Raw genomic sequence first — 56,581 nt, forward strand, 5'->3', positions numbered from 1 at the left:
GAAACCCACACAGACACGGGGAGAACATGCAAACTCCACACAGGAAGAACCTTGACCGCCCAATCATGAGGATCGAACCCAGAACCTTCTTGCTGTGAGGCGACAGTGTTACCCACTGCCCTGGATTCTAACATATATCATGCTTTTTGTGAGTACACATTGTAAGGAAATGTTAAGTATTTTAAGTAAAACAGAAAAGAAGGACTTACTGTACAGTTCTATTTTGTACACAAAACCTGTTGAGTTTATGTGAACTATATATACCAGATATGCTTTGTCTCGGCATGTGACATTGCTTTGAGACCTGACTTGAACTCTAGCCTAGGGACTCTTGACTTGACTTGGACTCCAGCCTAAAGACTCGTGATTTGACTTGGACTCCAGCCTAGACTCGTGACTTAACTTAGACTTGTATTTTGTGACTTGTGAACATATCTGGTGCATTCCCATTATTAATGTGGTGGTAAAATAGGTGGGGTTTGATTCTAATTCACCCCAATCCTAACAAGGACACACAATGGATTGTTGTGTAACTGAATGAGTGCATTGTGTTAATAGGAAACCGTGGTAAAGTTAGTTTTATATTGGACATTCGCCTGACATTCGACTTTCTTTCGGCTCGTTCTCAGCTAATAAACATCCAAAAATTAATTAAATTGCACGAACTGATACCTCAGTAAACAAGGAACAAACTACAATTAATTTTGTTTAAAAAGGTTTTTCTGTTAATTTTTATTTAACGTTATTTGGTAAATGTGAGGTGCATCCGCGCTGAAATGCTAAGGAAGTGCTAAGGGAGCGTCTATAAAGTTCCGAGGTGTAGTAATTACCCAGTGGCGTGTACCATCTAATACACCTGTATTAAATCCTACAGTATGCTTACAGTAAACAGCGAGAAACGCACATTTTGAGGTTGAAATACTTAACTAGTCTCCTGTACTAGTTAATAAAACCACAATAATAATTAAAAGTCCCCCAGTTTGGGTGCATTACAAAAGTTTTTAAAAAATTAACAAAAATCAAGAAACACACATTTCAAAAAGACAAAGGTTGTAGTAGTTAACTAGTCCCATGTACTAGTTAGTACAACCACAATACAAGTTAAAAGCTCCACAGTATAGGTACAGTAATGAATCAAAATATTTAAAAAATGAACAAAAATTGAGGAACGCAAATTTTGATATGATGAGGATTGTAGTAGTTAACTAGTCACCTGTACTAGTTACTACAACCACATAAAAAAATTATAAGTCCCACAGCATGAGTACAGTAACGATTTAAAAATGTAAAAAAAATTAACAAAAATCGTGAAACGCAAATTTTGATAAGACAAAGGTTGTAGTAGTTAACTAGTCACCTGTGCTAGTTACTACAACCACAGAACAAATTAAAAGTTTTACAGCATAGGTGCAGTAATGAATCAAATGTTTTAAAAAATTAACAAAAATCGTGAAACGCAAATTTTGATAAGACAAAGGTTGTAGTAGTTAACTAGTCACCTGCACTACTTACTACAACCACGTTTCAAATTAAAAGTCCCCCAGCAAAGGTACAGTAATGAGTCAAAGTTTTATAAAAATTAACAAAAATCGTAAAACGCAAATTTTGATAAGACAAAGGTTGTAGTAGTTAACTAGTCACCTGTGCTAGTTACTACAACCACAGAACAAATTAAAAGTTTTACAGCATAGGTGCAGTAATGAATCAAATGTTTTAAAAAATTAACAAAAATCGTGAAACGCAAATTTTGATAACACAATGGTTGTAGTAGTTAACTAGTTACCTGTGCTAGTTACTACAACCAGGTTTCAAATTAAAAGTCGCCCAGCAAGGGTACAGTAATGAATCAAAGTTTCATAAAAATTAACAAAAATCGTGAAACGCAAATTTTGATAAGACAAAGGTTGTAGTAGTTAACTAGTCACCTGTGCTAGTTACTACAACCACAGAACAAATTAAAAGTTTTACAGCATAGGTGCAGTAATGAATCAAATGTTTTATAAAAATTAACAAAAATCGTAAAACACAAATTTTGATAAGACAAAGGTTGTAGTAGTTAACTAGTCACCTGCACTACTTACTACAACCACGTTTCAAATTAAAAGTCCCCCAGCAAAGGTACAGTAATGAGTCAAAGTTTTATAAAAATTAACAAAAATCGTGAAACGCAAATTTTGATAAGACAAAGATTGTAGTAGTTAACTAGTTACCTGTGCTAGTTACTACAACCAGGTTTTAAATTAAAAGTCCCTCAGCAAGGGTACAGTAATGAATCAAAGTTTCATAAAAATTAACAAAAATCGTGAAACGCAAATTTTGATAAGACAAAGATTGTAGTAGTTAACTAGTTACCTGTGCTAGTTACTACAACCAGGTTTTAAATTAAAAGTCCCTCAGCAAGGGTACAGTAATGAATCAAAGTTTCATAAAAATAACAAAAATCGTGAAACGCAAATTTTGATAAGACAAAGGTTGTAGTAGTTAACTAGTCACCTGTGCTAGTTACTACAACCACGTTTCAAATTAAAAGTCCCCCAGCAAAGGTACAGTAATGAATCAAAGTTTTATAAAAATTAACAAAAATCGTGAAACGCAAATTTTGATAAGACAAAGGTTGTAGTAGTTAACTAGTCACCTGCACTACTTACTACAACCACGTTTCAAATTAAAAGTCCCCCAGCAAAGGTACAGTAATGAGTCAAAGTTTTATAAAAATTAACAAAAATCGTAAAACGCAAATTTTGATAAGACAAAGGTTGTAGTAGTTAACTAGTCACCTGTGCTAGTTACTACAACCACAGAACAAATTAAAAGTTTTACAGCATAGGTGCAGTAATGAATCAAATGTTTTAAAAAATTAACAAAAATCGTGAAACGCAAATTTTGATAACACAATGGTTGTAGTAGTTAACTAGTTACCTGTGCTAGTTACTACAACCAGGTTTCAAATTAAAAGTCGCCCAGCAAGGGTACAGTAATGAGTCAAAGTTTTATAAAAATTAACAAAAATCGTGAAACGCAAATTTTGATAAGACAAAGGTTGTAGTAGTTAACTAGTCACCTGTGCTAGTTACTACAACCACAGAACAAATTAAAAGTTTTACAGCATAGGTGCAGTAATGAATCAAATGTTTTAAAAAATTAACAAAAATCGTGAAACGCAAATTTTGATAAGACAAAGGTTGTAGTAGTTAACTAGTCACCTGTGCTAGTTACTACAACCACAGAACAAATTAAAAGTTTTACAGCATAGGTGCAGTAATGAATCAAATGTTTTAAAAAATTAACAAAAATCGTAAAACGCAAATTTAGAAAAGACAAAGGTTGTAGTAGTTAACTAGTCACCTGCACTACTTACTACAACCACGTTTCAAATTAAAAGTCCCCCAGCAAAGGTACAGTAATGAGTCAAAGTTTTATAAAAATTAACAAAAATCGTAAAACGCAAATTTCATTAAGACAAAGATTGTAGTAGTTAACTAGTTACCTGTGCTAGTTACTACAACCAGGTTTTAAATTAAAAGTCCCTCAGCAAGGGTACAGTAATGAATCAAAGTTTCATAAAAATTAACAAAAATCGTAAAACGCAAATTTTGATAAGACAAAGGTTGTAGTAGTTAACTAGTCACCTGTGCTAGTTACTACAACCACAGAACAAATTAAAAGTTTTACAGCAAAGGTACAGTAATGAATCAAAGTTTTATAAAAATTAACAAAAATCGTGAAACGCAAATTTTGATAAGACAAAGGTTGTAGTAGTTAACTAGTCACCTGTACTACTTACTACAACCACAGTACAAATTAAAAGTCCCACATCATGGGTGTAGTAGTTGATCCAAAAATTAAAAAATTACAAATTATTAAACAAAAATTTTGTTATGATAAAGGTCATAGTAGTCACTTAGTCACTTGTACTACCTACTACAGTACAGTATTAAGTCAAGGTGTCAAAATATATTTTCATATAATTAAGATTTTGGTGACTACCCAAGTGGTGAACTACTTACTAGAACTAAAAATTGCACTTGAGAAATTGCAATATTTACTATTCTTAGTTACATAATGATCTACAATTTTTAATATTCCAAAAGTTGTTTTAATAGTGTTAAACATGTGTCCAACTTTTTTATTTTTATGTATTGCAGTATGACCTGTATGCTGAACATACAAAGGAGAAGCAAGATGTAAGGACACTGCTCAAGGAGTCAAACTTGTGGAAAACACACCAATAACCAAAATCTGGAAGGCTCTCGTAAGGAAAGATAAAGAACAGAGTAAATCAATGGGACTTGATATGAAGTACACAAATGTCATGACAACAGGAAAGACCACTAACTTTACAATTTATAGAGACGATATCAAAGTGGTGGACAGAATTACTTTTAAGAGCTCTTTTAAGCCTGCTACCGAGTTTAAGTATTTTAAGTTATATCGCTGTTAATAAATTTTATATGATATTTAGCTGTTATTTGCATGGATTTTACAGAATTTTTATAGTTTATAGTTTTTATAGTTTATATTTCTGATAGTTTTTTTATTAATGTACATGTATTAATTTCTTCAAAATGTATTTGCTGGTGTATTGCTTAATAATTACCTTTTTTTCTCTCTCTCTTAAACAATACCGTGTTATTTATTAGATCCTCTTTAATAAAAACAACTTTTCACAATTTTACCAGTCTTTGTTAATGTCAATTTTAATTTTAATTAATTGAATGTTTCCTATAATACAATGTAATGTTTCAGCATAAACATAAATTATATTGGGCGCTAAAGGCATAAAACAGTTGCGATAAAGCTATTGACCATTCACAAACTAAATGCATATTTAAGATAAAATCACAACGTGCCAGGGCATCATAATTGGTAAGGCCCTTGCTGTTAACCAATTGGAAAGTGGATCTTACGTTTCTGATTTACAGCATTGGGCTAAGAAAAAGTAAGTTTGGAAGAATTTAAATCAGTTAATTAGTCCAAGAAAATTTGTTGCAAAATGTATTGTGTATGCTGTTTGCCTTAGTAGCATAAACACTTTATATGGACAAGATAACATACATAGAAAGAGGTTGCAGCAAACCAAAAGGTGACACTAAACCAAGCCATATATCACAGAGGAAAGACTGACCTGTCAAGATTTAACCAATCAACTCGCAGCTACCACTGTAAACACCCCTACACCTTAAGGTCATTAGCATTAGTAGCTGTCAGGCAGGCAAACTGACACAGAGCCAACAATCGATCATTAAGGAAAATCTGGATATTGGCATTTTTCTCAATGGATAAGGTAGGTTCTAGTAGACATTTTGTAATATTGAGTTATTATTAATATTTGTTATTTACATAATATTTGTATATCTGTTAAATGTTTCTTAATTATATAGTAATTACCATGTAATAAATGTTATAAACATTTTCCTGGCATATTAGCCTCAATTGTGAAATTTTTTTTCAATTACAGTCAATTTAAGGCAAATAATCTGATTATATGTAATAATTTTATGCTGTCTTTTAGTGATATAGAACAGTAATTAACATATATTAATTGTATTCGTAATGAAATCTAATTAAACATTGACCTGGAAATACATGTGTTATTTTGGGCACTTTACATTACATGCTGCCATTTTAAAGTTGAAATGTATTCCTAGATTAAATTAATTTCATTTATGATTGAAGTTAAAGTATTTAAAATGGTTAAAACAGTGAAGCATAATTATCGAAGATAGATATTTCTATATTATTATGTTAATGTAACATTAAGTTAGCATATTAACATATAATCATGAATATTTTAACTACACTTACAATACAGCTGCATTTTATTTATAAAGTTTGGTCAAATCCACATTGTAGCTTAATATTCTGATGGAACTTAGTCCTATTCCATTAATAGTTTTTGGAAATGCAAGACTTTCAAGTTTTTAATTATTTTACATGATGAAGTTTTTGTAAGTTTTGATAATACAAACATTTTAATTTCTCAGTTCGTGCACCTGAACACCACAGCCTCTCCCTGACCCCATCACCACGGTGATGGCCTATGGCCTCCCATGATTGACACATTTACAGCTTTGTTTGCTCCCTCACACATCTCTCAACTTGAATCTTGTAAACTGTTGGTTAAATAACTGTGTAATGACTAGTACATGTACTCATTTATAATCAAACATTATTTGTTAAAGTAAACTATCTTTTTAATTTTTTTCATTTTGTTTACCTTTTCTCTTTCACAACATAAGTTTTCTAAAGTGGGAATAGTGTTTGAAGTTGGTATTTGTGTGTAAAATATGAACAATTATCAGGGTCAAAACAACAGCTAGGCTAATTTTATGTAGTTTATGAAATATTTATGGTTAAAATTTGTTGCTAGGGTTTGCAAATAGTTATTTCAGCCATTAATTATAATTATTTATTTGTAAATTGAAATAATAAAACAGTTGAAATACTTTTTACTAATTATGTATTACTTATTTACCAGATGAGAAAATTCAAGCAAAGGAAAGCACGAAGACAAGATATTTGGAAAGAGGCTGGTGGAGGGAATTCCTAAAAGCAGATACTCTTAAAAAAGACAGAGGATACAAATCTGAAATCTGGTCCACATTATCTCTGTCAATTTTTCAAGAGGACTCAGAAAGAAAAAAACACTGGCTGTGGGTAATGTGGAATTATAATCGCAGAAGACTCAGGGACAAAGTGCTTGCACATTGTTGTTTCCCCACATCGGATGAAAAAGAAGCTACAAAAACAATTGGATTTGACAGTAAAACCACTTTATCAGATGATAAGACAGAAGACGTCAAAGAAATAGACTATAACTCATCTGAATCTGAGGTTGGGGCTGAAGCAAGAAAGAGTGTGTCAGAGTCAGACGGAGCAGATGTCACAGCTAAAAAACCCACTTCATCTGAAAGTGATGCAAGAGACATTGCCGAAGGAAGGTACTTCTTATATGAGGCAAAAGAGGAGCAGGTATTAGAGAGTGAGGCAGAAGATACCATCAAAAAAAAGGTCACATCTTCCGAGAATGACACTGATGGGGATGAAGATTCTGCAAAAAGACCATTGCATAATGAGGGATACCATGGAACAGTTCATCCAAAGAAAGCATCACAATCACATAAAAAGTTGCCACACAAAGCACACAGCAAATGGAGAAAAACCTCTTTTGTACCAAAACAATTTAAAATAAAACTTGACTTTCACAAGTGGAAAAGCATTGCACCTTTGCAAGGTTCTACGAAACTCAGAATGCCATGGACCCACTACTTGTATGATAGCTTTAAATTAAAAAACCCGTGTTGTGTACTCTCATTCAAGTACCAGCATGTAAGGACTGTGTACAGCAGAAAAAAGAAGTGTGCATACCTGCACATCAAAGCTGTTTGCACATTTCCATCTTGCAAAGCCAAGTACATTTTTAAAATACAAAGGAAACCAATGATCTGCAAAAATCCTGTCAAAATAACTGTATGTCGAATTGGGGAGATCTCTCATCTAAAAAAAGAAAAAAGACTCAGACCAGCCTCCAATCAAAGACGAGGGAAAATTGCAAAATCACTAAGTCAAGGAATCAGTCAAGTGTTCTACAAAAGATTAAGCACAACACCTGTTGAAGAAATCCTGGCAGGAAACTTTACCAGAAGCCTAAACAGAAATATCTTGAAATGTATTTCTTCTGAGGTCAAGAAATCTACTACACTACATGACAATATTTTTCTTGAAATGCATCTTACACAAACTATCCTACGAGAGTGTGACTTACACTTTTACAGTATACCAGGATATGTACAACACTTTCAGGTTGATCCTTTTGGTGTGCACCTGTATACTGAAAAAGGGATCGGAATACTGGTACAACATCTGCGAAAGAATTCACCAGTGACCTTGTTTTTGGATGCAACCGGAGGTGTTGTTTCCAAAATCCCTGCTCAAAAGCGACGTGTATTGTACTATTCGCTGACTTTGCCAGGCCAAGGACGAAACTTTCCACCACTACCGATTTGTGAAATGCTCACCAATGAGCATTCTGTTCCACCAATTACCTTCTGGTTAATGCAGTTCCTTTTGAAACTGTCTACATTTAGCAAATTGAGGGTCCAACAAGTGGAGACTGACTTTAGTTGGGCATTGATGCAAGGGGTGCTTTTGGCATTTAATAAAGAAAATGTCACTGCATACCTTGAAAGGTGTTACACAGTCTGTCAGAGACGAAAGACTTGGGCTCACATTAAAAACTTTACAGTGTTACATCTCTGCTCAGCACATATAATCAAAGCTCTGGCACAAGGCGTTGGCAAACAAACCAGTGACAAAGGATTGAAAGACTTTTGTACGTACGCTCTGGCAAGACTACAGAACACTCACTGTATGGATGATGCATGTGACATTTTTCAATCGTTGTGTACTGTGCTGTTACACAAGAACAAGAATGATGATGTTCTCAGAAACACTGCAAGACTTGAAGATCTTATTGCCACAGCCAAAATATGTGACCTTGAGAGGATTTCAGATGACAGAGCAGCTGAAATCGACCAGGATGAAGGATTGCAGAGATTTTCGAAAACCATTGTGGGAAGTTCACCCTTCTCTGCTTGTTTCAGGCGTATTTCTGATTCTGTTAAGTTAAAGATGAATACAGAGGAAGAGTCACCAGATAACAATCCATACTACTGTCCAGGCGTCATCAAGGTACTCTTCGAAAATTATCTTTCAATATTTCCTCTATGGAGTGGAATTATGTTGGGGAATCTTAGGAGATACGCTTCTGACACAACAGAAAACACTGACGACATTTTTTCCAAAAAAACAAGAGAGACTAATTGCCATGTTGAGGCATGGTTTGGTATAGTCAAACATAACATCCTAAACAAAAAGAAAGGATTGCATCCAGGACAGTTTGTGAGAAAAATGCACAGTTCTCTTCAGGGCAGGTACACTGAGCACATTGTCAACCACAGTTTCCCTGATGGCCTTCTTGTAAAACCACTTAAATTACAAGACATCAGCCTGTCTCAGGAAATGTGGGCCAAACGTCAGGAGACAAACAGGACAGAGGTTTCTCAGTCAAAATTTTACAGTCTGCCAAAAGCTGTACCTGGTCCATTTGGACTTCCTGAGTTTAAAGCCCCACAATTTACTAAATGGCGAGGTAAGTAAATACAAATAGTTAAAAGTAATCTTGTTGTGTTCTTTGATTTTTTTTTTTATACACAGCTGAATAATTTTTTACAGTGTGCACACACCTTTCTGATGTTTTAATAAAATATAAATTATATTTTGTTTAAATAGTATTTAAATAATTGTACATCAAAATATTATGATAATTAATAAAAATATTACATTTCAGACAATTGAATGTTTTATACGTGCAACGATGAATGCCAATGTCACTGCTGGCCGAATCTACCAGTTTAACCATTACATCATGGGCGTGATTCTCTTTGGTCAAAGAGAACAAATGGCACGTCAGGGTTTAAAAAATTTAAGTACAGTGTGTTTGTGTTGGGGGGGGGGGGGGATGGGGCTGAGTGTGTGTGTGTGTGTGTTTGGGGGTCGGGAAGGGAAGGGGGGTTTGAGTATGAGTGTAAATGTACTAATTGTTTTGCTTTTTGATTATTTCTTTTAACAGGTCAACTTTGATGCATTTGATGGAGCAGTTGGCTTTGTCAATGTAAATAACAGTCACTGGAAGTTTGTGGTGGGTAATTATACATTAGTATTGTATTTAAAGTGCTAACCAATTAACTTATAATATAGATAGATAGATAGACAGATAGATAGATAGATAGATAGATAGATAGATAGATAGATAGATAGATAGATAGATAGATAGATAGATAGATAGATAGATAGATAGATAGATAGATAGATAGATAGATAGATAGATAGATAGATACTTTATTGATACTAAAGAAAATGAAAGAACATGCAGAGTGCAAATATGTCAATACTTCACAGTGGAAAACAGAAAATACAAGTATATTTCACATACATATTACAGAATAACTTAGAAAAACCTTACCCATTAAATTATTATTTGCTGTGCTTAAAATATTTTAGATTTTTATGTTATTGTTGTGATGTGTGGGACTGTGTACACTTTATGATACATATGTATTCTATTTTTGTATTGTCTCATGGGCTGATCTGGATTGGCAGTATCTTCATGCCCTAACTACTCAGATATTTGTAGTTGACCCTGCCAACAACCAACCTGATATGGAGGACTCCATGGATGCAGCACAGAAATTCAGGTAGTTTCATTTTTGTAAAAAAAAAAAAAGAAAAAAAAGAAGTATAATAAATAGTTAAACCTTAAAAAGTAGTTAAATAAAAATAAAGTAATATATATTTTTTTTACCACTCAGGACATATTTCAGAACTCGCTTTAACAAGCTTGGGAAAAAAGACTGGCTGAACATAAAATGGAAACCCAGCAGAATCCACCACACAGTTCAGAAAGACAGCACAAGTTGTGGAGTTTTTGTCATGCAGGTGAGACATAACATTTTGGTTGGTAAAAATATCTATTAAATACAAGATCAAGGCCTTGAGGCTACTGCACAGCAATGTTCAAGCCGAAGTTTTAAATGTTGCAAAGTAAGAATGCTTTCAAAACAGAAGTGTTAATGGTAAATTTTTGTCAATTAACAAAAGTGAATACTCATCATCTGTATATGTATGATCATTGACTGAAACAGAATAAACAGTTGGCCAAAAATGTATCTACAAAATTATAGATTTCAATAGGCCACAACTCTGGTTGTGTGCCATATGTTAAAATTATTCACAAAATAAATTCAAAAGTATGTAAAGACAAGATAAATGTATGTATGTAAAAGAAGTAATTTTTGATATGTTTATGCACGCACACACACACACACACACACACACACACACACACACACACATATATATATATACATACATATTTATTAATTTTTTTAATACAGATGGCTAAAGAAACGATTGAGAAATTTCCAGATATTCCAGAGCAATTCAACATTGACCCTAAAAGAAGCAACATTGCACGTCTCAGAAAGGAAATGGCACAAGAAATTATTGTTTCATCTGGTAAGTCTTATTTAAAAAGAAATTTATGCCTAAACGCTGAGATTTAGTAAGTGATTGTAAAAAATTTTTTTATCAGACTCCAAAGACAATTACTGTTCTTTCTGTGGTTTATGGACTCTTTCTACTATGGAACAAAGAAGTAAAGACATTGTCTGGGTAAGCAGTACCTCATAAAAATGTTATGACTGTAATTTACCATTACAATCTTATTTAAATAAATGAATAAGTATGTTGTTTTTAAAGAAGTGACATCTGTTTTATTAAATAAAATTACATTTGTGACACCTTAGGTGCAATGTGAAAAATGCATGAGGTGGTATCATGCAGGGTGCATGGGAATAAAAAACGAAGATCTTCCTGACAAGGACACATCCTGGCTCTGTGACCTTTGTAAAAAATAAAAACTTGTGTGGCATTTGTACAGAAATGTTACTGTAACCTTGTATATATTTAATTTTCTTATTTATTCTTTTTGTGATTGGAATGCTGTTATTTTAATCTGTTGTTAATTTGTAATGACTGTAATGTGCAACATTTATTGTTATTACTTATAATTTATTAGTATTTTTTTTTTCAATTCTTCTTAGAATTGCAAACTTGCTAAACAATTAAAGCACAACATTTTTTTGATAATTTTTTTTTTTTTATGTAATAAATTCTATTTAAAACACACTAAACGTTCTGGCATTTGTGTGAGTGTATTATTAGCAAAAAACACTGAGATTTAAAGGTGTATTGTAAGTAGTATGTAGTTCATCCCAGTAGGTAACTAGTGGAACCTAATACATTTTATATATCATAATATGAAAAACAATTTTATGACCTCATACTATACTCATAAAATGAAAAAATTTATTTATTGCATTTATTATAAGTAGTAAAAGTGACTACATTTTCAGCCTTTAGCAGACACTTTATCAAAAGCGACTTACCGAACTGTTACACTACACAGTTTGAACAATTTAAGGTTAAGGGCCTTGCTCAATGGTCAAACATCAGCCACCTGGCAGTGGTGGGGCTTAAACAAGCAACCCTCTGATCACTGGTCCAGTACTTTAACCACTAGGCTACAGCTGGCCTAGTTAAGTACTACAACTTACTACAATATTCGTCTTTTAAAAATTTGCATTTCTCGATTTTTGTTAATTTTCCAAATATTTTGATTTGTTACTGTATCCATGCAGTGGGACTTTTAATTTGTATTGTGGTTGTAGTTAGTAGTACAGGTGACTAGTTAACTACTACAACCTTTGTCTTATCAAAATTTGCGTTTCACGATTTTTGTTAATTTTTATAAAACTTTGATTCATTTCTGTACCCTTGATGGGGGACTTTTATTTTGTATTGTGGTTGTAGTAACTAGCACAGGTAACTAGTTAACTACTACAACCTTTGTCTTATCAAAATTTGCGTTTCACGATTTTTGTTAATTTTTATAAAACTTTGATTCATTACTGTACCCTTGATGGGGGACTTTTATTTTGTATTGTGGTTGTAGTAACTAGCACAGGTAACTAGTTAACTACTACAACCTTTGTCTTATCAAAATTTGCGTTTCACGATTTTTGTTAATTTTTATAAAACTTTGATTCATTACTGTACCCTTGCTGAGGGACTTTTAATTTGAAACGTGGTTGTAGTAACTAGCACAGGTGACTAGTTAACTACTACAATCTTTGTCTTATCAAAATTTTCGTTTCACGATTTTTGTTAATTTTTTTAAAACTTTGATTCATTACGGTACCCTTGCTGAGGGACTTTTAATTTGAAACGTGGTTGTAGTAAGTAGTGCAGGTCACTAGTTAACTACTACAACCTTTGTCTTATCAAAATTTGCGTTTCACGATTTTTGTTAATTTTTATAAAACTTTGATTCATTACTGTACCCTTGCTGAGGGACTTTTAATTTGAAACGTGGTTGTAGTAACTAGCACAGGTGACTAGTTAACTACTACAATCTTTGTCTTATCAAAATTTGCGTTTCACGATTTTTGTAAATTTTTATGAAACTTTGATTCATTACTGTACCCTTGCTGAGGGACTTTTAATTTAAAACCTGGTTGTAGTAACTAGCACAGGTAACTAGTTAACTACTACAATCTTTGTCTTATCAAAATTTGCGTTTCACGATTTTTGTTAATTTTTATAAAACTTTGATTCATTACTGTACCATTGCTGGGCGACTTTTAATTTGAAACGTGGTTGTAGTAACTAGCACAGGTGACTAGTTAACTACTACAACCTTTGTCTTATCAAAATTTGCGTTTCACGATTTTTGTAAATTTTTATGAAACTTTGATTCATTTCTGTACCCTTGCTGGGCGACTTTTAATTTGAAACGTGGTTGTAGTAAGTAGTGCAGGTCACTAGTTAACTACTACAACCTTTGTCTTATCAAAATTTGCGTTTCACGATTTTTGTTAATTTTTATAAAACTTTGATTCATTTCTGTACCATTGCTGGGCGACTTTTAATTTGAAACGTGGTTGTAGTAACTAGCACAGGTGACTAGTTAACTACTACAACCTTTGTCTTATCAAAATTTGCGTTTCACGATTTTTGTAAATTTTTATGAAACTTTGATTCATTACTGTACCCTTGCTGAGGGACTTTTAATTTAAAACCTGGTTGTAGTAACTAGCACAGGTAACTAGTTAACTACTACAATCTTTGTCTTATCAAAATTTGCGTTTCACGATTTTTGTTAATTTTTATAAAACTTTGATTCATTACCGTACCTTTGCTGGGCGACTTTTAATTTGAAACCTGGTTGTAGTAACTAGCACAGGTAACTAGTTAACTACTACAACCTTTGTCTTATCAAAATTTGCGTTTTACGATTTTTGTAATTTTTTTTTTACATTTTTGATTCGTTACTGTACTCATGCTGTGGGACTTATAATTTTTAATGTGGTTGTAGTAACTAGTACAGGTGACTAGTTAACTACTACAATCCTCATCATATTAAAATTTGCGTTCCTCAATTTTTGTTCATTTTTTAATATTTTGATTCATTACTGTACCTATACTGTGGAGCTTTTAACTTGTATTGTGGTTGTAGTAACTAGTACAGGGGACTAGTTAACTACTAAAACCTTTGTCTTTTCACAGATGTGCGTTTCTCGATTATTGTTAAAAAAAAATATTTTTTGATTACGTATTATGCTGTGGGACTTTTAATTAATATTGTGGTTGTAGTAACTAGTACAGGTGACTAGTTAACTACTACAACCTTTGTCTTTTTTAAATGTGTGTTTCTTGATTTTTTTTTAAATTTTTTAAAAACTTTTGTAATGCACCCAAACTGGGGGACTTTTAATTAATATTGTGGTTGTAGTAACTAGTACAGGTGACTAGTTAACTACTACAACCTTTGTCTTTTTTAAATGTGTGTTTCTTGATTTAGTTTAAATTTTTTTTTAAACTTTTGTAATGCACCCAAACTGGGGGACTTTTAATTATTATTGTGGCTGTATTAACTAGTACAGGAGACTAGTTAAGTATTTCAACCTCAAAATGTGCGTTTCTCGCTGTTTACTGTAAGCATACTGTAGGATTTAATACAGGTGTATTAGATGGTACACGCCACTGGGTAATTACTACACCTCGGAACTTTATAGACGCTCCCTTAGCACTTCCTTAGCATTTCAGCGCGGATGCACCTCACATTTACCAGATAACGTTAAATAAAAATTAACAGAAAAACCTTTTTAAACAAAATTAATTGTAGTTTGTTCCTTGTTTACTGAGGTATCAGGTCGTGCAATTAATTAGTTTTTGGATGTTTATTAGCCGAGAACGAGCCGAAAGAAAGTCGAATGTCAGGCGAATGTCCAATATAAAACTAACTTTACCACGGTTAATAGGAATTAGGGGCCAGTGCGAATGTTTGGTTCATTAAGGAATTCTTTGGGGGATTGAAGCTTTTACATAATGCTGTTCAGGCGGGGTTTCTTTTCTGGTGAAATAGCTCTGTGTTTTGATCACTCCTGGTGCAGAGGGTATCGATTGATGGGACTGTTAATGTGAGTTCTGTGGTTTTTTGGACACTTTGACAGCATGGTGCCTTCATATCCACTACCGGAGGGTTTCTCAGAGCTCGATGTGTTTGCACTGGGTTCTTGTCTACTCGTTGAAGGTAGGGCATTAAAATGAATAATGGTGATGTTAATAAAGGTGCTTCGTGTTGTTGATTCCGGGAGGAATCTAACCAGTAAACGGTATGTCTGTAACCTTTATCATGCCGAGATATAATGTCTGGATTAAATGTAATATTACGACATTGTGCGCATTAGGTGCATCATACGGTCACCTCAGTTTGCACGAATAATACTGCAGTGTCGTGTAATATTACGCTTTAACGCACATTAATATTAATATTTCTTTATCTTTCTCAGGTCTGCTTGGATTTCTCTTAAATGCTGTCACCGTTGTTGCTTTTCTTAGAATCCGAAATTTACGAACTCCGAGTAATTTCTTGATATTCTGCCTGGCTTTGGCTGACATGGGCATCGCATCCAACGCCACAATCGCAGCATTTTCAAGCTTTCTGAGGTGCGTTCATTAATTCTGGATCGATTTTTCCTTTTTAAATCAATTCCAATTTAATATGTCAAAGTATGCCTGTACATTTTCGGTAGATAGTGATGACGTGCATGATATGTACAACTTAATCACTGGGACTGTGTAGAATTCATTCACGTTATTAGATGGGATTAGAACAGATGATTTGGGTGTAAACTAAGACTCTAAACATAGTACAGTGGACCCTTGATTTACGAATTTAATTGGTTCTGAAGGGCTGTTCTTAAGTCAAAATGTTCGTTAGTTAAACCTATTTTTCCCATAAGAAATAATGTAAACAGAATTAATCCGTGCCAGACCTCCCAAACCACCCCCTTACCTAACGTTTCTAATGTCTTAAAAGATCTTTTTTGTTATAAATACAGTATATTTTCCCATAATCTTAAATTATAGAATAGACATTCCTGTAATAAACAATAATAAACAACAATACACAGTAGTACTGTACATACAACACATACATGACATTTCAGTACAGTACATGTGCTGTACCATACACCATAATACATTTCCTTCTTTTTTTATAAAATGTATCTACCAGAAACAACAATAACTCATATTTCTCTACTATTTCCTTCTTTATTTCAATAGTGTTGTATTTTGTAGGTGTAATTGCACGAAAGAAAGAATACTTTACTGAGCCGAATTCCTTCTTCTCTCTCACTCGCTGTCCCCTCTGTCTGATACACAGTGACAGCTACTGGCAGGAGTAATTATACAACAACAAATAGTGATTTTTTTTATTTTCTCATCACTGCACTTCCTCTGCACCTTCTTTGGGGACATTTTAATATAGAATTTTACAAAATATAAAGAAAACACCGGAAAAACACCTTCCGCTGTCCGAATGTTCGCTCACTGTGTATATATATATATATATATATATATATATATATATATATATATATATATATATATATATATATATATATATATACAGTACAGGCCAAAAGTTTGGACACACCTTCTCATTCAATGCGTTTTCTGTATTTTCATGACTATTTACATTGTAGATTCTCACTGAAGGCATCAAAACTATGAATGAACACATGTGGAGTTATGTACTTAACAAAAAAAGGTGAAATAACTGAAAACATGTTTTATATTCTAGTTTCTTCAAAATAGCCACCCTTTGCTCTGATTACTGCTTTGCACACTCTTGGCATTCTCTCAATGAGCTTCAAGAGGTAGTCACCTGAAATGGTTTTCAGGTGTGCCTTATCAGGGTTAATTAGTGGAATTTCTTGCTTTATCAATGGGGTTGGGACCATCAGTTGTGTTGTGCAGAAGACAGGTTTCTACACAGCCGACAGCCCTATTGGACAACTGTTAAAATTCAAGAACCAATCAGCTAACTAAGGAAAAACGAGTGGCCATCATTACTTTAAGAAATGAAGGTCAGTCAGTCCGGAAAATTGCAAAAACTTTAAATGTGTCCCCAAGTGGAGTCACAAAAACCATCAAGCGCTACAGCGAAACTGGCACACACGAGGACCGACCCAGGAAAGGAAGACCAAGAGTCACCTCTGCTTCTCAGGACAAGTTCATCCGAGTCACCAGCCTCAGAAATCGCAAGTTAACAGCAGCTCAGATCACAGACCAGTTGAATGCCACACAGAGTTCTAGCAGCAGACCCATCTCTAGAACAACTGTTAAGAGGAGACTGCACAAATCAGGCCTTCATGGTCAAATAGCTGCTAGGAAACCACTGCTAAGGAGAGGCAACAAGCAGAAGAGATTTGTTTGGGCCAAAAAACACAAGGAATGGACATTAGACCAGTGGAAATCTGGGCTTTGGTCTGATGAGTCCAAATTTGAGATCTTTGGTTCCAACCGCCGTGTCTTTGTGAGACGCAGAAAAGGTGAACGGATGGATTCCACATGCCTGGTTCCCACTGTGAAGCATGGAGGAGGAGCTGTGATGGTGTGGGGGTGTTTTGCTGGTGACACTGTTGGGGATTTATTCAAAATTGAAGGCACACTGAACCAGCATGGCTACCACAGCATCCTGCAGCGACATGCCATCCCATCTGGTTTGCGTTTAGTTGGACCATCATTTATTTTTCAACAGGACAATGACCCCAAACACACCTCCAGGCTGTGTAAGGGCTATTTGACCAAGAAGGAGAGTGATGGAGTGCTGCGGCAGATGACTTGGCCTCCACAGTCACCGGACCTGAACCCAATCGAGATGGTTTGGGGTGAGCTGGACCGCAGAGTAAAGGCAAAGGGGCCAACAAGTGCTAAACACCTCTGGGAACTCCTTCAAGACTGTTGGAAAACCATTTCAGGTGACTACCTCTTGAAGCTCATTGAGAGAATGCCAAGAGTGTGCAAAGCAGTAATCAGAGCAAAGGGTGGCTATTTTGAAGAAACTAGAATATAAAACATGTTTTCAGTTATTTCACCTTTTTTTGTTAAGTACATAACTCCACATGTGTTCATTCATAGTTTTGATGCCTTCAGTGAGAATCTACAATGTAAATAGTCATGAAAATACAGAAAACGCATTGAATGAGAAGGTGTGTCCAAACTTTTGGCCTGTACTGTATATATATATATATATATAGAGAGAGAGAGAGAGAGAGAGAGAGAGAGAGACGGTCGGAGTTAACTTGTTCATGACGTCACGTGTTTCGCGAATTTCTGTTCGTAATCCGAAATTTGTTCGTACGTTAAGTTGAAAAAGATCGTTTGCAAAGTCCAAAGACATGCAAGTGAGGTGAATTAGAGACACTAAATTGTCCATGACTATGTTTGATATAATCTTGTGAACTGATGAATCTTGTTTAATGAGTAACTACCGTTTCCTGTCATGAATGTAACCAAAAGTGTAAAACATGACGTTAAAATCCTAATAAACAAACAAACAAACAATAGGGGGGGGCATTCAGATATGCTCAACATGCACCCCTTCCCTCCAATATACTGATGGAAAAATGATAAATAAACATATTCCATTCACTAGCTTTGGGTAGGATTCATCAGTGTTCCCATCAGTTGTTGATACGGCAGGAATGTTTAGAATGCCAGGAACGTCTTTCCCCCCAAATGCTCAGTTCTTGGTTTGTTTGCTTATTAGGATTTTAACGTCATGTTTTACACTTTGGTTACATTCATGACAGGAACAGTAGTTACTTATTACACAAGGTTCATCAGTTCACAAGGTTATATCAAACACAGTCTTGGACAATTTAGTGTCTCCAATTCACCTCACTTGCATGCTTTTGGACTGTGGGAGGAAACCGGAGCACCCGGAGGAAACCCACGTGGACACGGGGAGAACATGCATTCTTGGTGTGAGTTAGTGTTTGTTAAGCACTGCTTACAGTTTAGGTCCAAAGTTTACGTACATTTGTTAAGGAATTGTATCAATTGTATGTATTTAGGCTTTATTCCTTATGAAAAACAGTTTTACCAGGGACAATATAAATATGACTTTATGTCTATCTAATTTTAATAATTATTTATGGTAAATAACCCCACAGATACTGGCCCTATGGATCAGAAGGATGCCAGACCCATGGCTTTCATGGATTCCTGACTGCACTTTCCAGCATTCAATTCATCGCAGCAATAGCATGGGACAGATACTCTCAATACTGCACCAGTAAGGCAAGACAAAAGGCAACACTTGGTTATAAGGTTTCTCATTAAAACCTAAAGTCAACCAAAGAGAAAAAAAATTGTATATAAATAACAAATCTTTGTGATTCATTAGTTATTAGAGAAAAAAATACAGAACCACTTTACACATTAAAATGATCATGCAAATAAGAAACAACTCCAAATCTCTCCATTCCCACCATATTCTCCTGTCATAACACAGGACGAAATATTCCACATAGCCATATTTTATGATGCAACATCCCAATATGTTTAATGATAATTTTCCAGTAAGATTATTTTCTATTTGTTTTATTAAGTTTTAATTTTATTTATTCACTCTGTGCATTTAAAATTATTTTACTGTTAAGTACTTAACAACATAAAAAAGGTTTTACATGGTTAAAATGACTTTAGGCTGACATTTGGCAGGCTGTATGCATTCATTCTTTGTTTTAGCACCACTTTAACCTGTTTGTGCTTGTGGTGGGTCTGATTCATTGAGGGAAAGACATTCATCAAGGCAGGAAACACCCCCAGACAGGCTGCCAGTCTATTACAGGGCAGACACAATTTTTAGTAGCCTTTAGTAGTCTTTTTTTAGTTGGTCTGTCTTTGGATTAGTGAAAGGAAACCCACACAGACACAGGAAAAACATGCAAACTTCACACAGAAAGGACCCTGGCTGCCTGACCAGAGAATCAAACCCAGGCCCTTCTTGTTGTGAGATGACAGCACTGTCCACTGCGCCATTATGCCGCCCTAGGCTTTTTTCAAAATAGGTTTATTCAGACTGGGTTCATTCAGATTGGGTAAACAGCAGAAAAGATTCATCCTGCCAACTCTACATGGACACAGAGAATTAACCACAGACCCATTCACTCTTCACAGGAGCCTTTGTAAATGCCTGCCATTTTAGATTTGTACAACCACACAGAGTCTAATTAGACTAATTAGAAATGTTCAGGACAAAGCAATGGTCAACCATGTGTCAGTGCTGTGTTAATGAATAGAAATCATTTCACAGCTCCACATGATGTTTACTAATATTTGTAGTAATCAAATTATTCTTAAAAGCATCATTTATTGTTCATATAAATGCTGGAATGATATTTAGCAAAGTAGATTGACAAAATTCTACAATCTAGCATGTATTTTAAAGTAAACTGGAATTTCTTATATGCAAAATCTGAATAATATAAAAATATTATTTATTACTATCAATTTTTAGCTTTAATGAATCATATACTAGTCAGAGCACAATGCTTTAGGAAATTATTTTTTAGGATTTATAATGTACTACCTTGTATAAACTGAACGTGAAAGTGTGTCCTTTTATATGTTTTCCAGGAACAAAGTTGCAGTGGAGCCATGCTATCACAATAGCTGTCTGTATCTGGCTCTTCTCTGCCTTTTGGGCAGCTATGCCCTTGGTTGGTTGGGGAGAGTATGACTATGAGCCACTAAGGACCTGTTGCACTCTGGACATAAGCAAAGGCGACTGGTATGTGGTTTTTTTTATGTTAGAAAGAGTTGGGCAGAACATTAAATGTAGAATTTGTTTTTAAATGGCACTTGTAAGTATGTAAAGCACATTGATTTCTTGTGTAATTGACCAGGGTCCAAATAAAAGCCGGTGTCACTGTGTCAACATACACTATATGACCAAAAGTATTTGGACTACTGACTATGTGTTACAAACAAGTGTTATAGAGTGATCTCTATGCCTGTGGGAACTTTTGCCCATTGACTGGGAAATGATGGTCGTCAAGAAAGCTTCAATTGATGATCCAGTTCATTTAAAAGCTGTTCAGTGGGGCTGAGGTCAGGGCTCTGTGCAGGTCAATGGAGTATCTTTAAACCAAGCTTTACTTCAGGTCTTTATAAACATTGCTTTGTGTACAGACGCACAATCGGTCTGGAACAGAAAATGAGCTTCCTAAATTGTTGCCGCAAAGTTAAATTGTTGAATTGTAATAGTCTTTACACCTGTTAGCACTTGTTGTGCCTGAAATACACGAATTCAAAAATTATAATGGGTGTCCCGATAATTTTTTCCATATAGTGTACTCATACACCTGTAGCCCTCTAATATGACATTTTATTAAAGGTTAAATTTCACTAAAATGCTGAACAGTATTTCAGAATGAATACATGGGTAGAAGGAATTGTACCACATCAAACATTTCCAATATATTGTGTTTAATTATATAAGGTAAATTATTTAAAATTAAATGCACCATAACAAAATATAAAAATGTAAACTGATATGCAAAGTAAAAATATAATTTTTTTAGGCATTAGTGTGTGTTAATATTTGTATTTATATGTATGTGTGTATTTCTGTGTAAGTATCGTGTTGTATTGTGCACTGGAGAGAAGGGGTGGTTAATCATTACAACGTGTTTTGATTTTTCATTTAGGAACTATGTCAGTTATCTGATTCCAATGGCCACTTTCAACATGGGAATTCAAGTGATAATTGTGTTCTTCTCATACCAATCCATTAAAAAGACATTTAAGAAGACCGGCCAGGAAAGGGTAAAAAATATTTTACAACACTCTCATTAGAAAGACCTAAATAATATGTTCAGTTGTGAAAATGTTCCATTGATGTTCAGTTCTACTATTTTCTCTAATACAACAATAAATTTTAAAATAAATCAAAACCTGTTCAAAAAGTATTCAGACCCCTTGACTTTTTATGCACCTTTTTAGTAATCACACAAAATCACCCATAATAAGAAAGTAAACCTGTGTTTACAAAATTTAGTTAACAAATATAAACTTAAACTGCTCATAAATGTATTTAGACCATTTGCTGTGGTGCCCCAAATTATGATCAGGTACTTCCTCTTCCGTCCTTTAATTATCCTTTAGATGTGTCTAAAACTCAATTTCAGTTCAGCTCTTGCAATTTAAACTAATTGGACATAGTATGAAAAGGCCAACACTTGGGTCTATAAGGACCCACAATTTACACTGCATTGTCAGGACAAAAACCAAACCATGAATTCCAAGGAACAATCTGTGGTTCTCCACAATGAAATTGAAGGGACAAGAAGGGCCTTGGTCACCATGGTATGCAAAGATTGAATTTGTTGGCAAGATGTAAATCAGGGTTTTGGCAACATGAAGGAAACGATTATGAAGGACAAATTTACAACAGTTTAACCACCAGTGCAAAAAAGTCAAGGGTACTAAATACATTATTAAACCACTGTATGTACAAACAGAATAAATCTAAAATCAATAGGGGTTTGAAGAACGTGTTCTAAACCAAGGTGTAATCTGTGAATGAAAAGATAATACCAGGCATTATATTTTGGTTTTATTATTGTGGATAATATTTGAAGTATGTTCAGTGAATATCATGTCTTTATCTGATTTATCTCAACAGCATGTGACTAAGACATCACATGCAGGCGAGCCCTGTGACTAATCTGACCCTTCTGTGCTCCCTACAGTTCAACTGTAGCACCCCTCTGAAGACCCTGCTTTTTTGCTGGGGCCCTTATGGGATACTTGCCTTCTATGCTGCTGTGGAAAATGCAAACCTTTTATCTCCTAAACTGAGAATGGTAACAATATAATAACAGGATTTAAGATTTATGACTTTATCACACTAAACATTGCATTGCAGAATATATATTTGATCATGGTTATTCTTTAATTAATTAGTTTAAATAATGTTTATAATAATAACAGTAATAATAATGGTAATAATAGTAGTAATTATATAACTGTGTATTTTTGTAAACCTATATCCATCACCCTTTTAACCAAAAAAAAAACATTAATAAAATTGTTCCGACCACTTGTGTTTTTGCAGATTGCTCCTATTGTGGCTAAGACCTCTCCCACCTTCAATGTGTTTGTTTACGCTCTTGGAAGCGAGAGCTACAGAGGAGGAATCTGGCAGCTGCTCACTGGACAAAAGATTGAACCTCCTGCTATTGAGAATAAGGTTAAATAACTAAACATGCCAAACTGCTGTATAATAATTTAGAAATATCTTAAAAGTATGACAACAAACTGATATTTTAGCAACACTGTTCTTGAATATTCTTCTTTTTATGCCTATATTTACATAAAATGACATAAAATGGGATAATGTGATCTGTCATTGTTGATGCAAGTCAGTTCAGCAAATATTAAATAATAGTAGCTAGATGTTACCATACAGATCACTTTATTGTCATATTTACTGATCAAATTACAAAAAACATGGTCGGCTGGGCGCCATCTAGCGGGCATAATTGGCAATGCCTAAGGTAGACACGTTTCTGCTAGGGCGGGATGACCGTACTATGTGGGTGGGGTCTTCAAACACTGTGTAAGGACCCTGATTAGCAGATAGAGAGGCGAAGTGCATAGGTGGAAAAGGGTTCCGCTAAGGACTGCACACGGGTTGGAGGAGGCGCGAGCAGCAATAAGCCCACCTGGACTGCAGTCAGGAATCCCCCAGCAGCGGAAGACAAATTGACTATGCTAAATTGGAAGAAAATGGGAGAAAAGACATAAATAAAAATAGAAAAAAGGCACATGGTTACAGGGTTATGTATAATGAGTACTAAAATAAATGTAATTTTAAATAAAAACAACAGTTATTCTACAGAACACAAATTTTATTTGCTTCAACATGATATCCTCTCTAAGCATAAAAGGTTTTCTTTTTTTTCTTTTTTTTTTTTTGCTCAGTATTAACGATTAGCGGATACAATATCACACAAGACACAATTTGATTTAATATTTTTCCTGCCCTGAACATCCCATTTGCTTGTACAAGCACACAGATTTTTTAATTATTTACATATACAAAAAATGGCACATAAATTCTACCTCATTGTTTACATGTATGTAATTTTGATCAAATAAAAATGTGTATTATTATTGTATATCAACAGTTAAAAAAAATTCATAGCTCAAATATATTATGCTAATACAATCTTAACACACTTAAACAAACGTGTTTATAATGTATCCAGTCTTATCCAGTTGTACTTGTTTGGTATTACAACCTGTAGCCACACAAGCTCTTTAGGGATAACACCACGGATATAAATGGAGTTCTTGGAGTTCTTTAGTATTAGCTGTGATATAAGCATTAATTACATGATGAGCTGTAGTGGGAAACAAACTTGCTGCGTGTTAGGTTTACCACAACATAACCAGTAACATAACCAAAAAATCAGTGACTACAATCAATGCCCCCATTTCACTGTTGAGACATATAACTTTTATGATCAAGTGAAAAAAAATTTGAGGAAGTTTTAATGTGTATATGTTATCCATTAGGAATAATATTTTATTTTCTAAATTGAGAGGCAGAATATGATCTGTCATTTTTACTTTCTGTATCTGGGTTAGCTAGACATTGAAAAAATAATCTAAAGCTCACCATTTTAAATTAGCAAGGTTTTTATTTAAAAGTGTGAGTGATTTATTGTTGTGGTAAACAGTAATTTAGGTAGATTCATATTTTATTATCATACTTTTATAAATGTGGCCTGATATTGTACTGACAATTTCATCTGTATTATTAAATATGAAATATTATTATACAGTTAATTGTTTATTAATTACATTGTTAAAGCTTATTAATTATTAATTTTTAATTAATTATTGTAGATAAATTGTGGTATGTATGTGGTTCTAATAAATTACAGGAAGGCAGAAAAAACTAATTCACATAAATTACATCACATTAATAAGATACAAATTAATGATCAATTTATGTGTGGTATGTGATGTAATATGAATAACAATCATTGTATTCTGTATTGTTTTGGGTATGATACTTGATTTTAAACTCTTTTCACTTAGTGCTGATCTGTAGCTCTTGTATCAATGCCAATATTTTTTCTTGAAAACATTCATTTTTTACTGATTATTGTCTTTGCTGACAACTCAAACATACACTTGATTCATGTAACTCTGAACAATGTCTTCCCTGAATTTTACATTAATAAAACCAGATTGTTGTTCCAGGAGAACCTTGGGATAAGTGCAGATTTAATATACTTTAATGGTTGTTTTAGGCAACGTTAATAAACAGTTATCCATACTTTAGTAATCAGGTTGCCAGTTCATCAAACCTAGGATCAACTAGTTAAGTGCACTTTATGTTCTTGCCATGTTTTGAGAGTTAAAAAGAAATCCAAAAGATCCAGAGAATCATCTAATCATGCAGAAGAACATACAGTAACTACACTGGTTAATAACAGAAATAACCATTAGTAACTGGAGCAAATGATAGAACTCTGGCCAGTATCATAGATATGTGTTGTTGTTTAATGTAATTTATCCTAAAATAGTCTAAATTCAGGTTCCATTACATTTAATCCCAGAGATGTTGGATTGGGTTGAGGTCAGGCCAGGCTCATGTATTTTCATTAACACAGAGATGCCCAGCCTTAATTATAACCTGTGCCAGTACATTATTTCTTCTCTGCTAAATTCTCTGCTTTGAAGTCCAGAGACAGTGTCACTTACACCACTACACCCAACACATTTTGCATGGATTAATGCGCAGCTGCCCAATAATTGAAACCCAATCCATAAAGCTCCAAACTTTGCCAATCATGCTTTCAAAGCAGTTGAATAGGATGTAAGGTGCCTGCATTCAGAAGCAGCAAAGAAATCCATAATTTTGACTTCTTAAAAAGTTCTCTGACAGTGCTTCAGTAAAGATCACTGTTGGGCCCTAAATTGCTCAAATAATTATAAGTTGCTTTGAATAAAAGCGTCTGCTAAATACCGCAAATATAACTGTCAGGTAAACGGTCAGTAGATGTGGCTAAGAAGATGGCTAATTAACTTGTGACAAAACTGAAAGGAACATGCCGACAATATTAAACATTATTATAAACAGTATTAAAAATAGAAAATAAAACTGATAGCTGTTTACACCAGCTGGATGTACAGTATATAGAACGTTGGTTGCCATCTGTTGATAGCACCTCATACTTAGATATTCTCTCCTAATAATACTTACCACAGTGTTCTACAAAGGTCTGAGCACCCCTGAACACATTCTTGGTTTTGTTACTTAAATATAATGAAAACAAATATAAATTCAATATAAATTCAATTTAATATAAATGAGCACAAATAAATTTGCACATTATTATTTTGCAAGTAAACGGTAATATTGCATGAAATGTGCAGAATTCACGTCACAATGTACCGTTAACGTCATGATCCCACGTTGCAGTTGTATGACATTGTAGTATTTTTTTATTAGCCTCTAGATGTCACTATTGTCTAACCTACATGAAATAAGCCAGACTCATTAATGTAAACACTTTTGCAGCAGATGGCGCTAAATCCCAGTAGTTCTTCATCTTTAAGATTGTTTCAGTGTTGTACAATAAAATTAAACTTACATCATTTACTGTTTTAAAAAAACGAAAAAATAAACATTGAGGTATTTTCTATGAGTGTTCCTTTAGAACTGTTGTATGGCATTGCATTAATTTGCTAAAACTGGGGTTTAAAAACACTTCTAGCCTCAAATCTTATATAATGTAATGTAATGTAATTTGGACTGCTGTTACAAGTAAACTCGCTAGGTGCTAAAGCAATTTTTACAGGATTTTTGCCATCACACACACACACACACGCAAAGAATCTCAAAATTATAAATTACTTAATTACAAACTAAATACTTTTTTTTTTTTTTTTTTATTCTAAAATGTTTATGTACACAATTTTTACTTAAATAAAATGTATCATCCCAATTTCTGTCAAAAATAAACTAAAGGACAAAACAGCTGATGTTATATAGCTTGTATTTGTGTTGTAAGAATAGGACTTTGTTGCGGACGTAGGAGCTGTCCATTCTCACATGGGCTGAAATGTAAGTGTCATTGCCAATATTAGTAGTACACTATATGGAGAAACATATTGAGACACCCTGTCTAATTTTTAAATTCTTGTTTCATCCAAAACAATTCCAAACAGATGTAATAAATCAATTATAGAAAGGAAATTATTTTTCCAACTTTGCAGCAACCGTTTATGGCAGCCCCTTTTTCCTGTTCCAGCATGACTGTGCACAAAGCAAACTGTATGAAGACATAAAGAAAAGCTTAGTCTGCACAAAGCCCTGACCTCAAAACCACTGAACAGTTTCACAATAAACTAGAACACCAATTGAGGGTTTGTTGACCAACATCAGTGTCCGGCCACACAAATGCTCTTTTGTTTGAATGGCACAAAATCCCACAGACATACTTCAAAGTCTTGAGAGACGCCTTATTAGAAAAGTTATAACTCAAAGGATCACATAGAGGTTACTCTGTTTTAATAGCATTTGTTTTTGAAATGAGACATCCAACAAGCTCATGGCCAGGTGTCCAAATACTTTTGGGTTAGAATTTCACAGCTGAGAGTGCTCACTTAAACGGTTCGGTTAATAAGTTTCGAATAGCAGCACACAAAGCCAATTGTAAATCATCATCAAACATCATCCTCATTCACTAATTAATCCTGATCAGGGTCACAATGAGTCCAGGTAACATTAGAGAAAAGGGTACCAAGCCATAACAAGACAGTAAACATTAACAATCATTAGTTCATTTCAGCTGACTATGAGAAGACTTACATGTTCTCCTCGTTTCGATCTCCTCAAAACATGCAGAAGTTTAAACCCAGGTCCCCAGGGAACCTTGTATGGCACGGTGACGTAGCTGGCAGAGTCAGTGCCGCACAGCGAAGAGACCTGAGGACCTGGGTTCAATCCTGGCACTACTTTTCAGTACCAGTGATCATGGCTGGATTACTGACCGGGCCAGTGGGGCCAGCACCCAGGGGCCCTTGAGGTCAGGGGGCCCCGGGGGGCCCTGGCCCAAAACATTTTGCGATGCCTATCAACATTTATGATACAATATATTTTTATTTCCGAGGGCCCTCCATTTTAAGGATCCTCTGACTATTAGGGACTTTGACCCCAGGGCCTCTTGGGGGCCCTAGCCATGCTTTTGGGGCCCCTAGCCATGCTTTTGGGCCCCTTATGAAAATGGATGAGGCGTTGTGGCACTGCTCTGACTTCGACTTCTGGCTATTAGGGGTCCTAGGAAAGAGGGGGGGCATATTTTTAGAGGGCCCTGGTTATGAGAGCCCCTACCAGGGGGCCCTAGAGAAGAGCAGGGCATACCATTAGAGGGCCCTTGATCACGAGGGCCCCTGCTATGGGGCCCTTGACTTCCATAGAAGTCGTTTACCATGGCTCCTTGACTTTCTAGGGACCTACAAATTGCCAGGCAAGCTACCATATTTCATAACAGACGTTTTGTTGCAAATATGCGATTCAGGCCCTTACTTAATGTTTCTGAATTTGTATTTCTGAATTTAAGACAAGCAATTTCAAGCAGTTTGAATGCATACACACACTTAACTGAGCTATTTGATGTTCTTTTCATGCCTGACAATATGTCCAACAGTGAGCTCACTTTAAAGGCTAACTCACTCGCTGCAGCATATCCTTCAGATCTGAACATGAGCCTGGCAGATGAATTGATACAATACAAATCATTCATAACAGAAAAAGAAAAATGTCCTAGTAAAATGCTCAAAACCATGATAAATTTGAATTTACAGTCAACCTTTCCAAATGTCTACATAGCACTTAGACTTTTTTTGACTGTGCCTATCACAAATTGTGAAGGGGAGCGTTCATTCTCCAAACTGGCTCGTATTAAGAATGAACTCAGGATTAGGATGCGCCAAAACCGCCTGAACTCACTGTCACTTCTGGCCATTGAATCAGATTTGGTCAGACAGCTTAATTTTGATGAATTAGTGGATGACTTTGCAAGAAAGAAGAGTAGAAAGAAACTTATATAAAATAGATTCTTGTGTTAGGGTTAGTTATTGACAGGTTGTTTAATGTATTAATTTATTTATGTTTTTGGAGGGGGGGGGTTTGTGTGGCTCTGGGCAACTCTTTACCCAGGGGCCCAGACTACCCTTAATCCGTCCTTGCCAGTGATGAGTAATGCATGTCTTTTATTTATAATTATGTATTTTTTCTATATAATGTTTATAATGTTCCATTTGGTTTGTCTTTAAATGTCATGTTTTAGAATTCTAATTAAATTGCAAATAATCACATTTGATCACGTGGTGTTTTTTTTTAACATACTGCTGAGTAAAATAACCTTAATAAAAGGACTGGTTTGGAACCACTGGGGGGCAAGCAAGTTGTGCGTCACATCCCTGGGAAAAAAGAGAAGCTCGCTGAATGGAATGAGGGAGCTTAGATGCCTGTGTTTCCTATCTACAGCCTCAGCAACAGTATCGAGTGTGCTTTGTCAGGACCATGTTGATCGGTTATGGGTGCATGTATTTATTCAGACTCTGAGTGGACACTGTCTTAAAAGACAAGACTATACCATGGCTCCAAGAATCATGAATATCTAAAGTGAGAGCAAGTTTCTGAATTACGGGCCGAGCTACGATGCCAAGTTTGGATGGTGACGATAAAGTGCATCTGACTGAGCAGATCAGACGAGCGCGCAATGAGGACGCGGTGTATGCGGAGGTAAAGCTGGAAAAGTTCGTTAAGCAAGTCGGGGGTTCTCAGTAACTGCACGGAGAGGTGTAAAAGCTCATCGCACTAAAGAAACAAGTTTATATCAATTTGAGTGAAACAAGAAAACGTGAGAACGAACCATGGATACTGACGGATCAAGTGGCATGGCGCAGTCTGCCGCGCTTAAACTCTCAGAGATGGGGGAAAGAACTAAACAGTTAGGCACTGCTATACAAGATCCTGAACGACAGAGGAGGATTATTCTAGTTATTGTATGTGTGGCACTTTTGCTAGATAATATGCTCTACATGGTGATCGTGCCAATCGTGCCAGATTATCTAGCTCATCTAGAAAGCGAATCAGAGCATGGTGGGATCCAAGGAAATTCCACCAACAGAACAGAAAACTTTGACATCCAGATCGGAGTCCTTTTTGCATCCAAAGCCATTGTGCAACTTCTGGTTAATCCATTCTCTGGCACCTTCATAGACCGAGTCGGATACGACATACCTCTTTTTATCGGACTTTCCATCATGTTTGTCTCCACGTGCGTTTTTGCCTTTGCTGATAACTATGCCACATTGTTTGTAGCGCGCAGCCTGCAAGGTCTGGGTTCAGCCTTCGCGGACACCTCGGGCATCGCTATGATCGCGGACAAGTTCACCGAGGAAGCTGAGAGGAGTCGTGCCCTGGGCATTGCCTTGGCGTTTATCTCATTTGGAAGCCTGGCCGCGCCCCCATTTGGTGGGGTGCTTTACGAGTTCGCGGGAAAGCGCGTCCCCTTCATAGCCCTTGCATGCGTCTGTTTAGCAGACGGTATACTGTGTATGACTGTCCTCAAACCGTTTTCAGGCAGGACCAGAGAGAACATGCCAGTCGGCACCCCTATTTACAAGCTCATGATTGATCCATATATAGCTGTAGTGGCAGGCGCTTTGACCACCTGTAACATCCCGCTTGCGTTTCTTGAACCTACTATTGCAAACTGGATGGAGGATACCATGAACGCGTCCGAATGGCAGATCGGACTCACCTGGCTGCCAGCATTCTTTCCTCATATTTTGGGCGTCTACTTGACTGTGAAACTGGCAGCCAAACACCCGCACTTGCAATGGTTCTATGGTGCGCTTGGCATGGTTATAATTGGTGCCAGTTCTTGCACAGTACCAGCGTGCAAAAACTTTGAGCAACTTATTATCCCACTGTGTGGCATTTGTTTTGGCATTGCATTAGTGGACACTGCTTTACTACCCACTCTAGCCTTTCTAGTAGATGTGCGTCATGTGTCGGTGTATGGAAGTGTGTATGCAATTGCTGACATCTCCTATTGTGTGGCATATGCCCTGGGCCCTGTGGTAGCTGGTAAAATAGTGCACGATCTAGGTTTTGTGCAGCTCAACCTGGGCATGGGGCTCGCCAACGTGCTTTACGCACCTGCGCTGCTCTTTTTGCGCAACGTTTGCTCCATGAAACCGAGTCACTCAGAAAGAGACCTGCTACTGGAAGAAGGAGCCACAGGTCTGTATGATACGATACAAATGGAGGAGCGCCAGGGCAGGAAAATGAAACAGGGCTATAGCACTGCGACTACCTGTGTGCCTGTTGATGAAAATGGTACAATTGCGCCAAACGCGAAATCCTACTATGAGGAGGAAGCCTCTAAATCAGAGTGCATATAGGCTAAATATGACACCTATATTAAAAAAAAAAAAATCACATTAACTGTGTAAAATTCCTTTAGATGTCTGGAAAGCAAGCCTTTTAAAATGTAGTATAGCCATACATTTGCCAATTTTTCAAAATGATGCCAAATCCGCAAAATACAGTCGAGTGAAAGAAAAATAAATGAATAAAGAAACACAACGAATGCAGATAACATTTGGTCACATGTTTATGTGTCAATGCAAATCAATCATTATTGAACATTTCCATCCTAAAAAGAGGGGTCTCTTTGACCACTCACAGTGCCCTTATCTAAGTATGAACATTAATTTACACCTGATTTTAAAAGGTCGTATTTTTTAAAATAAAAACTGTGCTCAATGTATCTAGTACAATTCCAGAGAATTGTAGAATTAGTACCAAGGTAAAATGTAGCTGTTCTGGAGGCTTAAATACACGTAGTTTTTCACCCGTCTGTATATGTGATGAATTTGCTTTGTAATCATTGTTTTATCATGAACTCATTAAGCTGCTCCATGTGTTTTTTAATAATCCAAAGCTTTTCATATTTGTAATAATTTACCAAGTGTTTTTTCTTTGATTAGTATTTTATCACTATTTTAAAATGCATTCAGGGATTTAAATACAGTGTAGGAAAAAATGTGAGCATTCAAAACAGGCTTGTGCCAGTGTTATTTTGCCAGTTTGTGCTGCTATAACGAATATGCAATGTCATTTGACAATTTGATGGATGAAATGATGGATCTGTGTAACCCGTGTCTATCCTGAGTCTGTCCGTATTCTGTTGTGAGATGTGTATTTCTGGAATGCATACATGTATATTATGGATTATATGGAACATAAAATGTACATATATGTATATCAAATGTACATAATTAAAGACTATACTGTGGGCATTTATTTTTGCATTCTTGTTTGTATTATTTACAATCAAACTGGTACTGGTAATAAAGCACTGTGCACAGTGATACAGCTGATTACTCAATTCAGTTGTACTTAAATAAGTACATGTTGTTATCCACACAAAACTGGAACAAAACACATTATACAAACTTTATCATTTTTTAGCAGGTATTGTTAATGTCGCACAACTTCAAAGTATCAATTTCGATCCCACTGACTACTATTTGTGAGGTCTCAAGTATGTTTTCCAGGTTTTCTCCCTACCAAAAACATGCTAGCAGGGAAATGCTTGTCTAAAATTCCACCTGAGTATGAATTCCCTAGGACAATGTTCCCAGGACAATCCTTAAACCCACTACGACCCTGTTCTGTATTTCACTACAATACCAGATTAATGTTTGTTTGTTTGTTTATTAGGATTTTAACGTCATGTTTTACACTTTTGGTTACATTCATGACAGGAACGATAGTTACTCATTACACAAGTTTATATCGAACAGTCATAGACAATTTAGTATCTCCAATTCACCTCACTTGCATTTCTTTGGAGTGTGGGAGGAAACCGGAGCCTCCGGAGTAAACCCACGCAGGCACGGGGAGAACATGCAAACTCCACAGAGAAAGGACCCACCTGGGGATCGAACCCAGGACCTTCCTGCTGTAACACGACAGTGCTACCCACTTAGCCACCGTGGCGCCCCAATACCAGATTAAAGTGTTAAATAAATGTACTGCATTTTTTGTACTAATTAAATTTCAAGACAGTGTCTTAGAAGTGTGTAATTCCGTTACCTCCCTGTTTATCTGTTTTTGATACGTCTCAAAATATGTTAGTTTGAAAGTATGTGAAAATAGGAGACTATAGTATAATCGGCGTTCTGCTCATTAATAAATTAAGATGCTGATTTGGACGCATGCAGCCAAACATGCGCGATTACGCACCTAAGGCGCGGGGGCTGGTGGGAGGAGCCTCAGCATCCTTCAGGGTCCACTGTGGAACTGCTGGTGCTCTATTGATGGGGTACATGTAGTCTTCAGAAGAAGGAATAAAGAAACGGGGTTAAATAACAGTACTTTCTTTTTATATATAAAATAATGAATCTGAATGAACTCTTTTGTTTGCTCAAAGGCACGACAGCATTTTTCTGGTGAGTACAGAAATTTAGAAAAGTTCGTCAGTTCATTTTAATTGTTTTAATGCAGTAAAATGTAAGCAAAATTTTAGCTAATGTTTTTGTCACAGTCCTGGATTATATTCGTTTAAAAAAAAAAACAATAATGAGTTGGGAACAGGGACACTAAACGTGCAGGGGTTATTCAGACCTCGGACTGTTAAAACTATTTTATATATTGTTTGCCATACTGCAGCGCTCATTTAGTCTAATGTACAGAATATTTAACAGCTGTAAAACTTTTTTTGCTTTAATTTTCCCCTGTCGTGTACTGCAGAAGACACAGGGGAGCTCGTACCTGTGGCATATCTTCAAGCTTGACTAAGCTCTGCAACTCTAAGCATGCCAGATTTGGAAAGGATGCCATCAAGGGACCAAAGGGATCATAATGTAAAGTGTATTTTTACCACCATCCACAATTTGGAATCTACAGTACATTATCTAGCTTAAAATAGCTTGTAGCTGTTTGAAGTGTAGCTTGATTAATTCATATTCAGGTATTGGTGTTTTGGATTATTCAAATATATTTTAATTGAAATATATCCATATATTTATATCTATTGTAACAGTCATTACTAGCATTATATAGGCATACAGTATCTATGATGGCTTAACAGTGATTATATATGCACTGCAGAATAGTTTTGTCATTTTAATATCAGAATAATTTCTTTTAATATTGATTGATTGGTTGATTGATTACTTTATTGATCCCCGAAGGGAAATTGTTGTGTTACAGCAGCAATTTACAATTATCACAAACATCACACAATGACATTACAATGTAGTACAGGAAAGAGTAAATATAAACATAAACATATATATATATATATATATATATATATATATATATATATATAGAGAGAGAGAGAGAGAGAGAGAGAGAGAGAGAGAGAGAGAGACATTTTATATATATTCAAATAATAATATAAATTTTAATATTTTAGAGAAGAATTTTAAATACCTTCTTTAATTAGTATTTACTACCAAATGTCATTATTATGCAAGATAAAACAGAAAAAGCTGTTAAGTTAGAGGTTTTCTGTATTATACTGACCCATAAACCAATAATTCTGCACTATATAGAGTCTCCCTAAGTTGCCAGTTCCAGCCCTGCAACAAACACTGAAGATGTATTTGAAATGCATGAGGCACTTAGTACCTGAAGAGCAATTTAAAAGGACCAAGGCCATCACAGGGAACTTTGGCGCACCTGGTGGACTCGGAGAGTTCCTTCAGATGAAGCTACTGGAAAGAAGAGAGGTTAAGGCCAACTGGGTAAGGTCATCTTGGGTTATTTACTCCCACAGCAAAGTAAGTGGCCTTGACCATTAAAATCTGAGAAATGTTAAATGAGCAGATTTCTACATTTATTACACCCTAAGAGGTACTACAGATCTAAAAATCTTCTTGTCTCTGGTATGTATTATTTTAGTTAGTATATGTTAGTATCTTTTACATGGGAAAGTGCAAAAAAAAAGTAATTTAATGTACAACTGTGTATTGTGCATTCTAAATTTGTGTAAGATACACTAAATGTACATTCTCAGGTACAAATATACATACTGTACTTAGGGGACAAAACTTGTGCCCTTGATGGTAAGACTCAAGCAACCAGAAAAACATAGAAGAGTACATTTCAGTACTTCTGCTTTTGAGAATGTATTAAAAGTTAAGTCGTAGTATAGACAACATTCTGTCTAAACTAATAAAATGCAAACAATTGTAATTGTAAACTTTTTCTCTCATAATTAAATGCATGTCAAAAACGTTGATGTGACTTGTCAATACACAATCAATTACATTTCAAGGGATCTTAGATATCAAGTGGATTGCATTAAGATACCCGATGGGATGGATTAAAGATTAAGGACTTCAAAATTACAAGGGTTTGTGTCTAACTGATTTAGACAGAATGTGCATATATTATAATGACATACACTCACTGAACACTTTATTAGGTACACCTATCCAGTACTATTTATCTGCCATATAAATGGACTTTATGGGTATATAATGACTTAAGCCCATATGTGCATGTGTGTACATTCTGTCATGCTTTGTACCTCATTTATTCATCAAAAGGGAACCCCATAGGACCAGATGATGTTTGGGTGGTGGACCATTCCCCAGTTGTACCTAAGTGCTCGGTGAGTGTATATAAAGATCAGACCTGTGTTCTGAGAAATTATTGCCAGAAATCCAGAATATAATTTTGAGCTTTTTATTTATTTTAAGTGACTTGATGATACACATCATGGTTACATTTTCCTATCATACTAAATAATAATGGTCTGTAATGGGAAACTTTTCATAAACAATGTTATTTACATAACCACATAAACTTTAGCGCCAAACGTATTTGAATTTAGATACCCTATCATTAGCTTGTTGGCCATCCCATGTAAAAACAAATGGTATTAAAATAGAGTGACCTCCATGTGATCTCTTCAGCTATAACAACAGCCTCTTCTTAGAAGACTTCTCACAAGAATTGGAAGTATTTCTGTAATCTGTTGCTGCAAAGTTGGAAGCATAGAATTTCCTTAATATATTTGATTCATGACACCTGTTAGCAACAGTTATGGCTAAAACACATGAATTTAAAAATAAGAAAAGGTGTCCCAGTACTTTTGTCCATATAGTGTATCTACTTCATCAGCATACAATAATATATTCTCCTTTTTCAGGTATTTGACTACTGGATTGAAGATATGTATTTGAATAACAGATTAGCACTACCTGTCAACTCTAGCCCTGCCATGGTCTTCCCAAAGCAGACCTACAGAACACAGAGTGATGCACTCAGGTACCAGTCCCTGCAGATAGCACAGGCATTTTGATTAGACAGTTTAGAAATTCTTAGAAGTTTTGCATGTTTTTTTTCTATTAATTGCCATAGTTTTATTAAGGGATTGTCATAAGAATTTCTGTTTTGTACTAATTAATGAACTATCATTAAAATCCTAAAAAGTGGTAGAAATTTGGCAGAAATGATAGCTGCACATTATGAATACATCTCTGCAAACACCTGGATTTGGGCAGTTTATCCAGTTCATCATGACAGATCCTCTGTTCTGTCAGAGTGAATGACAAGCATACACCGATCAGCCATAACATTAAAACCACCTCCTTGTTTCTACACTCACTGTCCATTTCATCAGCTCCACTTATCATATAGAAGCACTTTGTAGTTCTACAGTTACTGACTGTAGTCCATCTGTTTCTCTACATATCTTTTTAGTTGGTATGTACATATCTACATATTTTTGGTTGGTGGACTATTCTCAGTCCAGCAGTGACAGTGAGGTGTTTAAAAACTCCAGCAGCGCTGCTGTGTCTGATCCACTCATACCAGCACAACACACACTAACACACCACCACCATGTGTCACTGCAGTGCTGAGAATGATCCACCATGCAAATAATACCTGCTCTGTAGTGGTCCTGTGGGGGTCCTGACCATTGAAGAACAGGGTGAAAGCAGGCTAAAAAAGTATGTAGAGAAATAGATGGACTACAGTCAGTAATTGTAGAACTACAAAGTGCTTCTATATGGTAAGTGGAGCTGATAAAATGGACAGTGAGTGTAGAAACAAGGAGGTGGTCATAATGTTATGCCTCATGTATGTGACTTTCCTTTTTCCACAGATCTTTCCACGGATTTGTGACATGGTTTAAGTCTGGGTTTGTAGCTGAGTGACTCATAAACATTCAGAGACTTAGCCCAGTGTTGTTTTGGCTGTATGCTTTAAGTCACTGTCATGAGCCCATTGTGTGGTCTAGAGGTGGTTTCTTCAAGGATATTCCTGTACTAAGCAAAACTTCTTTACCCCTCAACTTTTGTCTCCCTGTCCCTGCTGCTGAGAAACACCCACATAGCATAATGCTGCCCCACCATGTTTCATCACAGGGATGATATTAGCCAAGTGTTCTTGTATTTTGACAGACATAGTGCTTACTTCTCTGGTGTTATTGTTTCTTTTCCTTTAACAGATTTGCGGCTCATCTAATTTCAGGTGTACTGGAATACAAGTGTCTACTTGACGGGTTGGTTGTCTGTCCTCTTTACACTGCAAAAAATGTGGAGTATGATTTACTTAAAAAAACTTAGGATAGTTTTTCCACGTAAAAACTGCTAGTAAACTTAACAGACCATATATTCAAGTAAAGGTTACTCACAATTCTATCTGGATTTTACTAGAAATCCTTCAGTAAAGGTTACTTTGCAACACCCTGCTTAAAGTATATTTTAATAGCTGTATCTTAGTAGATTTTACTCAAACAATGCAGCACTATATTAAAACATGGCTTTTAAAATGCCATATTATAAAATACCAAATATTTTTACATTATGGAATTCATTTTCTGAAGTGTTAACATCAATGATTACCATATACAAAAGCCATTATAACATTGACAGTCAACATTTTTTGTTGAACTTTTTTAACTGTTTTGCTCAATTAATAGAAATGCATTTTCCCTTAAACAGTTCAGTGGACAAAATGTCTTTCAAACAGTTGTGTTTGTAAAGACTCACTTGCTACACATAAGTAAAAACTGTAAATGGAAAACAAACTATAAAAGTGTCACAGTGTAAGGACAAAACTAATGATATCAATCTTTTGAACCTTTTTCTGAAGCCTTGCAGCAAAAAATTAATAAAAATAGATGCAAGTAAAAGTGCAAGTTTGGCAAAAACACTCGCTCCAGGTGGACTGTAGTTATCCTCCTGAACTCATCTTTCATCTAAGACAAAGATTAAAAAATAACATTATAAGTTAGTAATGATGAAGTCTATGTAGACCTCAGAATGTTATGTTACATATTATAATTCAATTTTACTTTCTCAAGGTTTGCTTAAAGGTCGCCTAATAATGCACATTTGTATTTGAAAGACCCGAGACTCCAGCCTCATACAGATTTATTTTCAAGTGGCAAAATGGGCTTTCATAATCATGAGACAAAAGAACTTTTTGAGAACCAACATTTTAAGTCCACGTACAGCAGGTCCTCGACGTAACACGGTTTTCGTCGGAACACACCTACATAAGCACCTACGTCACTCACATGGAGCACATAACAACACAGTCTTCCTCGTATAGCGCCGTGTGACGACGTATTCGTCCGCTCCGCTCGCCAACTAGTTCCCGCGCGAACTTTGTTTTTATGTCGCAAACGCTGTACGTCGGAATGATGGAACAAGACTTTCTTAATAAATGTATGGGAGATGGCGACGTAACCACGAAACGAAGGAACATGTTATCATGATGCTAACAGACGCTAATTTGGCGCCATGAGTGTAGAAAATTAAATGACGTGCCAGTTTTAAATATTAATAACTGGCACGGTAATATGATTTCCTAAAAAGTGACAACTTACCATAAAACAGTCCCCTTTGGCCAAAGTATGTCCCAGACAACCAAAAAACTTCCAAAAAATTATCCAAAAATCAGCGACTCCATGTGTGAAACATGTCCGGACATGTCCAGATATTTACTAGTAGTTTTCAGTTTTGCTTCACTTCAATCCAAGAAATACATAGTAAAAAACATACTAAATTTTACTTGGTATTTAGAATAACATTTACGAATGTATTTGATGACAAATAGTTACAAAGAAACACCAAGTAACACTAAATTATGTGTGAATTTGTTAAGTAGCAAGGCTGTACTAGTATATTCTTGTAGAAAGCAGTGTACCTTAACGGCAAATCAGTACATTCATATAGCATTCTTATTTATGAGTTTAATGGTCCTCTGTGTAAGAGTGTCATGTTGTCGTGTTTTACAGCAATACTCTTCCAGTGGACGTAGCACGAGGGCAACTAGCGGGCACTCCCTTGTGTATGGAACAGTACTACAGGCTATTTACCTCTTACCGCCTACCTGGACCAAAAACAGACACACTGGTGGCGCAGAAAAGCAGCGTAATGCCAGAACCAGAGCACATCATAGTGGCCTGTAAAAACCAGGTAAGGCCTCACATAGATCAGTCTAAATCAGTTATTTAAATATAAATATTTAACCTGCTCTTTGAGATGATAACTGAGGTAGGTGATGTACAGCCCCCCTGGGCATTTCGTTTTCTGTTCTATGATATAATTAATAAGTAAGGTGCTCTAACAGGTGCTCACTACTGACTTAATAAGGATTGCTCTGATTCATTTTTTATGCTTGAGCTCTTTTTAAATACATAAAGACAATCTGTTTAAATATAAAGTCACTCATTAGGCAGCTGTTCTTTTTACTCCATGGCTGTCGATGTGTTATTAAGTCATGTACAGCCTATCATAATCAGACCTTAAAATAATAACACAATCATTATGTCATTTTTACTCTTTTAATCTTACAGTTTTTCGTTCTTGATGCTGTGATCAACTTCCGGCGGCTCAATGAAAAGGATCTGTTAACTCAGTTACAGAAGATTAGGAAGATGGCTGAGAATGAGGAGGAACACCTGCCTCCTATAGGACTGCTTACTTCAGACGGTCGGACTGAGTGGGCGGAGGCTCGTAATTTCCTTGTTAAAGGTTGAGCGTTATTTAAGTCTGAATGTATATTCTCTTTTAACATACTACGCTGATACTGGGTCATGATCATATACACAATCTGCTTAAGCTGATAACACACCAATAACTGTGTGCTCTGTACCTGTTTTTATTAAACACATTGACTTACTATTCACAGTCCAAAACCAGCCATAATGATCAGCCATAACATTAAAACCACCTCCTTGTTTCTACACTCACTGTCCATTTTATCAGCTCCACTTACCATATAGAAGCACTTTGTAGTTCTACAATTACTGACTGTAGTCCATCTATTTCTCTGCATGCTTTGTTAGTGGGTCATTCTCAGCACTGCAGGGACAATGACATGGTGGTGGTGTGTTAGTGTGTGTTGTGCTGGTATGAGTGGATCAAACACAGCAGCGCTGCTGGAGTTTTAAATACCGTGTCCACTCACTGTCCACTCTGTTAGACACTCCTACCTAGTTGGTGCACCTTGTAGATGTAAAGTCAGAGACGATTGCTCATCTATTGCTGCTGTTTGAGCTGGTCATCTTGTAGACCTTCATCAGTGGTCACAGGACATTGGGCAGGTCAAGCACTGTTGCCAACTAAGTCTGCTTAAAAGCTGTTGGCTATTCAAGACCAAAAGTCATAATTATTTTTGGAATTTTTGTGTAAATCAGCAAAGGGCCTTTTCAAAATTACTGAGGACTAGTTTGATGCAATTCACAATATTCTTATTTATGAAATCATAGGTCCCACCCTCCGCCCAATGCTTTACACCATTCCAGCCAACACCTGATCTGAGGTTTGAACATGGCTTCTCTGCCATGGAATTACAATCCCCAAGCTCCTGACAAATAGTTCGTCTGCTGCTGTTTTTTTTCCAGAGCTAGGATAGATTGTTAGAAATAAGAACAGATTATATTTACACATAATGCCCGGCAGCCATATGTGGTCCCATTCTGTAGACATATGATACCTACCATTTAGTGTATGAGCTGTTGTTGCTCCTAAATCTGTCCACTTTACAAAAACTGCAATAAACGTTAACCAAAGTGCTCTAGCAGGATATAAACCTGAAAACCTTTAACACTGACATGTCAGTAAGCTATCTGGTTAGACTCATTTTACAAGTTAATGGAGATTCTATAGATGAATGTAAGAACTATTTAACAATGTGTGGTGAAAATAACCAAACCACTAATTATCCACCCCCCCCCCCCCCCTTTTTCTTCCCACTTTAGCGCATCCATTTTCTACCCGTCTATCATCCTCTCACTAATGCTGGTCCCTGCTCCTGATTTGGGAGGATGAGGTTGCTCCATGCCCCCTCCGACACGTGCACAGCTCGTCTGTCTGAAACTCAGCTCTGCCATCCGGCTGGACTGGGAAGCTACATGAACAGCGATTGGCTTGTTGTTCATGGGGTAGGATAAGTCGGATAGGGACCTCATAACTGAGCGAACTACGAACTCTGCTGTCTGATTGACCTCTGCTGGCTGCACAGAGTCGAGAAATAATGCGATCAGAGTGTGGCTCTCCGTGCACAAAGCTGATCCACATATGAACTCGCCTCGTGCAGGTGAAAGGATGCAATCGGCTACTGCACATGTATCAGAGGGGGCGTGTGTCAGTTCGCTCTCCTTAATCAGGGTGGGGGTCAGCTCCAGTGAAGAGGAAGCATAACGCAATTGGGAAAAAAAATCGAGAGAAAAGGGGAGAAAAACATAAACAACCAAACTTAAACCTTCACTATAGTTTAAAAAGAGTACATTTCACAAAATCAGTTACATATCTTTGTAACAGATTCTACCAACAGAGACTCTCTGGATATGATTGAGCGCTGCTTGTGTTTGGTGTGTCTGGATGAACCGAGTGGCATGGAGCTGAGTGACACAAACCGAGCCATGCTGATGCTCCATGGAGGGGGGCCGGACAGAAATGGGGGAAACCGCTGGTATGACAAACCTATGCAGGTAGATCAAAAACATTAAAATTCCAATTAAATTAAACAAGTAATTGTAACACATGTAAGCCTAGATTAAAATTGCATTTCATACACTGTATTTGTCAGTTTGTGGTAGGTGAAGACGGCTGCTGTGGTGTTGTTTGTGAACACTCACCCTTTGAGGGAATCGTATTGGTCCAGTGCACAGAATATCTATTAAAGTACATGTAAGCTATTCATTATATATTATTCTGTCTTGTCTTGTCTTCTGTACTTCATGTGCTACATTTTGAACAATGCAATAGCAGTATAACAAAAGCTAAAAGGTTTTATTTTTTACTGTGCAATTCAGTTCTATACACCGATAACATTATGACCACCTCCTTGTTTCTACACTCACTGTTCATTTTATCAGCTCCACTTACCATATAGCAATTACTAACTGTAGTCCATCTGTTTCTCTACATACTTTTTTAGCCTGTTTTCACCCTGTTCTTCAATGGTCAGGACCCCTACAGGGCCACCACAGAGCAGGTATTATTTGGGTGGTGGATCATTCTCAGCACTGCAGTGACACTGACATGGTGGTGGTGTGTTAGTGTGTGTTGTGCTGGTATGAGTGGATCAGACACAGCAATGCTGATGGAGTTTTTAAATACCGTGTCCACTCACTGTCCACTCAGTTAGACACTCCTAACTTGTTGGTCCTTCTTGTAGATGTAGAGTCAGAGACGCTCGCTCATCTATTCCTGCTGTTTGAGTTGGTCATCTTCTTGACCTTCATCAGTTGTTACAGGACGCTGCCCACGGGGCGCTGTTGGCTGGATGTTTTTGGTTGGTGGACTATTCTCAGTCCAGCAATGACAGTGAGGTGTTTTAAATCTCTATCAGCATTGCTGTGTCTTATCCCCACATACCAGCACAACACACACTAACACACCACCACCATGTCAGTGTCACTGCAGTGCTGAGACTGATCCACCACCTAAATAATACCTGCTCTGTGGTGGGCCTGGGAGAGTCCCGACCATTGAAGTACAGCATGAAAGGAGGCTAACAAAGCATGCAAAGAAACAAATGGACTTCAGTCAGTAATTGTAGAGCTACAAAGTGCTTCTATATGGTAAACGGAGCTGATAAAATGGACAGTGAGTGTAGAAACAATGAGGTGGTTTTAATGTTATGGCTGATCAGTGTACATTCTCATTTTAAAAATAAACCCTAACCTTAACCCCTAACCCTGAATTGAAAATGTTGTATGAAATCTGCAACATAAACACTAATAAATGCTTCTTGAAGAGAACAATTTCCTATCTAAAAATCAATAAAACACCAACCCCTATTCCGCCTCCTGTAAAACTGTTATAAAATGTATTAATTCATATTATTAACTGGTCCTGGACAGGGCACCATGTCCATTGCAGGAGATCACTATCCCACTCATTTACACTTCATATAAGGTAAATTGGGGCAGTAGTAGTCTATCCTAGTGGTTAAGGTATTGGACCAGTAATCAAAAGGTTGATGGTTCAAGCCCCACCACTGCCGTGTTGCCACTTGTTAAGTGCCCTTAAACAACTCCCTTAAACCTCAATTGCTTAGGATAAATGCTGAAAATGTAAACAAAGTAGTACAGCGCTTAAGGTGCTGGACTAGTGATAATAAAGTTGCTGGTTTAAGTCCCACCAAGATGCCAAGTTCTCACTGTTGGGCCCATGAGCAATGCCCTTAACTCAATTCATAACTTGCATTGTATTTAGTCAGAACTGTAAGTCTCTTTGGATAAAAGCATAAATGTAAATGTAAATGTGTATGACTATGTATACTGTATGCATCTGAACCACTTTAAGGAGAGGCAGCCCTTCAAAGCTGGTAAGGGCAGCGAGTGTGAGTGAGCTGCCATCTCCACGGCGACTGCGCTGGAAATGTTCACCAGATATTCAGAAATCCCTCACGGCTTCAGCAGACAAATTACAAATGCAAGTCAAAGTATTTAAATATACATGTGAACTTTTTTTAAATAATTAAAATGTGTTGCCTTAATATATACCTGTTGTTTTTAGGCTTGCTGGAAATCTAGACATAAATGTCCATACATTTACCTGCTATGGTAAACAGTTTATCAAGAAACAGAAAATGAGCCCAGATGCTTACATACAAGTAGCTTTGCAGTTTGCATTTTACAGGTCAGTTTAATAATTTATTCAGTATAACTAAAAGGTAACATGGGAGCACACTTCGATCCAAACATAATTTAATCCAAACTGTTCCCAGATGTCATGGAAGACCTGTGCCAACCTATGAGAGTGCATCAACTCGGCGCTTCCAACAGGGCAGAGTGGACAACATTCGCTCTTCTACTGCTGAGGCTTTAGCATTTGTAAAAGCTATGACTGATGAACAGTCCAGTTTGACAGTACGTGATTACACACAATTACACACAATTCATGTTACCTGTTAAAGCCATATACACTGATCGGCCATAACATTTAAACCACCTCCTTGTTTCTACACACACTATAGAAGCACTTTGTAGTTCTACAATTACTGACTGTAGTCCATCCCCTTTCTCTACATACTTTTTTAACCTGCTTTTACTCTGTTCTTCAATTGTCAGGACCCCCACTGGACCACCACAGAGCAGACAATATTAAGGTGGTGGATGATTCTCAGCACTGCAGTGACAATGACATGGTGGTGGTGTGTTAGTGTGTGTAGTGCAGCGCTGCTGGAGTTTTTAAATACCGTGTCCACTCACTGTCCACTATATTAGACACTCCTACCTAGATGGTCCACCTTGTAGATGTAAAGTCAGAGACGATCGCTCATCTGTTGCTGCTGTTTGAGTTGGTCATCTTCTCGACCTTCATCAGTGATCACAGGACACTGCCTATGTGGCGCTGTTGGCTGGATATTTTTGGTTGGTGGACTATTCTCAGTCCAGCAGTGACAGTGAGGTGTTTAAAAACTCCAGCAGCGCTGCTGTGTCTGATCCACTCATACCAGCACAACACACACTAAAACACCACCACTGCAGTGCTGGGAATGATCCACCATGCAAATAATACCTGCTCTGTGGTGGTCCTGGGAGAGTCCTGATCATTGAAGAACAGCATAAAAGGGGGCTAACAAAGCATGTAGAGTAACAGATGGACTACAGTCAGTAATTGTAGTACTACAAAGTGCTTCTATATGGTAAGTGGAGCTGAAAAAATGGACAGTGAGTGTACAAACAAGAAGGTGGTTTTAATGTTATGGCTGATCGGTGTATAAGCTCCAACAGTATATTATGTCAGTTATCTAATTGCAATATAGCTTTACATCATGTTTACATTTTTGCTTAGAGTGCACAGAAGATGGAGAAGTTATGGGATGCTATTAAGGCCCAAACCAATTATACAGTCCTGGTAAATAGAACTGAAGCTGTTAAAATATACCCACAATTAAAGCTAAATGCATTCATTTATCATAATCTTGTCAAGTTTTTAGGCAATTTAGTGACTAGCAAAAACATCTCCATAAAAATGTGGACTGTATTTTCACAGGCTATTACAGGAATGGCAATAGATAATCACTTACTTGGATTGAGAGAGATTGCAAAGGAGCTCAACCTGGAGAAACCAGAAATGTTCAGAGATGAGACCTACATCTTCAGCAATCAGTTTATTCTTTCTACAAGTCAGGTAAATAAAAATGTGACATAGATGGAATACCAACCCCTATTTCACTCCCTGTAAAACTGTTATAAAATTAATTCATTCATATTATTAACTGGTCCTGGACAGGGCACCATGTCCATTGCAGGAGATCACAATCACCCACTTATTTACACTTCATATAAGGTAAATTGGGGCAGTAGTAGTCTAGCTTAGTGGTTAAGGGATTGGACTAGTATTCAAAAGGTTGTTGGTTCAAGCCCCACCACTGCCGTGTTGTCACTTGTTAAGTGCCCTTAAACAACTCCCTTAAACCTCAATTTCTTAGACAATATACCATCACAGTACTATAAGCCACTTTGGATTAAAGCGTCTGCTAAATGCTGAGAATGTAATTGTAGTAGTTCAGTAGGTAAGGTACTGGACTAGTGGTCAGAAAGTTGCTGGTTTAAGTCCCACCAAGATGCCAAGTTGCCACTGTTGGGTCCATGAGCAATGCCCTTAACTCAATTCCTTGCATTGTATTTAGTCAGAACTGTAAGTCTCTTGATAAAAGCATAACTGTAAATGTAAATATGTATGATGACTATGTATATGCATCTAAACCACTTTAAGACATGTGACATAGATGGAATACATAAGTAAAATAATGTGATATAGTGCATAACATATACTGTATACCTATATACACTGTAGAGCCAAAACTATGTCAATTACATCAGACATAGTTTTCAACTCAAAACTAATTACATTACTGTGACAGTATATTTTCTAAGCAATTGAGGAATAGGGGCCTTGTTCAAGGGCCCAACAGTGGCAACCTGGCAGTGGTGAGGCTTGTACCAGCGACCTTTCGATTACTAGTGTAGTACCTTAATCACTAGGCTACAACTGCCCTTATTGATGAGTTCAGGCGTACACCCTTTGCTAATGTGTACAATATAAAAAAATGCTTTATCTTTTGTGCAAGTGGGCGGCAGAGTGGCTTGGTGGGTAGCACTGTCAGCATATAGCAAGAAGGTCCTGGGTTCCATTCCCAGGTGGTCCTGTGGTCCTGTGTGGAGCTTGCATGTTCTCCCCGTGTCTTTGTGGGTTTTCTCCGGGTGCTCCAGTTACCTCCTACAGTCCAAAGACATGCAGTCAGGTTAACTGTTTGTTTGTTTGTTTATTAGGATTTTTTACACTTTGGTTACATTCATGACAGGAACAGTAGTTACTTATTACACAAGGTTCATCAGTTCACAAGGTTATATCAAACACAGTCTCGGACAATTTAGTATCTCCGTTGACCTCACTTGCATGTCTTTGGACTGTGGGAGGAAACCGGAGCACCCGGAGGAAACCCACGTGGACACGGGGAGAACATGCAAACTCCACACAGAAAGGACCCGGACCGCCCCACCTGGGGATCGAACCCAGGACCATCTTGCTGTGAGGCGACAGTGCTACCCACTGAGCCACCGCACTGCCCCAGTCAGGTTAATTAAAGATACTAAAGTTCCACTAGGTATTAATGTGTGTGTCCTCTGTGATGAACTGGTACCTGTCCAGGGTGTTTTATGCCTTTAGCCCAATGAATTGTACTTACCACAACCGGTACCCACCACAAAGAGGTGATTAAACAAAACAATGAATGAAAGATGACTTTGTGCAAATATTTTGGGAAGACCCTATCCTGTTCCAGTATTTATGGGCTCCTGTACACGGAGTCCAGCTCTTGTCAGGAAGAACATGAATCTGTGGGTCGAGGCACACTGAAACTGGAAAGTGAAAGAGTGGACAGTTCTTAATGCTACCTGTTCTGATAAATCTTGATCCTAATGTGATATGCAGATAGTAGGGTTTGGAATTAGGCATAAGCAGCATGAATTAATGGATTATTCCATGGGGTATTATTTGGCACCCTGATAACAACTGAGCATTGTTTGAACACCACCGTTTGAGTATTGCTACTAGCCATGTGCATTTTTATGGTCACAATTCAAGGCTGTAGTCATGAATTGAACGTTGGGCGGACAAAATCTACCTGAAAGGGGCGGGGAGGAGGGGGGCTGCCATTCTAAAATATTCCAGTCATATAAACAGCTGATGGGAACACTGATGGATCCACACATTACTCAAAGCTATTGGGTGGAATATGTTTATTTAGAATTTTTAATAATTCAGACAATTTACATAGTAAATTATACACACAAACCACTAAAAAGTAACTGTGGACTTTTATACACACTTTTAACAGTGTCATCTTTGCATGCAGGTTCCCACGACCACAGAGATGTTTTGCTGCTATGGTCCTGTGGTCCCCAATGGCTACGGTACTTGCTACAATCCCCAGTCGGACCACATAATTTTCTGTGTGTCCAGCTTCCGTGACAGCCCAGAGACCTCCTCTGACATGTTTGTGAAAACTCTAGTGCAGTGCCTGAGGGAAATGCGAGATCTGTGCCAAGTATACAACACTCACACCATGCCAAAAAACCCCACACCAAGGAATGAGGATACCTCTGAGGCTGTGAAGAATGGGGGAAAGATATAGTATAGTATAAGAAGCTGGTACCCAATCAGAGTTTCCATCTGGTGGTTCGATTTTTAACGAAGTCTACGTTATATTTCACATTGTATTTTAAATGTAATGTTAAGGTAAGAACAATATTGCAATAGTTTGTAAAAATAGTTTACAATGTAGCACAGTGTCAGCTCTTACAATGTAGAAACAATGTTTCTTGAAAAATGTTATTTATTTATGTAGTTTGCATTTGTGTGTCATCATTACTTACAACAGTATAACACTGCAGTAAGAGTTTTTATACCTGTGCAATATTGTTATACCAGCTTATGCTGTAATTGTGACACATTTGTACTATCATACCACTAACATGTACACCTCTAACGTGCAGATGTAAGAAGACCGTCTACTATCCTTACGGTTGCTTAGTTAGAGTACTAATTATAAAATACCTGCTTAAATGCATTACAGGCTTTAATGTTGTGGTTAGTAGTCATTATAAAAAAATGTATTAATAATTAGTAATGGTGTATAGACCTTAGTTTAAAGTAAATGCTAAAGAACTATTCTCTATTTAAAAACATATTTTTTAATTAACAAAATTTAAAATGATTAATAACATGAAGTATACACTGATTAGCCATAACATTAAAACCACCTCCTTGTTTCTACACTCACTGTCCATTTTATCAGCTCCACTTACCATATAGAAGCACGTTGTAGTTCTACAATTACTGACTGTAGTCCATCTGTTTCTCTGCATGCTTTGTTAGCCCCCTTTCATGCTGTTCTTCAATAGTCAGGACCACCACAGAGCAAGTATTATTCAGGTATTTGGTACTCAGGTATTTGAGTTGGTCATCTTCTAGACCTTCATCAGTGGTCACAGGATGCTGCCCACGGGGCGCTGTTGGCTGGATATTTTTGATTGGTGGACTATTCTCAGTCCAGCAGTGACAGTGAGGTGTTTAAAAACTCCAGCAGCACTGCCGTGTCTTATTCACTTATACCAGCACAACACACACTAACACACCACCACCATGTCAGTTTTACTGCAGTGCTGAGAATGATCCAACACCTAAATAATACCTACTCTGTGGTGGTCCTGTAGGGGTCCTGATCATTGAAGAACAGCATGAAAGGGGGCTAACAAAGTATGCAGTGAAACAGATGGACTACAGTCAGTAACTGTAGAACTACAAATTGCTTCTATATGATAAGTGTAGCTGATAAAATGGACAGTGAGTGTAGAAACAAGGAGGTGGTTTTAATGTTATGGGTGATCGGTGTATATAAGTGATTTACCACCACTGAGCATTTAACTATTTTTTGTAGTTTTTAGATTTATACTATCTGGAGGTCATACCACCTGACATGATAAAATGAACCAGCAAAAACATGACACATGATATTTTTATAGCAACACAATTAAGAAAAGTTTATCTGGATTTGCTGTTTTAGTTGCATTGATTGTGCATTATAACATCCTTTTTGTAAATCCGTACATTCTAGATCAGTTTTTTAATAAATTGTATATTATTTATGTATGGATATGCACAGGACATACATGTTCACAAACCACTTAGCTGTAATGCAGCACTGACACATAAATATAAATAATATATATTTATTTTTTATTTATAACTTTATTAGTTTGTTTCTTATTAGTTTGATATCTTATCCATATTGGAGAAATGTGCTGCTGTTTGTAATGAAGACTGCTACATGAAATATTGCTGTATTTACTCTCTAATAAAAACAGAACTGTAGTGTGTCTTGTAATGTATAGTTAATTGAGATTAAATTGTCTGTAGATTATTACATGTATTACAGTTTAATATAGATTCTGATGGTGAGCTAAATTAAACTGAAAACCAAAACCAAACACCTTGCACTTTTTTATTGTGTGGTATTAAAGCAGCTATTTCTAAACATGAATGTTTATGCTGCTGTATTTTTTTTTTGTTTCACATGCCTGTTAGATAATCAATAACACAATCAGTAATCCAGGGCATATGGGAGCCTTCCAGGTTGTGACATCACAATCTAGCTGAAAGGCATTACATTTGCATTTTCGGCATTTAGCAGATGCTTTTATCCAAAGCGACTTACAGTCTAAGCAATTCAGGTTTAAGGGCCTAGCTCAAGAGCCCAACAACCTTGCAGTGGTGGGGTTCGAACCAGCGACCATCTGCTTACTAGTCCAGTACCATAACCACTAGGCTACAACTGCCCTGCTTTGTTGTCCAAATCTTCCAGCAAAGAAGGGAAAAGGTACTGGTGTAGCATTCAACTTTATATAAATCTTTAAATAACTAAATTATGTTTTTGTTTTAGCAATAAGCATGACTAAAACATCTGAATAGCACTGTCGCCTCACAGCAAGAAGGTCCTGTTTTTGATCCCCAGGTGAGCTGGGTCCTTTGTGTATGGAGTTTGCATGTTCTCTCCATGTCTGCTTGGGTTATCTCTGGGAGCTCTGGTTTCCTACCACAGTCCAAAAACATGCAAGTGAGGTAAATTGGAGATACTAAATTGTGCATGACTGTGTTTGACAGTAAAAAACTTGTGAACTGATGAATCTTGTGTAACGAATAATTACCGTTTCTGTCATGAATGTAACCAAAGTGTAAAACATGACGTTAAAATCCTAATAAATAAATAAATACAACACCTAAACTTTTACCTTATATACACCAATTAGGCATAACATTATGACCACTTTCCTTACTGACTGGTCTGCGGCTATGCAGCATATGCAACAAACTTCAATGCACTGTGTATTCTGACACCTTTCTATCAGAACCAGCATTAACTTCTTCAGCAATTTGAGCTACAGTAGCTCGTCTGTTGGATCGGACCACACAGGCCAGCCTTCGCTCCCAACGTGCATCAGTGAGCCTTGGCCGCCCATGACCCTGTCACCGCTTTACCACTGTTCCTTCCTTGGACCACTATTGATAGATACTGACCACTGCAGATCGGGAACAAGAGCTGCAGTTTTGGAGATGCTCTGACCCAGTTGTCTAGCCATCACAATTTGGCCCTTGTCAAACTCGCTCAAATTCTTACGCTTGTCCATTTTTCCTGCTTCTAACACATCAACTTTGAGGATAAAATGTTCACTTGCTGCCTAATATATCCCACCCACTAACAGGTACCATGATGAAGAGCTAATCAGTGTTATTCACCTGTCAGTGGTCATAATGTTATGCCTTGTCGGTGTATAATCACACTATTTCTTGTAATTCTTTCTGTGAGACGGTGAACTGTAATGTACAGTGTTTGGACAAACACTTTTTCTTGAAATAATAATAATATTTATTAATAAATAAATGTGTTCACATACCTCTGGACAAAAATTTAGTGAGATTGAGATCAGGGAATGTTATTAGGGTGTATAAACCATTGTTCCAAAGCCTTGTTTACGACGCGTTACTGTTGCTATAGAAACTACAAACACAGGACCGTGCGAAGTTGTTTACTGAACTTAGGACATTTGTTTCAGGGTTTATTTGTTTGGGGTTTATGATTACTGCTGATGAAGATTAAATGATGCCCCAGTCTTCACTCGTCACTATTAGATATGGACCTTACGAATCATGTGGAGTGGTTGATCACAGGACTTTCTGCCTGGAGGGATTACAGGGTATTTTACACTAATTTTTTGAAGGTTATCAGTGTGTCTGTGTGTGTGTGTGTGAGAAAGAGAGAACACTCACTGTCCATTTTATCATCTCCACTTACCACATAAAAGCACTTTGTAGTTCTACAATTACTGACTGTAGTCTATCTATTTCTCTACATACCTTTTTAGCCTGCTTTCACCCTGTTCTTCAATGGTCAGGACCCCCCACAGGACCACCACAGAGTATTTATTATTTAGGTTGTGGATCATTCTCAGCACTGCAGTGACACTGACATGGTGGTGGTGTGTTAGTGTGTGTTGTGCTGGTATGAGTGGATCAGACACAGCAGCGCTGCTGGAATTTTTAAACACTGTGTCCACTCACTGTCCACTCTATTAGACACTCCTACCTAGTTGGTCCACCTTGTACATGTAAAGTGAGAGACGATCGCTCATCTATTGCTGCTGTTTGAGTTGGTCATCTTCTAAACCTTCATCAGTGGTCATAGGACGCTGCCTACAAGACGCTGTTGGCTGGATATTTTTGGTTGGTGGACGATTCTCAGTCCAGCAGTGACATTGAGGTGTTTAAAAACTCCAGCAGCGCTGCTGTGTCTTATCCACTCATACCAGCACAACACACACTAACACACCACCACCATGTCAGTGTCACTGCAGTGCTGAGAATGATCCACCACCCAAATAATACCTGCTCTGTGGTGGTCCTGGGAGAGTCCTGACCATTGAAGAACAGCATGAAAGGGGGCTAACAAAGCATGCAGAGAAACAGATGGACTACAGTCAGTAATTGTAGAACTACAAAGTGCTTCTATATGGTAAGTGGAGCTGATAAAATGGACAGTGAGTGTAGAAACAAGGAGGTGGTTTTAATGTTATGGCTGATCGGTGTATATAACAAGTGGTTTCTCCAAATTCAACACCAAAAGCCACTTTTACTGACTTTTGTCTTAATGAATTGATCTTGTTTGCTTGATTTAAATAGCTTTAGGTTTGTTAGTTTTGTTAATAAGCCCAATAAACCCAGTTTTTTATACACACATACATATTTAACACTTTGGTATAGCACCTTTTGATTCCATTGAGTCTTTTCGGGTAGGACACTGTCATCATGGTACATCTCGACTTCCAACAGTTTTTTTTTCTTTTTATTTCAAATTCTATTTCAAGGTAAAGTTTAAAGTTCAATTTCAAATGGCAGTACATTTGACCAATCACATCTTTCCTCTGAATGGGTGAGCTTTATTAGCTTTATTATTGCTGTGGGGCACATGTGTAACATAGAATTGTTAATAGCGATGGTTCTGCATAGATATGTTTAAGAGTAAGCCTTTTTGGAAGCACCTACAGTTGCAAGTAAAAACGACCCTTACAAGCTTCAAACACTTAGATTTGAGCAGTTTGGTACACAGTTCATAGCAGTTTCTTTTAAGTGCCATCAGATTAAATGTAGAGTGTACTGTATGTTAACTGGCAATTTCAGGCCTTTCCACAAATATTTAAGGTTTAAGCGTGGACTTTGGCTGGGCCACTTAAGGGCATTCAGAGACTGGAAATCTCAACTGTTCCTCTAGTGTAAGTATGCAATCATTCAGTATGTTTTTGACTGCATGAATCCATCCCTCAGTTTACTGCATTTAACCATAGTGATGATTTTAGTCAAGTTGTGTTTCTTGTCAGACATAGCATTTGCTGTTCTGCTCAAAAAGTTCAAAAGACTTTTTTCCTCATGTTAAGTTCTATACAAGTGATTTAGCACATTTCAAGTGGGCTGTCATATATGCCTTTTTCTTTAGTGGCTTTCTTCTTTGCCCACTTTGCCATAAATGCCTGATTCATAGTGTGCTGCAGTGGTGGCTGTCAATCCAACACGATTCCCATCTTGGCACAGAACATTTGGAGCTCTTTTGAAGTGACAATTAGAGTTATTTACCTCCCTGACCAAAGCCATTCTATCCAGATATCAATTTAGCCAGACAGCCAAATCTAGGAAGGTTCAGGGTTGTACCAAGCTACTTCGATTTCAAAATTATAGGAACACTAGAAATTCCACAAATCGATCACAAAGATCCACAGACAGTTCATTGGACATCATGGCTCAGTTTTTTTTCCCCTGACAATGCAGTGTAAATTGTGGGCCCTTCTAGAACCAGGTGTGTGTCTTTCCAAACTATGTCCAATCAACCCAAATTGCAACAGGTGGAGTTCTAGACACATCTCAATGATGATAATGAAAGCAAATAGGATGCACCCGGCAGTAAAAGGTATGAATAATCTTTAATACATTTTCAAAAACTCCAAAAATATCTTTTCACTTCATCCTTGTGGGTGATTAAGTGTGGATTGATGAATAAAAATGGCAATTATATACATTCAAAGTCAAAGCCACAACACAATAAAATGTGCAAAGGGAGGTCTTATTACTTACTGAATCCACAGTAAATATATTTATAAAAGCTTTTAATTAAAGTCATTAGAAATACTGCCAACCAACTCCACTCCCCCTTATAATCTATTTCTTTTTCAAATAAATGTGTGTGGTTAAAAAAAACCGAATTGGTTAGATTTGTTTTCTGTGGTCTACACCACGTGAAATGATTTTGCTGTCTCTGTTTTCTCTCCATTAGCGGTACTGACAGATTATGGGTACGCATGTATTCTTGAGAAGACAGCTGACAGGAACCAAATGGAGCTGGTGGTTAATGGAGAACATGTGTATAAATGCAACATTACTAAGCTGGAGTTTGGTAATAATAACCTTTATTTAATAATCCATATTGCATTACATTTATATTACCTCTTCAAATTTAGTCAAATCACTAATCTAGGATATTGCTGTGGTTTAAAAAGCACGGGTGTAATGCAAATTGTACATTGCTTTTGTCCATATATAGCTATTAAATTGCAAAGTTTAAAACTTGTTGAGCAATTTACCAAATTTATCTTTGGGTACAGCTATAGTAGTCACACCCAGGCTTGATTACTGATCATGTACAGAATATTTTACCTTTGGCTTAAGGTTAGTAAGATCAGCATTGGACATTATGGCAACATTAACACATTATGGTGATAGGGTTTTTCCCCTACTTTGATTTAAAACCGTTTAAACTGTTTGTCAAATATGGGAAAGGGGGGGGGGGATACTTTCTTCAGAACTGTGAACAGGGTTGAGTGCTAAAGTGATTTTTAATGAAATAATTTTTAATTAAATGGCATTAATTCAATAATCATTATCTGTTTTGACATCAATATATCCTGGTCAATGTCACTGTGGGTCTGATTCACTGTGTGAAAGGCAGGAAACATCCTGTACAGGTCACAAGTCTTTTACAGGCAGACACACATACACATTTACATAACTGCTATTGGTCTGAATGCATATTTTTGGACTTGAGAGAGGAAACCGAATACTCACATGAATACAGGGAGAACATACAAACTCCACACAGCAAGGACCCTGACCGCTTGCCTGGGAAATCAAATCCAGGCCCTGCTTGCTGTAAGGCGATATTAGCCACTGTGCCACCGTCCCATTTTTTTTTTTTTTCAATTACACAGAAACAGTATTGTAATATTAGGCTACAACTTTGTTAACTGCTTTAATACCAGAGGCTGTCTGTCCTAATAAAATGTAATTGCATAATCAAGCAATTAAACAGCATTTTAAGACTGGATATACACAGACGAGGCATAACATTATGACCACTGACAGGTGAAGTGACTAATTATCACTTCTGATTATCTCTTCATCACGGCACCTGTTAGTGGGTGGGATATATTAGGCAGCAGGCGAACATTTTATCCTCAAAGTTGATGTGTTAGAAACAGGAAAAATGGCGTAAGAAAAAAAGCGTAAGGATTTGAGCGAGTTTGACAAGAGCCAAATTGTGATGGCTAGACGTCTGGGTCAGAGCATCTCCAAAACTGCAGCTCTTGTGGGGTAGGAAGGAACAGTGGTAAACTGGTGACAGGGTCATGGACGGCCAAGGCTCATTGATGCACTTGGAGAGCGAAGGCTGGCCCGTGTGGTCCGATCCAACAGATGAGTTACTGTAGCTTAGATTGATGAAGTTAATGCTGGTTCTGATAGAAAGGTGTCAGACTCCATGCCTCGACGGGTCAGGGCTGTTTTGGCAGCAAAAGGAGACCAACACAATATTAGGAAGGTGGTCATAATGTTATGCCTAATTGGTGTATATACCTATATCGCATTAATATAATTAATATGGCTCACAGGTGTTTTCTTTACTAGGTGGTGATGGACAGCTTGATCCACTATGTCAAGAAGCGATAGATGCAGTAAGGAATGCAGACCAACAACACCATATATGATATAGACATACAAACAAACATATACAGATAACAAATACAGACTTCATTATATTATTCCTAATTAGCATGTGGCCCTTTATCGTTAAACAGCTATTGGTGATTTGCAAGAGGTTTATTTATGCAGGTAAGAAGTTACTAACAATCTGTAAAATACATTATTATATGTCAACCCAAGCCGGACTTTATAAATTCATTTTCACATGTAGTCATCTCGTCACAGCTGGGGCGAGCCTCAATAAGCCTCAGTAAAGACTTATAAAACACAAACAAAAAAAATAAAAATATAACACAGACTGATGTCAGTCACTGTGAAACATATTTACGTTCTTATAAGTTTTAATGAGAGAAAAGTGTACAGTAAATAAACCCCAGAGAAGTGAATCCAGCCAAGACTATAAATTAGCAGACACCGGCAT

At 36.8% G+C, this 56,581-nt stretch overlaps 4 protein-coding genes across 4 annotated transcripts; all 4 read left to right on the forward strand.

The window, feature by feature from the left end:
- Positions 1-15,135: 15,135 nt before the first annotated feature.
- rgra (retinal G protein coupled receptor a) lies at positions 15,136-23,338 on the forward strand. The gene is made up of 7 exons (XM_062995242.1): positions 15,136-15,214; positions 15,474-15,630; positions 19,149-19,270; positions 20,617-20,770; positions 21,690-21,807; positions 22,734-22,847; positions 23,099-23,338. The coding sequence occupies exons 1-7, from the start codon at positions 15,136-15,138 to the stop codon at positions 23,240-23,242; spliced, it is 888 nt and encodes a 295-aa protein (XP_062851312.1). The 3' UTR covers positions 23,243-23,338.
- Positions 23,339-29,943: 6,605 nt separating this feature from the next.
- slc18a3a (solute carrier family 18 member 3a) lies at positions 29,944-31,482 on the forward strand. The gene has a single exon (XM_062995243.1). The coding sequence runs from the start codon at positions 29,944-29,946 to the stop codon at positions 31,480-31,482; it is 1,539 nt and encodes a 512-aa protein (XP_062851313.1).
- Positions 31,483-33,903: 2,421 nt separating this feature from the next.
- chata (choline O-acetyltransferase a) lies at positions 33,904-48,217 on the forward strand. The gene is made up of 14 exons (XM_062996379.1): positions 33,904-33,951; positions 34,648-34,839; positions 36,252-36,370; positions 37,557-37,610; positions 39,354-39,534; positions 39,915-40,092; positions 41,884-42,053; positions 42,152-42,252; positions 43,876-44,004; positions 44,089-44,211; positions 44,300-44,441; positions 45,370-45,432; positions 45,571-45,708; positions 47,939-48,217. Exons 1-14 carry the CDS (start codon positions 33,904-33,906, stop codon positions 48,215-48,217), a joined length of 1,917 nt encoding a protein of 638 aa, XP_062852449.1.
- A 3,525-nt stretch (positions 48,218-51,742) lies between these two features.
- c5h10orf53 (chromosome 5 C10orf53 homolog) lies at positions 51,743-56,169 on the forward strand. The gene is made up of 3 exons (XM_062995244.1): positions 51,743-51,836; positions 54,461-54,580; positions 56,086-56,169. Exons 1-3 carry the CDS (start codon positions 51,743-51,745, stop codon positions 56,163-56,165), a joined length of 294 nt encoding a protein of 97 aa, XP_062851314.1. The 3' UTR covers positions 56,166-56,169.
- The last annotated feature ends 412 nt before the right edge of the window (positions 56,170-56,581 follow it).

Source organism: Trichomycterus rosablanca, chromosome 5 (assembly GCF_030014385.1).
Source record: "Trichomycterus rosablanca isolate fTriRos1 chromosome 5, fTriRos1.hap1, whole genome shotgun sequence".
NCBI lineage: Eukaryota > Metazoa > Chordata > Actinopteri > Siluriformes > Trichomycteridae > Trichomycterus > Trichomycterus rosablanca.

Bases quoted from the DNA above. Each gene is read 5' to 3' on its own strand.
- rgra (XM_062995242.1), top strand. From the start codon at position 15,136: ATGGTGCCTTCATATCCACTACCGGAGGGTTTCTCAGAGCTCGATGTG. The intron at 19,271-20,616 runs GTAAGGCAAGAC...TATGTTTTCCAG, and splicing joins ATACTCTCAATACTGCACCA to GAACAAAGTTGCAGTGGAGC. The intron at 20,771-21,689 runs GTATGTGGTTTT...TTTTTCATTTAG, and splicing joins GACATAAGCAAAGGCGACTG to GAACTATGTCAGTTATCTGA.
- slc18a3a (XM_062995243.1), top strand. From the start codon at position 29,944: ATGGATACTGACGGATCAAGTGGCATGGCGCAGTCTGCCGCGCTTAAA.
- chata (XM_062996379.1), top strand. From the start codon at position 33,904: ATGCCAGATTTGGAAAGGATGCCATCAAGGGACCAAAGGGATCATAAT. The intron at 36,371-37,556 runs GTACCAGTCCCT...TTCCTTTAACAG, and splicing joins ACACAGAGTGATGCACTCAG to ATTTGCGGCTCATCTAATTT. The intron at 39,535-39,914 runs GTAAGGCCTCAC...TTAATCTTACAG, and splicing joins TAGTGGCCTGTAAAAACCAG to TTTTTCGTTCTTGATGCTGT.
- c5h10orf53 (XM_062995244.1), top strand. From the start codon at position 51,743: ATGCCCCAGTCTTCACTCGTCACTATTAGATATGGACCTTACGAATCA. The intron at 51,837-54,460 runs GTATTTTACACT...TCTCTCCATTAG, and splicing joins CTGCCTGGAGGGATTACAGG to CGGTACTGACAGATTATGGG. The intron at 54,581-56,085 runs GTAATAATAACC...TTTCTTTACTAG, and splicing joins CATTACTAAGCTGGAGTTTG to GTGGTGATGGACAGCTTGAT.